This window comes from Mobula birostris, chromosome 13, assembly GCF_030028105.1.
Source record: "Mobula birostris isolate sMobBir1 chromosome 13, sMobBir1.hap1, whole genome shotgun sequence".
In the NCBI taxonomy this organism is placed as follows: Eukaryota; Metazoa; Chordata; class Chondrichthyes; order Myliobatiformes; family Myliobatidae; genus Mobula; species Mobula birostris.
In genome coordinates this window covers 55,477,177-55,549,265 of record NC_092382.1, presented here as the reverse complement: position 1 = coordinate 55,549,265, position 72,089 = coordinate 55,477,177, and the positions used below count along the sequence as shown (strand labels likewise).

The 72,089-nt window shown below is 45.3% G+C and overlaps 1 protein-coding gene and 1 long non-coding RNA gene across 2 annotated transcripts in view; one reads left to right on the top strand and one right to left on the bottom strand.

Moving 5' to 3' along the window:
* LOC140206853 (uncharacterized) overlaps positions 1–26,468 on the top strand; it is a 28,284-nt gene extending 1,816 nt beyond the window's left edge. Inside the window, exons 2-3 of the long non-coding RNA XR_011888407.1 lie at positions 18,515–18,703; positions 26,141–26,468. This is a non-coding gene — a long non-coding RNA (uncharacterized lncRNA). The remainder of the gene's footprint in view (positions 1–18,514; positions 18,704–26,140) is intronic.
* Positions 26,469–33,210: 6,742 nt separating this feature from the next.
* LOC140206850 (NACHT, LRR and PYD domains-containing protein 3-like) lies at positions 33,211–62,858 on the bottom strand. The gene is given in 10 exon segments (XM_072275098.1): positions 33,211–34,286; positions 34,448–34,945; positions 35,095–35,181; positions 36,363–38,130; positions 45,244–45,309; positions 45,408–45,579; positions 52,619–52,791; positions 53,345–53,704; positions 57,536–57,632; positions 62,695–62,858. Coding segments are annotated over 9 exon segments (3,222 nt in total). The 5' UTR covers positions 57,546–57,632; positions 62,695–62,858; the 3' UTR covers positions 33,211–34,198.
* Positions 62,859–72,089: the final 9,231 nt, after the last annotated feature.

The following is a 72,089-nucleotide window of genomic DNA, read 5'->3' as shown; positions in this document are numbered from 1 at the left end:
TAGAAGCTGGAACAGTTTGTGGCTGGGGTGACTCGGGTCTTCAGTGATCCTTCAGGCCCTTTTTACACACCTGTCATTGTAAATGTCCTGAATAGTGGAAAATTCACATCTACAGATGCGCTGGGCTGTCCGCACCACTCTCTGCAGAGTCCTGCGATTGTGGGAAGTACAGTTCCCATACCAGGCAGTGATGCAGCCAGTCAGGATGCTCTCAACTGTATCCCTTTAGAAGGTTCTTAGGATTTGGGGCCCAATCCCAGACTTCTTCAACCATCTGATATGAAAGAGGTGTTGCTGTGCTCTTTTCAAAACACAGCCATGTGAGATCCTCGGTGATGTTTATGCCGAGGAATTTAAAGCTGTTCACCCTCTCAACCCCAGATCCATTGATGTCAGGAAGAGTTACCCTGTCTCCAGTCCTCCTGTCGTCCACAATCAGCTCCTTTGTTTTTGTGACAATGAGGGAGAGGTTGTTTGCTTGACACCAGTCAGATGTTGTTCAGACTTCAGACAAAGTCAGCAATGAGAAGGTTGCGCATGGTGCGACAAATATGCTGAGCTGTGTTTATCAAATGCAAGAAGCATCGTAGGAAAGCCAGATGAGCTCAGTGCATTGAATGGTGATATTGTTACCATTACTGGGAGTTAGTTGCACCCAACAGTCTGAGAGATTGAGAGGAACACATTTACAGAGAGATCACAGACTATGCCAAGAAACAAAGTTTGTTAACTTTCCATATATTGACTGGGAGACTCCCATACTGTGAAAGGACTAGATGGGGTAGAGTTTGTCAAATGTGCCCTCAGTTAATAGAATTCCTGACATGGTCATGTGCAATAAGCTGTTAGGAAATGATCCAGGGCTAGTGACGGAAATTAGTGTATGGGAACACTTTGCATCTAGTGATCACAAAGCCATGAGATTCCAAGTAGATATGGAAAAGGAAAGATCCGGACCATGGGTTGAGATTCTAAATTGGAGAAAGGTCAATGTTGATGGTATCAGGAAGGATCTAACAACAGTGGATTGGGACAGGCTGTTTTCTTGCAAAGGAGTACTTGGTAAGTGGGAGGCCTTCAGAAGTTAATTCTTGAGGGTGTAGAGTTTGTATGTGCCTGTCAAAATAGAAGTTGAAAAGTAACTGGTGCAGGGAACCTTGCTTTTCCAGAGATATTGAGGCCCCGGATATCTTGTTCCTCTAAGTGCCTCACGCTGCTGGGTGCAACCAAGACTCATTAATGACTACAATATCATAATTCCACGCCTGAGCTCATCCGTTTTCTTTTTTTTGTTGTCTTCTGTTGGTTTCTGAAAGCTTTCCAATAGTTTTTATGCTATGATTTGCCTTCTCTTTGGCTTTTATGTTGGCTATGGTTTCTCATTTCAGCCACAGTTGTGTCCTCCTGCCTTTCCAATGCTTCCACTTTGGGATGTATCGATCACTCAGCTCCCGAATTGCTCCCAGAAACTCCAGCCATTGCTGCTCCTTTGTCATTCCCAACAGTTTTCCCTACCAATGAAGTTTGGCCAGCTTTTCTACAATAGAAACAGGAAGAAGTTCAGTACAGAAACATGTCATTAGGCCCATCTAGTAAATGCTGAAAAACCTTTTAAGCTGACAAATGCAAAGACCTGCACCAGGACCAAAGCCCTCCATACCTCTACCATCCAGGTACCTATCCAAACTTCTCTTAAATGGTGAAATCGAGCTGGCATGAACCACTTGTGCTGGCATCTCATTCCACACTCTCACAACCATTTCAGTGAAGAGGTTTTCCACAGGTTCCCATTAAATTTTCGTTAAATGTGGGAGGCACTTACCCATGACCTTTGCTTATAGTCCCACCCAACCTCAGTGGAAAAAGCTGCTTGCATTTACCCTATCTATACCCTCATAATTGTGTATACTTCCAACAAATCTTCAAAGCAATGTATGATTTCCTTGTTTATGTTTAGAGCCTATTTTAGGTGTATAAGATGAGGGGCATTGATCATGTGGATAGCCAGAGGTTTTTTCCCAGGGCTCAAATGACTAACACGAGGGGACACAGGTGCTTGAAAATAGGTACCAAGGGGAAGTCAGGGGTAAGTTTTTGACAGAGTAGCTTGTGTGTGGATCGCACTGCCAGCAGTGGTGGTGGAAGCGGATATAATAGGGTCTCTTAAGAGCCTCTTAGATAGGTACGTGGAGCTTAGAAAATTAGAGGGCTATGTGCTAGGGGAAATTCTCAGCAGTTTCTGGAGGAGGTATCATGATCGGCACAACACTGTGGGCCGAAGGGCCTGTAATGTGCTGTAGGTTTCTATGTTCTACGTTAAACAGCGGAACAACATCGACTGTTCTTTTCAATCCTCTGGTACCTCCCCTTGTCACTAAGGATGACTTATTTATCTCTGCTAGGAACCCAACAACTTCTGCACTTACCTCCCGTAGCATCTGAGGGAGCACCCTGTCATGTCCTGGAGATTTATCTACCCTAATCTGCCTCAGGATAGCAAACATCTCCTCTTCTTTAATCTGCACAGGGTCCATGATTTTAATGCCGCTTTCTAACACTTCCATGGACTCTGTCCATCTCTTGAGTAAATAGAGATGAAAAAAAAATTAAGATCTTCCCCATCTGCTTTGTTTCCACACATGAATTGCAATTCTGGTCTTCCAGAGGACCAACTTTGCCCCTTGCAATCCTTTTGCTCTTAATCTGTCCATTAGGATAATGCTTCATCTCCGCTGTGAGGGCAACCTCATGCCTTCTTTTAGCCATCTTGATTTATTTCTCATGTGTTCTCTTGCATATCTTACACTCCATAAGAAGCTACCTGCCTATCCCTGTTCTGCAACTCCATTTTGTGCTTCACCAGGGTCTCAATATCTCTTGAAATCCAAGGTTCCCTGCAGTTTCTATGTTTACCTTTTATTCTGACAAACACATACCCGCTTTGTACTCTCAAAATTTTGCTTTAAAGGCCTCAATTTACCAAGCACACCTTTGCCATAAAGCAACCTGTCCCAGTCCACAGCTGCCAGATCCGAGTGTCATAATTCTAGGATTTGTTCCATGCCCTGAACACATCCGCCTTTCCTACGCTGCTCCTTGTATTGAAATATACAGGGCTCAGCATATTCACTGCACCATGCTCAACTTTTTCATTCCTGACTTTGTCTGAGGGCTGAACAACATCTGTCTTCACAACCCCTCCACTAGATCAATAAAAAGGAGGTGCATACCAGGTACAGGCAGATAGGAACAAATGGGGTACTTAAGAAGTACAGGAAATTCAGGTGAACACTTATGAAAGAAGTAAAAGAAGGCATGAGGTTGCCCCAGCAGACAAGGTGAAGGAGAATCCTCAGGGATTCTGCAGATATGTTAACAGCAAAAAGATTGCAGGGGAAAAATTGATCCTCTGGAAGATCAGAATGGTAATCCATACGAGGACACAAAATATATGGGGGAGATTTTACTGTATTTACTCCAGAGAGGGACACAGTCATTAGAAGTGAGGCAAAGCAGGACCCTTTGTGGACCCTGTACAGATTACAGAGGTGGAGATGTTTGCTGTCTGAAGGCAAATTAGCATGGATTCTCAGGGCCTGTGAATTTGTTCCCTGGGACCTACTGGAAGACAAGTGCAGAAATTGTCGGGGCCCATTCACAGATATTTAAATCATCCTTAGTGACAGGAGAGGTACTGGTGGATTGGAGGGCAACCAATTTTGTTCCGCTGTTCAAGAAATGCTCTAAAAATAAACTAGGAAGTTACACACTGGTGAGCCTGACATCAGTAGTGGGAAAGTTATTGGAACATATGTGCAGGAACCAGATATGTAAGTATTTGGATAGATGTGGACTGATTAAGGATAGGCAGCATGGCTTTGTGCACGGTAGGTCACGTCTACCCAGTCTTATGGAGTTTCTCGAGGAAGTTATCAGGAAAGTGGATGAAGGCAAGGCAGTGGATGTTGTCTACATGGACTTTAGCAAAGCATTTGACAAAGTCTCATATGGGAGGTTGGTCAAGAAGGTTCAGTCACTCAGCATTCAAGATGAGATAGTAAATTGGATGAGACACTGTCTTTGAGAAATGCCAGAGTGTGGTAGCAGAGGGTTGCCTCTCTGACTGGAGGCCTGTGACTCGTGGTGTGCCACAGGGATCAGTGCTGGATCTGTTGTTGTTTGTCATCTATATCAGTAATCTGGATGATAGTGTGGTTAACTGGATCAGCAAATTTGTGGCTGACACCAAGATTGGTGGTGTTGTGGACAGTGAGGAAGACTATCATGGCTTGCAGTGCGATCTGGACCAGCTGGAAAAATGGTTTGAGAAATGGAGAACGGAATTTAATGCAGACAATTGCGAGGTGTTGCATTTTGGTAGGACCTTGATCTTACACAGTGACTGGTAGGGCACTGAGGAGAGCTGTAGAAGGAAGGGATCTGGGAATACAGGTCGATAATTCACTGAAAGTGGTGTCACAGTTAGATAGGGACGGAAAGAAAGATATTGGCATGTTGGCCTTCATAAACCAAAGTACTGAGTACAGGAGATGGCTGTTTTGTTCACGTTGTACAAGACATTGGTGAGGCCTAATTTGGAGTATTGTTGCAGTTTTGGTCACCAACCTGCAGGAAAGATGCAAAAGAGGTTGAAAAAATTCAGAAAAAATTCACAAGGATGTTGCCAGGTCTGGAGGACTTGGGTTATAAGGAAACATTGAACAGGTCATGGCTTTATTCCTTGGAATGTAGAAGATTAAGGGGAGATTCGATGGAGGTATACCACAGTTATGAGGGGTATAGACAGGGTAAATTAAAGCTGGCTTTTACCACTGATATTGGGTGAGACTACATGAGTTAAGGGTGAAAGGTGTAACGTTAGGGGGAACATGAGGGGAAACTTCTTCACACAGATGGTCATCCGGGTGTGGAATGAGCAGCCAGCACAAGTGGTGCCTGGAAGCTCAATTTCAACATTTAAGAGCTTCGTATCGGTACCTGGATGGTAGGGGTATGGGAGTAGAAAGTTTGAATAGCTCGGCACCAGCTAGATGGGCCAGACATGTTTCTGTGTTGTTCTTTTCTATGACTGTGAGAAGAATCTTAAATAATACTGATATTCACTCTCAAAGTTGCTGGTGAAAACAGCAGGCCAGGCAGCATCTCTAGGAAGAGGTACAGTCAACGTTTCGGGCCGAGACCCTTCGTCAGGAGAATTCCTCATGTTTGTGCTGATATTCACTGTAATTCCATTTAGCAGCTGTGCAGACCAACCATACATCTCAGTAGGAGATATTTACATGGCGTTAAAACTGTGGCACTTTAAATTAACAGTACATAAAAGAAAATCCCAGCTGCACGTCAAGAAAGGCTATTTGTGTGAGAGTGTTTCAGTTACTGTGGGCCCAGGCGCCCATGCAGCTCAGTGGGAACAGGGAATAATACCAATGGAGAGAGTCAAACTGAGCCAGGTCACAGATTGGAGACAGCAGAAATGCCCCATTCTTATATAGACAGAAAAAGCATCAGAAAGTTTGTTGGTCATCCCAGATACCAGCACAGTGCCCAGTTAGAAGATGATTTCTCTCTCCAACTTGGGTTGAACTTCACTGTAACAGTGGGAGATCCCATTCATCTGCTCAGACAGTGGGTTGGATTGACTCGATCATTTGAACTGAAGGTACATCAGCAAGTTCACACTGGGCAAGGCTGTTCATCTGTTCTGTGTGTGAGAAGCGATTCAGTCGGTCTTCCCACCTGTGGACACACCAGTCAGTTCACACTGGGCAGAGGCTGGTCATCTGCTGAATTTGTGGGGAAGGATTCACTCGGTCATCTGACATAATGGCTCACCAGCGAGTTCACACTGGGGAGCGGCCATTCACCTGCTCATTGTGTGGGAAGCGATTCACTCGGTCAGCTAAACTGAAGGTACATCAGCGAGTTCACACTGGGGAGCGGCCATTCACGTGCTTATTGTGTGGGAAGGGATTCACTCAGTCATCCACCCTAATGCTGCACCAGCGAATTCACACTGGAGAGAGGCCATTCACCTGCTTAGACTGCGGGAAGGGATTCACTCAGTCATCCACCCTACTGGCACACCAGTCAGTTCACACTGGGGAGAGGCCGTTCACCTGCTCAGTGTGTGGGAAGGGATTTACTCAGTTATCCACCCTAATGGTGCACCAGCGAGTTCACACTGGGGAGAGGCCATTCACCTGCTCAAACTGTGCGGAGACATTCACTCGGTCATCCAACCTGCAGAGACACCAGCGAGTTCATACTGGAGAGAAGCCATTCACTTGCTCAGTCTGTGGGAAGGGATTCACTCGGTCATCCAACCTACAGAGACACCAGCGAGTTCACACTGGAGAGAGGCCATTCACATGCCTAGACTGTGGGAAGGGATTCACATCATCATCTAAACTGAAGGTACATCAGCGAGTTCACACTGGAGAGAGGCCGTTCACCTGCTCAGATTGTGGGAAGGGTTTCACTCAATCATCCCACCTACAGAGTCACCAGCGAGTTCACACTGGGGAGAAGCCGTTCACCTGCTCAGACTGTGGAAAGGGATTCACTCAGTCATCCTCCCTCTTGGCACACCAGTCAGTTCACACTGGGGAGAAGCAGTTCATCTGTTGAGACTTGGAAGGGATTCGCTCGGTCATCTGACCTACAGAGACACCAGCAAGTTCACACTGCAGATAAGCCGTTCACCTGTCAGACTGTGGGAAAGGACTCCCTCACTCTTCCACCCAACAGATGAGATGTTAAAGGATAAGTTGTCCTGTTAACTTGCTGGAAATTAGATGCTCTCAGGTGATTACGTGGTCTTTGTCAAGTACTATTGAGATTTTAAAGGGTTAATTTGTGCTGATGACATGCAAGAATTTTGATACTAATCACACACATAGTACTTGGGTGGATGACCTTTGCTTCTGCTTTAGGTGCTGAAGTATCTTAGTCTCGTACTATTAGTGTTGCCAGGCACGTGACTGTGGGAGTAGCTAAAAACTGTATCTTGTATACGTGACTGACTGTGGTGTAAAACCCTATAAAAAGGGAGGACTGTTCCCCTGTTCAGAGAGCATCGCTTGACAGGGCTCTGCAAGTACTGCGAAGTTTGTTAAGCGATCCTCCAAAAAGCTTGTACTTGCTTAAATAAAGAATCGTGGCTATCCACAGAAGTTGGCGTATTGCATTTGTATCAACTGTGTAAGAATCTCAAGAAAACAAACCGACATGACGTGGTGACGAGGATGGGATTATAACTTAAACGGAGCTCCTAGGCAGAATGAATAAGTGATCAGTTGTGTGATGGTGACGTGAGACGGATGGGCCCACAAGGTAAGATTTAACTTGATCTCTCTCATTAACCTATCACTCAGTCGACCCCTCGTCCGCTGGAGCTCTGTAGTGACGGAATCCCTGGGATACCTTACGCACTAGTACGCTGACGGATTCGTCTCAGGGAGGTTCGAGTCCCCCAGAGTTCGGAGGTTAGAGTTCTCAGAGCTGCAAGTTTTCGGAAAAGGAGGTGAGAGTCCTCCAATAATGGGGTTCGAGTCCCCAAAAATAAGGTTAATTACAGTGTCCATCTCAACTCAGACCGGTTGTTAAGACGGGAAGTCCCCCACACAAAGGTCACGACCCTGAAGTGTGTGTGTGGAGAGCAAAGACACTGGGCTAGTACATAGAGATAAGTTAAGGAGTTGGCACTTTAAGATTGGGACAAACATTGGATAAGCCGGGTGTTGGAACCCTTTTGTATCGGTTATGTTGGGATAACCCCAAAGCTGAGGAACGGTTCAGATGCCTGTCGCCATGCTGAAATTAAAAAATTGAGAAATGAAATTTGCCCAATACAGGGAACTTAGGATGTAATTAAATGTATAAAAGCAGAAGAGGCAATTTGGAAATGTAATACAGGGACTAAATGGAAAACTTTAATATCCACGTGGAGGAAGTAACAAATAAATCTATGCAGACCAGCTGGGAGAATAACACGCGTCGGAGAGGGATAGGTTCATGTGATCTAAGTCAGGATTCCCCAATTAGTTTTCCACAAGGGCCAAATTATGTCAAACATGCCAAGCCGAGGGCCGCAACGTCCAGGGATTTTTTTTTCATTGCGCCAGTAAGTTGTTTTATGAGCAGATGTTGCTGTTGCTGCTATTAACATTAATCATTAATTGTTATTATTATTAGTAGTAGTAGTAGTAATAATATAGCCCTGGGATTCTGAAAGCCTGTGTTATGGGTCACACAAGAAAAAAATGCACTCTTGAAACAAAATAAGTCCAAAACCAACCATTTAGTTATAACTCTAGCTCTCGCAGCTGTCAGCTGTCACATTGAGATGCCACAAAGGGGACGCTGGTAGCGGACCCAAATGCAAGACACAGACACTGAAGTACTAGGAACAGGACAAGGATGCAGGACCTGGGCTAAGACCTGGACAAGAAACAGGGAAACCGGACAAGGAACTATGAACTAGGAGCCTGGGCTAGGGAGAGCGGGACCACGACTAGAAACTATGGACTAGGAGACAAGGCATGGACTCCGAGCCAGAGACTGGACAAGGACCCAGAACCTGAGTCTTGCCTTGGGCTCGGACCCCAGAACCAGGCAAGGACATGACATGGCTACCAGACAGGACGTGGCTGGGGTCTTGGCTCTTGACGCTTGGGCCTGGGGTCTTAGCTCTTGAACTTGGAGACAGGCCGGGGTCTAGGCTCCCGAGGCTGCAGGCTGGGGTCTGGGCTCCGGAGGCTGCAGGCTGGGGCCTGGGCTCCGGAGGCTGCAGGCCGGGGTCTTAGGTCTCGAGGCTGCAGACTGGGGTCTAGGCTTCCGAGGCTGCAGGCTGGGTTCTTGGGACTTGGAATGTGGAAGCTGATATCTCGGAGGCTGGAACTTGGAGACAGACTGGGAAATGTACATCAACATAGAGCCGGGAGTTATCCTTCGAAAAGCCGGGACTTATCTTTAACACGACACCAACATGAGAGAAGACAGTACATGGACATAGAACCGGGATTATACTTAGACATGCCGGGAATCAACCTCTCCACACCAAGGTGGAACAGGACCATCCGTTGGGTAACAGCAGAACTGCTGGACTCACCCAACAGAGGCAAAGACAAAACAAGACAGGTCCCCCCATCAGGGCAACGGCAGAACGTCCTGACTTACCCCACGGAGGCCAGGACAAGAAGAGACAAACACCAAAGAATGACAGACAGTTCAATCTCTGCATGGGGGTTGCTCCGAGTAGCAGTTATGGCCAGCAAACTCGGCTGGCTATGGAAACAGCCGGATTTCTGTCTAGCTCGGAGTGACTGACGACCACTCGGCTGGCTCAGGAAACGGCCGAATCCATACCGCAAAGACAGCACCGACTACTGCCAGCAAGGCTCAATGAGGGGATGGTTCCCCAATCGTGGCCTAAAGATGGCAAGTGGCCGCTCCAGCCTTCCATCGGCAGGTTGCTCCCAGGGGATCTTGACAAGACAAATCAGCAGCCCACACTCAATCCCAAGGCTACTTATTTTCCAAGACCCAAGTTGAGAATCAGGTGCCTATGAATAATTCAATCAAAACAAGGGACAGCTGGAAGACCCGGAGTCCCGAGTCCACAGACCGGACCGTGAACAGGAATGCGGACTTCACGGACCAGACCATAACATGAGACCTCATCTGGGAGTTAAAATACACACACACACACACACACACACACACACACACACACACACACACACACACAGAGTAAACATGGTAGTCTTCACCACTTCTCTTCCACACAAAGAACACATCTTCCACACGGAGTTTTGGTAGTACTGCCTTTTCCACTGTTTCTCTTCTCTCATTTAATCTATTTCTTCTTTTAAATTAAGCTATGTAGCATTTGAAGTATGAAGTGTAGCTATAAATGAAATTATCAGTATTATTGTTGTTGTAATATTATTATACTGCAATAAGATTGACAAATGGAAAAAATAAATTGATTGACTCACCAATCAGTGAGAGAAGTGACAGTGACGGGATGAGGCAATCCTTCTGATGTCGGCCTGTATTCTGTTGTGGCAATCCTGAGGCACTGGCCGAGATGTGCATTGGAGAGTCTGTTTCTGTCCTGGTTCTTGATAGAGTTCTTTGAAGGAAACAATGACTCACACATGTACACTTCTCCGCTAAAACCTCTACTCTTCTTGTTGCCATGTTAGCCGACAATGGCACCGTCTTTAATAGCTCCACAACCGTTTTCTCATCATGACTTAAAACTTCGCCAACTGTATCAATTGCACACGTTTTAATCAACTCAGCATCAGCGAATGGCTTCTTAGCTTTGGCAAGATCCCATGACACATGCAATGATGCAGCTGTTGTGCTCTCTTGCGCAGATGTTGACTTATAGCTGGTAGAAATGGAGTGCTTTATGCTGTTATTATATTTGCGATTTTTTGTTAGTGTTGATCTGATTTTGCAGGGTATTTGGCATTGAAACTGGCAGCATGCGTAGTGTTGAAGTGCTGCTTCAGATTTTCTGTTTTGCTGACAGCTACGGCAGCGGCGGATCTACTGACCATCGTGTTTGCGGTGATATTGTGGCCGTTCAGTTATTATTACCTCCCCGGGACTTTCCTGGACATCACCCCCGTGTGCAGTGTGATCTCTGCCCTGGGAGAGGCAGCCACAGAAATTTCTGTCTGGTTCACCGTCACTTTTACTTTTGATCGGTTTGTCATCATTTGTTGCCAGAAGCGGAAAATAAAACATTGCACCGGGAAAACTGCAGCTGTGGTTCTGACAACAACCGGCGTTCTGCTCTGTTTTAACAATGTGCCCTTCGTCTTTATATATCGTCCTGTGAGAGTGGTTGACAATATACCCTGGGACTGTATTGAAATACCGGGCTACTATACAGATCCCGGGTGGGTGGGATATGACCGGCTTTCTACCGTCCTCACGCCATTACTCCTGTTCGTGTTAATACTGTTCAACGCTCTGACAGTCAGACACATTTTAGTGACCAGTCGCGTCCGTAAGGGGCTGAGGGGTCAGACCAAGGCGGAGAACAGCAGAGACCCGGAGATGGAGAGCAGGAGGAGGTCTGTGATCTTACTTCTCACCATCTCCGGAAGCTTCATCATCCTGTGGTCGGTGAGTGTTGCCAAATTCCTTTATAACACCATCGCCGGACTGGATCCAAGTGTAAGGCGTTTCTTCTTTGTTATGTTATAATTGAAATGGCTTGTTTATTATGTTAACTGCTGAGAAAGTCCTCCCGCTGGCAGTTTGTTTGGATTATGTTACAGATAAGAGGGTGAACAAACCAATTGGGATAGATGTTATTCTTTCTGTGTGTCTGTAAGTTATTGTGATGCGTGGGTTTTTGGGAGAAGGCGGGAGAGAGAGAGACAGAGGATGGACAAGGTGCTGTGTGTCCGCTAACAGGGTCGGACCCCGCGCACAGTCCGAGGTCCAGGGTGTTCAGTGAGGAGAGGAGACGGAGACGGACTCGTGTGGCGCGTCTGGTCGACCATTATTGTTGGTCCCAGGCGGCAGGTCGAGGTGGTCCGAGGGAAGACGCAGGGTGAAGAAGGATGGTCCTGAGCTCCAACTGTTTGTGCACGAAGAGATAGAACCTTGATAGGTGTGGCGCCTTTTATTTTCCTTTTATATTTTATTCTCCATTAATTATATAGTTCCAGTAATATTTGTAAAACTGTAATTCATTTAATCGTATCTGGTGTACTGTCTGTCATTTGGGTGGGGTGGGGTACGTCACACCGCATCCACACAAACTAATTATCCAGTTTGGCAGGGCCGAGGGCTGTTTCCCTAGACGACCGCGAGCTGAGCGACCCTGCGGCTGGCCAAGGGGGCTACATTTGGGGGGTCGTCGGGGATTTGAACCCGGGACCTCTCGCACCCCACCAGCTTCTTCCACCCTGACCTGAAAAGCAGCAGGTAAAGGATGTTCAGCCTCCGTTGTTTTTCTTCCTGATGACTTCTTTCAGGTCAACTTTCAGTTTTTCCACTTCATTTAAACTGTCGATAGTATCTTTTCCAAGGTCTGTCCTCCTTCGCTTCATCTCCTCTGGAGTGTAGTCAAACTCCCCTCTCTGGGCTCTCGGTTTTCTGTTCGTCTTAGTCAGACCACTTCCTTGATCTTCCCCAACTTGTAAGTCTTCCAATCTTTTCTGGATTAATTCATCAGTACATGACCATAGTGCCGGCTCGGAATTCCGTTTCTCCTCACAGTCTCTCCTCCAACTCCCCGCCAAAAGCCCCTGGTTCCCAGCCATCTGTTCTATCAACAGGAAATTCAACTGGTATGTCCGGTCATTTTTCTCACATTGCATCAAACTCCGCCAGCCAGTCCTGCAGACACAGAAGACTGTTATGGGAGAAGTACTTTGTTCATTATGGCCTCCCCCGGTAGATCCATAGTGATCAGTCATGGGACTTCGAGAGCAGACTTATCCATGAATTACTGGGTATGCTTGGGTTTGAGAAATCCAGGACCACACCCTATCACCCGCAAGGTGATCCTCAGCCCGAGAGGTTTAACCGGACCCTGCTGGACATGCTCGGCACTGTGGCGATCGGTCAGAAGAGTAAGTGGAGTCAACACATCGGCCATTTGGTTCACTGTTACAATTGTACTTGCAATGACCCTACAGGGTACTCACCTTATTATCTGATGTTCGGGCGGGAAGCGAAGTTGCCCATTGACCTGTGTTTTGGGACTGAAGCGGGTGAATTACCTTTGAAGCCATATCTGAAGTATGTGTCCGATATAAGGAGAGAGTTGAAAAGGGTGTACGAGTTGGCTGAGACGGCGGCCACCAAGCAGAATTAGAGGAATAAGAAGAAGTATGATCAGAAAGTAAAATTCTCCCAACTATTGCCGGGAGACCGGGTCTTTATCTGGGATTTAGGACTACCTGGTAAGCACAAGCTGGCGGATCACTGGGTGGCCACCCCTTATGTGGTAGAGAGCCAGATGCCGAATCTACCTGTTTACCGGGTGAGACCCGATGATGGGAGGGGACCTGTCAATGTACTCCATCGGAACCACTTGTTGCCTCTGGGTCGAGAGGTGAAGGTAGACCCAGAGCCCGAATGGGAGTTTACGCCTCGTATGAGGACTCTGCAAGGGCGCAGGGCGAGGGAAGAGCCCGCTGCGAAAGGGACGGGGCTGGTCCCCACTCCGAAAAGGGATACGTCATCGGAAGACGATGATTCGGACGTGTGGCACCTCTTTCCGTTCACTGATTCCCCGGTGCCGGGAAAAGAGGCACCTGGCCCTTCCCCCACTGAGTTAGGGGAGAGGAGGGAGGGTGCTGAGGAGCCACCTGAAATACAGCCGGCATTGGGGAAAGAGAGGCTGGAACCAGAGCCCGAGGCAGAGGGCTCACAGGTGCTGAGGGGTCCCAGTGAGGGTGAGGGTCCAACAGGTAGGCCAGGGTGTCACCTGTGGAGTCTGAGCCGGAAGAGTCAGCTGAGGAGGTACAGAGGTCTCAAGGGAGTAGGCACCCCCTGGAGAGGTTGACTTATACAGCGCCGGGAGAAAATGGTGTGATCTGTACAACCCTGGGAAGTTATGTCACTGCTTTATGCACCTGGGTTGGGTTTTATAAGGAGAAATGGTGAACTCTGTTAATGTCATGAGGACATGAATTTTATTTGGTGGAGAAGAGTGTAAGGCGTTTCTTTTTTGTTATGTTATAATTGAAATGGCTTCTTTGTTATGTTAACTGCTGAGAAAGTCCTCCCGCTAGCAGTTTGATTGGATTACGTACAGATAAGAGGGTGAACAAACCAATTAGGATAGATGTTATTCTTTCTGTGTGTCTGTTTGTTACCGTGATGTGGGTTTTTGGGAGAAGGCGGGAGAGAGAGGCAGAGGATGGACAAGGTGCTGTGAGTCCGCTAACAGAGTCAGACCCCGCGCAGGAGTCCGAGGTCCAGGGTGCTCGGCGAGGAGAGGAGACGGAGACGGACGCGTGTGGAGCGTCTAGTCGACCATCGTTGTTGGTCCCAGGCGGCAGGTCGAGGTGGTCCGAGGGGAGACGCAGGGTGAAGGAGGAGGGTCCTGAGCTCCAACTGTTTTTACACTAAGCGATAGAACTTTGATAGGTGTGGCGCCTTTTATTTTCCTTTTATATTTTATTCTCCATTAATTATATAGTTCCAGTAATATCTGTAAAACTGTAATTCATTCAATCGTATCTGGTGTATTGTCTGTTATTTGGGCGGGGTCGGGTACATCACACAGCATCCACACAAACCAATCATCTAGTTTGGCGGGGCTGAGGGCTGTTTCCCCAGACGACGGCGAGCTGAGCGACCCTGAGGCTGGCCAGGCGGGGCTACACAAATAATTAAAATGATTCTGAACACATTTTTCAACACACCGGAGACATGCTGATGATATTATGTTGTTGCACAAACGCGTTTATTTATGGAGTAAAGCAGTCCAAGTTCAGAGAGCAATTCATCAGCCCCGTGAAATATCCACTCACATCAATTATTCAACTAATTAATAAAAAGAATCTAAGCTCTTCTCGGAGGCGGTCGCAATGTTTTCGATCTTGACTCTACAGAACCGGCGGTAATCGGAGAACGTGGCAGCGGGGAGAGTAAATCTGGTTTAGCACCCGAGAGAAACACAGCACAGGAACAGACTCTCCGACACCCGCACCCCGCGACTCCACTCCTACCGATTATTAAACTCATCCTACCTTTTATTTTCAGCTTTCCACCATATTCCCGCACTCGTCACCGCCAGACCCTTTTCGGTCTGAGAAAGCCAGACAGGTTCTGGGGACATTCAAGACCAAATCGGCAAAAATGCCGCTCATTTCCTACTTTAGTCTTTTGCATAAAAATTAAATTGGAAAAAAAAGGCCAACACGAACTTACAGTAAAGCTTGCAGTTGTCCATCGCATTAGACAAAAATGTTATGGAGGAATATTTAACACCACAGCACTGATTCCGAATTGCGTGATTTTTTTTTTACCGAAACCACCGATGCCTACTCTGCTTCGAGGAAAATAATGACATCTCACTTCCAGATTTCTAATAAATTTCCATCCGACTCCCCTCTGCATTCACTCCAGTAGAATTGCATGTTTCCTATTTTTACTTTTTATCTCAGCTAAAAATTCTGTTATAGATGCCGACAAGCACACAATTGCTTGGAAAAGGCAATGGGCTGAAAAGTAGGAATCCGACCGCATGGGAGAGTGGATCATGGGAGAAAGGGCAGGAGAGGAGGCACCAGAGAGAAATATGAGGCAGTGGAGGAGAAGCGAGGAGGGAGGACATAATGGGAGAGGGAAAAGAGAAGGTTGAGGTGGAAGTTAAAGGAATCGATGCTCATGATGTCAAGTTGGAGGTGACTCAGATGCAATATAAGGTGTTGATCCTCCAACCAGAGAGTGGCCTCATCTTGTTAGTAGAGCAATGAACCGGCATGTCAAATTGGCATGAAGCGTGGATTTTAAATGGTTGGTCATCGGGAAATACAGTTCGTTGCGGACGGAACGAATGTGCTTGATAAAGCCGTCTCCCAATCTACATTAGGTCTCACTGATGTACAGGAGGCCGCACTGGGAGCGCTGGATACAGTAGAAGAACCCAACAGACCCGCAGGTGAAGTGTTGCCTCACCTGGAAGGGCTGATGGTGATCCTGAATGGAGCTGAGGGAGGAGGTAAATAGGAAGGTGTAGCACTTCCCTCGCTTGGGAGGACACGTTCCAAGAAAGGGATTAGTGGGGAGGGGCGAATAGACAGGGAAATCTCTCTGGAAAGCAGAGTGTTGGTGGGGGGGGGGGGGCGGCGGTGGGATAAAGTTGTGTTTGGTGGTTGGAGATGAGAGAAGTTGTGGAGGATGATGCCTTGGATGTGGAGGCTCATGGGGCTGCAGGTGAGGACAAGAGGGACTCTGTCAATGTTCAGGTGACCGTAAGATGGAGTGAAGGTAGATTTTCAGGAAATAGAATCGATTGGACTGAGATCAGCCTCAATGCTGGAGGAAGGGAAACCCATTCTGTTCAAGAGGAGACCATCTGTGGTGTCCCGGAAAGGAAAATCTCATCCTGTGAGCAGATATGGTGTGGACAAATGAACTGAGAAAAGGGAATAGTTCTTTTTTAAACAGGAGACAATGTGGGAAGAGGTTTAGTCAAGACAGCCATGCAGATCTGAAGGTTTACAAAGAGAAAGTGTGAGGGTGTTTTATGAGCCCTGCCTTCTGCCACGGCAGTGTCTTTCTCGGGTCAACTGTCGCCTGAATGCAGCAGGGTGGATGGCAGAGGGTTTTGCAGAGATAACGAGTGCTGTCGGGGTCAGAGGGGTTTACAGTGATGGGGTGTGGTGGAGGGGTTGGAGGGGTTTTCACAGATGGTGAGGGGTGTTTGAGCGTTTCTCCACCACTGTGGAAATGTACTTTACTTCTAGTTCCAAAATGGTACTTTTGTCTGTAACAAAATGAAGCACGTATTGTATCGGAGTGTTTGGCTGATAACGTTCGGCAACATAATCCTGAAGGAACCTGAGTACCTGAATGTAGACCTGCAGTCCCTACACTGTATTTCATCTGCCACTTTTATTCCCTTTCCAAAAGTGCATGCCTATACCCTTCCCTACACTGTATCGCATCTGCTATTTCTTTGCCCATTCCTCCAATCTGTCGAAGTCCTTTTGTAGCCTCTCTACTTCCTCAAAACTACCTGTCCCTCCACCTATCTTGGTATCATCGGCAAAATTTCCAAGAAAGCTATCCATTCTGCCATCTAAGTCATTACCATATAATATGAAAAGAATCGGTCCCAGCACAGATCCCTGTGGAAAGCCACCAGTCACCAGCAACCAACCAGAATAGGTCCCCTTATTTCTATTCTTTGCCTCCTGCCAATCAGCCACTGTTTATCCATGCAAGAATCTTTCATGTAATATCATCGGCTCTTAACTTTTAAGCAGACCCATGGGTGCCATTTTGTCAAGTACTTACTGAAAGTCCGGGTGCACATCATCAACTGATTCTCCTCTGTCTGTCTTGCTTGTTACTTCGTCAATGAATTCAAAGAATGTCAACATACTTGTCAGACAAGATTTTCCCTTGAAGACAACATGCTGAAAATGGCTAATTTTATCATGTGCCCCAGACACCCTGAAAATACATCCTCAACATCCGACTCCAATATCTTCCCAACCACTGAGGTCAGACTAACTGGCCCATAATTTTGTATCTTCTACCTCTCTACTTTCTTGAATAGTGGAGTGGTATTTCCAAATTTCCAGTCTTCCAGAATCGTACCGGAATCCACTGATTCTCGAAGCATAGTTACTAATCCCTCCACAATCTTTTCAGCCACCACTTTCAGATGTACACCTTCTGGTCCAGGTGACCTATTTACCTGCAGACCATTCTATTTTCAAGAACCTTCTCCTGAGTAATGTAAAATTGCACAATTCTGACCACTGATATCTGGACATCCACCATCCTGCTAGTGTCTTCCAGAGTGAAGACTGATGCAAAATACTTATTCAGTACATCCACCAGTTCCATGTCCCCCAATACTACTCCTCCAGCATCAGCTTCCAGTTGTCCAATATCCACTCTCGGCTCTCCTTTACACTTTATCTGTCTGAAGAAACATTTGGCATCCTCTTTAATATCACTGGCTAGATTAACTTGGTATTCCATCTTTTTTCTTCTTCTGAATTACTTCTTTTAAAGTTGCCATCTGTTGTTTTTTAAAAGCTTCCCAATCCTCTAACTTCCCAGCATTTTTTCTCTGTTATATGCCCTCTCTTTCTTGTTTTATGTTGGCTTCGCCATGATTGTTTCATCTTGTCTTTAGAATACATCTTCCTCTTTTTTATGTATATATCCTGTGCCTTTGAATTGCTTCCAGAAATTCCAGCCATTCTGTCGTCATCCCTGCCCATGTTCTTTTCTTTTCAATTTCGGCCAATTCTTCTCTCATGACTTTGTAATTCTATTCATTCTATGGTTATACTGGTACATCTCACTTTAGCTGCTCCTTCTCATATTTCAGGGTGAATTCCATTACATTAAGATCATTTGCCATTATAGGTTCTTCATTAAGTAACTCTAATTAATTCCGGTTCAATGCACAACACCCAGTTGAGAATAGCTCATCCCCAGCTGGGCTCAATCCGGAGCTGCTGTAAAAAAGCCATCTTGTGGGCATTCTAGGAAATCTCCCTCTTGGGATCCTGCGCCGACCTGATTTTCCCAATCTGTCTGCTGACTATCTCCCATTACTCTTGTAACATTGCTGTTTTGGCATGCATTTTCTTTCTTCCGTTCTAATTTGCAGACAATATACTTACTACTGTTTGGGGGTCTCCAAAACAAATCAAAATCTTTTCACCCTTGCAGTTCCTTCGTTCTACCCACGATGACTCCACACCTTCCAAAACCTTGTCAACTTTCTGATGATTTGATTTAACTTTTTTACCAACAGAGCCACAGCACCCTCTCTGCCTACTTGCATGTCTTTTTCGGAAACATACAAGAATATGGGACACAAGAGATACTGCAGATGCTGGAAGTCTTAAACCATACTCACAATGTGCTGGAGGAGCTCAGCAGGTCAGGCAGCATCTATCGATGGGAATCACCGTTTTGGTCCAGGTATCCGGAATATTAACAGGTAAATAAAATAGAAAATAGGGCGAAAATTAAAAAAAAAAAAAAAACAACAACTGTTGACAAAATTTACTTAAGGGCATAATAGGATTTCCCAAGCAGATCTCCATGACATAGCAAATACAACAAAGGCAATATACACCTTTGTTATACCCATATTAGCATATTATTTCAGCAAAATATCTTGGTCCCATTCCAGTCTGGAAACTTCACAATTAAAAATAAGAACTGAATTGACAAATTTAGAAAAGTCTATTTACACTCAAACACATTTAGATAAACACTACTGAGAACCGAAGGAGAAAGAGCTAAAACAGACATTTAAAAAATCACCCAACTATCTGATAATATTTCTGAAGTATATATTTTCATACAAAATAAACAAGATTCAGCACTCCATGCAGGTATATGCAATTCTGATAAGAAATACAGACCAGAAAACTTAAATGAGAGGCCAACTCAGAAAAATGAATCATCACTATGGAAGAATACGTTAACCAGTGGAACGAGTATGACCCTCCATGGGAGACATTGCAATGATTTGGGCAGACTAACTGGTGACAAGGAAGCATCGAGAGCCCGACTCAGAGTTGGAGACCTCTTCCCAGAAACACTAGGACCCATACAGTTTGGCACCGGTGTCATCGCCGAGCAATGTGTGGTTAAGTGCCTTGCTCAAGGACACAATACGTTGCCTCAGCCAAGGCTCGAACTAGCGACCTTCAGATCACTAGACGAACACCTGAACCACTTGGCCACACGCCAACACAATAACAGTAATAATAGTAGCAGTAGCAATAATAATAATAATAATATTACTTAATAAACTCCTCACAAATATTGCCTGAGACTGCCAACGTTCCAACGATGTAGATTGGGTCAAATGTGCTTTGTGCCTCCGGGACCGCTTTGAAAAATGAAATGGTGATGATCATACTGAAAGTCAGACCATTGCACTCGATCGCTTCTGGGGGAACGAGACGGTTCAAGATGCTTCTGTGTCAGTGCGGACCTCGTTTGGGACCAATGATCATCACTCTACTTGTTTCAAGGTTGTTGGAGAGAAGAGAGAACAGACATTTTAGTCAAAAAATTTGGTGGCATAAGGAAGGAGCAATGGGATCAACATACACGAAACAGCGTACCTCAACGCTCTCACCAGCGTTTTGGAGGATGTTAACCGTGCTAATCTGAAAAAAAATCACGAAGCAATTACCATCAACAGATCACTTGCAATACCAGAGGAACAACACACTGGACCACTGTTACACCACCATCAAGAATGCCTACTGTGCTATTCCACGCCCTCACTTCCGGAAGTCTGATCACCTGGCTGTACTTCTGCTCCCTGAGTACAGCAGAGCCCGAAGACTGCAGCACCAGCAGTGAGGACCAAGAAGGTACGGTGAAGGGAAGCGCAGGAGCGCCTACAGGTCTGCTTTGAATCGGTGGACTGGACTGTATTCAGGAATTCATCTTCGAATCTGGATGAGTATAGTGTGGCTTTTACCAACTTCATTAAAACTGTGTGGCTGAGTGTGTGTCTACAAAGAATTACTGTACATTCCCAAACCAGAGACCGTGGATGAACCGGAGGATACGTCGTCTGCTGAAGACTAGATCTGTGGCATTTAAATCTGGCGATCTGGTCTGTACCAGAAAACCAGGTATGATTTGTGGAGGGTGAAGCGACAATTTCCAGCGAGGTTGGAGGCGACATCGGATGTACGACAACTCTGGCAGGGTTTGCAAGACATTACTCCCTATAAAGCAAAACCCAATAGCATGAATGGCAGCGGTGCTTCACTACCAGATATACCCAACTACGCGCGAGTACAACTACAGCTGTGCAGACCCCTGCTGAACGCGGTGACGCTCTGGTCTTCGTCTCAGTGGCCGATGTTAGGCTATCTTTAAAGTGAGTGCATCTTCGCAAGGCGAAAGGTTTGATGGAATTCCTGGAAAGACTCTGAAAACCTGTGCCAAACAACTGGCAAGAGTATTCAAGGACATTTTCAACCTCTCACTGCTGCGGGTGGAATTTCCCACTCCTCCAAAAAAAAAGCAACAATTATACCAGTGCCGAAGAAGATTCATGTGAGCTGCCTTAATGACTATCACCTGGCTGCACTCACATCGACAGTGATAAAATGCTTTGAGAGGTTGGTCATGACTCGGGTAAACTCCTGCTTCAACAAGCATCTGGACCCACTGTAATTTGCCTATCGCCACAACAGGTGAATGGCAGAAGCAATGTTAATGGCTCTTCATCCGCCTTTAGACCACCTGGATAATACAAATACCTATGCAGGATGCTGTTTGGTGACAATAGCTCAGCATTTAACACCATCATTCCCGCAATCCTGATTGAGAAGTTACGGAACCTGGGCCCCTGTGCCTCCCTCTGCAATTGGATCCTCGAATTCCTAACTGGAAGACCACAATCTGGTGCGGGTTGGTGTTAATATCTCCTCCACGCTGACGGTCAACATTGGTGCACCTCGGGGCGGGGGGGGGGGGCGGTGTGCTTAGCCCACTGCTGTACTCTCTGTACACCCATGACTGTGCGGTTAGACATAGCTCATATACTATCTATAAATGTACTGATGACACAACCATTGTTGGTAGAATATGATATGGAGACGAGAGGGCGCACAGGAACGAGATATGCCAGCTAGTGGAGTGGTGTCTCAGCAACAACATTGCACGCACCGTCAGTAAGACGAAAGGGCTGATTGTGAAATTCAGGAACGGCAAGACAAGGGATCAGATACCGATCCTCATAGGGAGATCAGAAGTGGAGAGAGTGGGCAGTTCCAAGTTCCTGCGTGTCAAGATCTCTGAGGACCTAACCTGATCCCAACATATCGATGCAGCTATAAAGAAGACAAGACAGCGACTATACTTCATTTTTAGTTTGAAGAGATTTGGTATGTCAACAAATACACTCAGAAACTTCAATAGATGGGAGAGCATTCTGACAGGCTCTATCACTGTCTGATAAGAAGGGTTTGGGGTGAGGCAGGCTACTGCACAGGACCGAAAGAAGCTGCAGATAGTCGTAAATTTAGGCAGCTCCATCTTGGGTACCAGCCTACTAAGTACCCAGCACATCTTCAAGGAGCGGCTCAGCGTCCATTATTAAGGACCCCCAGCACCCCAGGCACGGCCTTTTCTCATTGGTACCATACAGAAGCCTGAAGACTCACAGTTAGCGATTCAGGAACAGCTTCGTCCTCTCTGTCAACCGATTCCTAAATGGACTTTAAATCCGTGAACACTGCCTGAATGTTTAATGTTTCTATTTTGCACCATGTTTTAGTCTGTTCGATACTCATACACTGTAATTGATTTATTTATCTTTTTCTTCTATAATATGTATTGCTAAATTAACACATTTCACGACTCATGTCGGTGATAATAAACCTGATTTTGATTCTGTAAGTATCTGTTTGCATTCGGAGAGAGCGAAGGACATGTCAAGGCATAGATAACCTCACGGTTCTTCACTGGGAACAAGAAAGAGGTCAATTTGTGACGGTTGTTTGTACCACTGGACACAGATCTCTGAGGTCGAGACAGTGGAACTGTCCCAATGCAACTGATTTTGCACTTTAAAACTCTCTCTCGCTCCCTCTCTCTCTCTCCCCCCCCGCTCTCTCTCTCCTCTCTCTCCCCCTCTCTCTCAGTCTCTCTCTCTCAGTCTCGCTCTCTCTCTGTAAGCCACTCAAGCCACTCTGCTTTACAATCATAATGTTTCAAAAGTAATTTTTTGAAACAAATATCCTTTTCTTTTAAACGTGATTAATGAGAGAAAGTACACATTTTACTTCATCCTTGAATTTTACTAAGCCTCATTTTTGCTAAATCTGCTGAAAAATATCTAAACAAATTATGGATATATAAAACTTTAATGCTCGAAATCATTTGACAACAACTCTCATACCTGTTGCTCAGCTGTAATGCAAAAAGGGTTAACTGCGTCTGTCATTTCATTAAATGCCAACATCGTCATTTCCAAGGAGGGTTTTGGCGCCACAAGAGAGTTCCCCTCTGCTATTAGTAATCATCGGAATCACTAAGTTATCACTGAACAGCCGCTCCGGAACTCACAGCGGTTCGACGATCCACACAGCGGGACAGAGAGAGCACACTCTGCGGAAGGAAGGTTTGTTCGTTCCGTAATGGATCAGAGTCCGGGAACAGCAGGGTGGAATGTGGCAGAAGCTCCGAAGAATGTCTTCTGGGCTGCTCAATTTATCTTTGCGAGGTATGAATGGATGACCTTGGACTTTCGAATCACGCACGCATTAAAAGTCATTCGAGTGATTTACTACCCTGGTCTCGCTATCATTGCTCTTCCCGCTGAGTGTCTCTTCAAAGCTCATCTATACAATGTTAAATTTACAATTCTAATGTTTATCACCCATTTGAAATTATTGCTACTGCCGCACACTCCAGGTAAGAAATCTCCAAACGTTCAAATTCTGCATTATGCTGTTCACTGTGGTTCTTGAAATTCTGCGGGTGTAATGGACAATGATCCAATTGGTAAACTCCGTTCAATCGTTGCTCACATCAGTTCACGAACGAGGTTCTGATATTTTGCCTCTGGATGCGTTGCTTCCTTTCAGTCGCTCCATCGACCGCTCAAAAATATCGACTTTTGAATCAAGTTGCTTCAAACTCCTTGTGTTTGCAACGGAATTTAATCTGACTTCCAAATGCGGATTATTCTCGCAGACAACCCGTCTGACTATCAACTACCCGCCAAAGTCACTGCACACCCAGCGCCGCCAAGCTCCGTATGTGCCTGCCACGTCACCGAACAGAACATCCCGCCTTCCCACTTCTCCCAGAACCGACTGTCTATTCTAAAACTCTCGGGCTGTCCAGGTAATCCGTTGTCATTTCCTCACGGTTCACCACTGGCATTCGTCCTGTTGCAGCTCCATCTCCGCATTATCGGAATCGGTGAGCAAATATCTAAGTTGTTTCACCTCTGTCCTTTCCTGTTGTAATTCACGTGCGTTAAAACAATCCTTCATTCGCTTTTCAAATGTCACTCTGAGGCTTTCGCAGAATTGGGTTATAATAATGATAAAGAGAAACTGCTCATTACCTGTCTTCTTCTGAGGGAAGTTACATTATGGTGAATATTCTCGACTCGCTTATTCTCTGGTAATTTCAAACAATATTCATCTGAATAACATTGTGCAGCAGAAAATGTAGTTGTCTATATGGATTGAATTCTGCAATACCGTTCGAAGTTTAGAATTCTTCCTTGAATTACATTGGCATTTTATTCAAAAAAAAGGAGAGATCTCAATTTCTACTATACTATTGTTAAAATGTTCTTGCGAGTATTCGCTGTCCTCTGACTATCCTCCAAACGATGTCTCTATCAGATGTCCATACTGTTGTTGTTTTGAAATTTTCGGCCTGCTCATTTGACTGTGACCTCAGTGATTTAGAGAACTCCTTGTACAACAGATTCCATTCAAAAACGTTCTCCACTAATGCTTTTATTACCGTCGGCGTTTACATTTGGCTGTGAACGCTGTCGGTGTTCTGAAGCGAAAAAAAAATCCACAAACTGGAAAATTACGAACAGGCCATAAAATTCTGACAGCGATGCATTGCTTTGGGGATAAAAGAGGGACATTACTGCGGATAAGTAAAATTTCAGCAGGAATGGAATAAATGCAAAGTAATAGAGGAAAATCTCTTTTATAAGGGCAGGAATCTGCCGCAGCAAAATCACATCTCCCGCTCAAAGTGTCCCGGAGAGTCGACCAGCTTATCCGAGTTTTATGTCAGCAGCTTCGAATCGGTTACAGGGTTGTGCGAAACTTGGACAGATTCCGCTGCTCTGAATCACTCGCACGTTGAGCGAATTCACCGGAGCTACTGCAGACAGGATGATCATTGACAGTACTTTATGTATAGCGAGGATGCCTGAGACCTTTGCACAGTACCGTAGTAATTGTGTGCATTCCACTGTACTGCTGTCGCAAGAATAACTAATTTCCTGTCATAAGATGTTGATGATAAACCTGTTTCTCATATGGGTCTCTGTTGTGGACTGAGAAATGGAAGAGGTCAGGCAGAGGGGATCATAGTTGGGAAAAATGGGAGGGAGCGTGAAACACCGAGGAGACATTCTGTAATTGTCAATAATTCGCAAAATAGTTTTCTCCTGCCAGATTTGCAAGCTGGTTCTCCACTCCACGTTGACAATACGATACTGTATAATATTCTTAGGCTCCCTAACTCTCTCTCTCTCTCTCTCTCTCTCTCTCTCTCTCTCTCTCCCTCTCTCCTCTCTCTCTCTCTCTCTCTCTCTCTCTCTCTCTCTCTCTCTCTCTCTCTATATATATATATATATATATGTGTGTGTGTATGTGTGTGTGTGTGTGTGTGTGTGTGTGTGTGTGTATGTGTGTGTGTGTGTGTGTGTGTGTGTGTGTGTGTGTGTGTATGTGTGTGTGTGTGTGTGTGTGTGTGTGTGTGTGTGTGTAAAAGACTTTTGCATGGTGGGGTATAATGATCAGGAGGGGGAGCCTGCTGTTGATCTAAAGAGTCATTGTTGCGGAAAGTTATTTAAGTTTCTGTAGAGTTTGTGTTTGATGTTCCATTTGCATCTTCTCCCCAAAAACGCGCGAAGTTGCCAATTATCAGTGATCGTTATCTGTGCTTTTCGCTGTTGCTTTTGGGTAATATCAGTTCGGAAATATTGCGTTAGATTTTTTTTCTCTGATTTCACTTACGATTTGAATGTAATAATTGATTCCCTCGATGCTGAGGATGTTCTACGAGTCTGTTGTGGCCAGCGCTATCATGTTTGCTGTTGTGTGCTGGGGCAGCAGGCTGAGGGTAGCAGACACCAACAGAATCAACAAACTCATTCGTAAGGCCTGTGATGTTGTGGGGATGGAACTGGACTCTCTGACGGTGGTGTCTCTGAAAAGAGGATGCTATCCAAGTTGCATGCCATCTTGGACAATGTTTCCCATCCACTACATAATGTACTGGTTGGGCACAGGAGTACATTCAGCCAGAGACTCATTCCACCGAGATACAACACAGAGCGTCATAGGAAGTCATTCCTGCCTGTGGCCATCAAACTTTACAACTCCTCACTTGGAGGGTAGACACCCTGAGCCAATAGGCTGGTCCTGGACTTATTTCCTGACATAATTTACATATTACTATTTAACTATTTATGGTTTTATTACTATTCATTATTTTTGGAACAACTGTAACGAAAATCTAATTTCCCCCGGGATCAGTAAAGTATGACTATGACTATGACTAGACTTACAGATGACCAATGATTTACTAACATGACAGAGAACAAATCCGATAAATTGTATGTCCACTTCACAGAGAACGCTCCCTGATGTGTGTCCACTGATTTTTTATTTTATGCTTCTCGCAGTGAACCTGGTGACGATTTTAATCTTGTCCAGAGGAACGTGCGGTCTCTCCAGAGTTGTCACTCGCTACCTGGTTGCCATGGCAGCTGCAGATCTTATGGTCGTTATCCTGGACCTGATATTGAACAAGATTCCGTTTAATTATGTGCGTATGGAGCTTTTTCTCGGGGCTAGGGATACACCAGTGTGTAGAATCCATAGCTTCCTGCTTTACGCCGCCACCGATTGTTCGGTCTGGTTCACTGTCATTTTCACATTTGACCGGTTTGTGGCCATTTGTTGCCAGAAGTTGAAAACAAAATATTGTACTGGGAAAACTGCGGCTGTGATTCTGGGGACAGTGGATGTAAGCAGCTGTTTAATAAAGACTTACTGGTATTTTCGGCTGTCAGGGCGTTATGCACTAATAATTGCTCCATTTATTTGTAGGGACACCGCATATTATGTGCCTTCATCTGTCGCAATACCAATGGATTTATTTAATTACCTTCTCACTCCTGTAATCCCATTCCTGCTGGTCCTGCTGACGAATGGATTAACTGTCCGGCATGTTATAGTCACCAGCAGAGGGCGCAGGAGACTCCGGCGTGCTGACAAGGGACAGAGTGCCAGAGACCCGCAGATGGAGAGTCGCAGGAAATCCCTCGTTTTACTGCGATCATCTCTGGCAATTTCGTCCTGCTGTGGGCACCGTTCACTGTGTATTCTGCTTGGAACCGACTGTCTGCTTTGTCTGCCGTGACGGTTCCTGCTGATTCTCTGCGAGGACTGGGCCCGATGCTGCAGCTTCTGAGCTGCTGCACAAACACGTCTCTTTACGCCGTCACCCAGACCAAGTTCAGGGAGCAACTGAAGGACGCGATAAAACACCCCCTGGCTCTCATTACTGAAAGGATGTCATGAATTAGTGATGTTTCCCTGCCTGGCCCAATTAATTCACCACTCATTGCAGGCAAACTCTGCACCAACTGAGCCTGGCGTTGTCCTTGTTTGTCTCATTACTCACCGCTTTATCATCGCGAATGATTTCTCACTCCGGCTCATTGACGATTATTTTAATCTTTTTTTTCCTGCATTCGCAGGTTGCTATCCCCCTCCCTTCCCAGTGAAAAGACCTACATTTGTTAGTTCAGATCAGCGCCCTCCTTGTGACCCACAGCTCTGCCGTCAAAGTCCCACTGTTCGCCTGTTCCAGCCGCCCTGCTCCGCTCCAGCGTGAAACCTCTCCTGTGTTCGCGAAACTTCTCACGTTTAACAGTGACTGCGAAAGATCCAGTTCACCCAGTTCGCAGGTCGATACTGGAAATTAGCTCTTGTCCCGGGTATCGCTCTGATAAATTATAGGATTCCAGAAACATCTTGCAGTCACAATGTTAAGGACAGTTTGAAAAATCGATGTTAGTGTTGAGGAAATTCGAATGCCAATCCGCACTGTGGGCGGGGGGCGGGGTGTGTGGCGGAATTGCTCTAGTTTTTTTTTGCCTTATCTTCGCCGATGGGACTTAGGAGAATAGTTTAGCACGACTACACGGGTCGAACGGCCTGTTTCCGTGCTGTATTTGTCCGTGTCTTTAGAAATTTCCACCCAACTTATCAGACAACGCCGTGGGATAAGATCGTTCTTACTCCGAGAACGATTCCGGGACTAGTTCTTAGTAAACAGAACGATCACGTCGCTGATGACGCATCACTGGTGTTTTCATTGCGTATTCAGACCGGTCATTGGCCACACAGACAAGGTCACTCCCTCAATATCGGCAATCATGTGAGAAATGTTTTTTTATCGGGTCCATGAATATCCGCATAGATCATCTCATTGCTTATTCAGAACTTCCCTCACTAAACTAACACTGTTATTACATTTTCTGTCCCAACTCGGAGACAGCAGTGACGTTCATATCTAAACTCGTCAATTAACTCAAGTTTGCTGTCAGTAATAATACCCGTCATCATTGACCACGGGCTGTGACTGAATATCCGAACACGATTAGCACGTTAATATTATATTTAGTTCTAAATGCCCGGCCCCTAGTCTGCATATTAAATTATTAATTTTCCATCAAGAGGGAAAGGGTACAATCACGGGATTAACTTGTTACAAGAATCACCCCTTGTAAAAATGATCAGTGAGGCATAGAGAATATGTATATACCGAGAAGTAACCTTTATCATTTTAACTAAAAAAACAGGTGGATTGACACTCTTATCTACAGGTCTGCACCCTATTTGAACCCCTGACACTCCATGAACAGTCAGTGAAGAGAAAAGGTATTACCCGGAAAAGGAATGCACGATCTACGTGATCCCGGTCTCCAAGTGTCCGTGCGGTCCTCCCGAGTCGCGATGGTTGGTCTCTGGCTGCAGGAGCGTTATCGCCCCTGTCTATCTGGACTCCTGAGTCTCATACTGACCCTCACAACTTGAACTGTTGGATTCCCATCCCGTTGGCTCAAGGTCATCTGACGTACCTGGGTCGCCCTCTTACTGCTCATTGTACAAGGCTACAGCCGACATTGCTTCATGGCTCTGCCCACCCCAGCCTTGTGCATGTGTGTTCTCACACTCTGACTGGCCCAAACCAGTTAAATGAGGCAACCCAGACAGAGTCTAATGAGGTTACCGATTGAAGGTCTGGCATTTTACATAACAAGTATCAACTCCTCTGAGAATGGTCTCAGGTTTATTGCTCTGATTAGATTCTCCCTGAGTCAGGCGTCAGTTCTGAGTCCACGCCCTTTACATAACAAATGGCTACTTGTTTGAGAATGGTCTCAGGTTTAGCAGATCATTACCTGAAGCTTCCAATGTCCACATTCAGTTGCTCTGATTGGATTATCCAAGAGCAAGAAACTGTTCAGTCCACAAAATGGGGGATGGGGTGAACAAAAGCAACTGACTTGCCTGCTTCCCCTGTCCTTGATCAGACTGCAGTTTAGTCTGGCCAACATTTCCCTCCTCTTGATCCAAATATATTTATCTTCGGATCATTATCCCCCTCTCATTTCAGTTGACTGGCCATAAGACTGCTATGGATCCCCAGTCGGTGTGCAACACTTACATTCTATGAAAGTATTGACATTTACCAACTAAGTTCACACACCGTATAGTGACAATGGCCCCTGCTGTTTCAAAAAAGCGTTGCCCTCAATTTTTCGCATTATTTCAGCCTTCCGGCTTTTCAGTTGACATACATTGAGCAATACAATTATCAGGGTACATAAAATTAGTATTACAGCAACATGTGATACTATTCTTACCCATGGATGTATTTAAACATTTGTCCCCCAATTCCAAAAGCCTGGGTAACTCAATAGTTCATTTGCCTTACCAGCGTGTGTTTAATAAGCTTGGTGTGTTTAGTCTATTGATGCATTATCTCCCTTGCCTCCTCAGCAACATTTATCCAGTCTGCAGTCAAGTGAGGAATTGGTGGCAATTCAGTAATAACATAGCCCCGCAGATATTCATCTGTATCAGTGTGTTGGATCTTGAAGTTCTCCTTTATTACTCTGCCTCCTGCTGACTGATGCAAGGTTCATCCTCCAATGGTCTTATCTAAAGCCACAGTCCCAATGGCGACGTTGTGACTTTCCAAAGGGCATTGTTTCCATCCCTTGATATAACTTGTGGCTCCTGTTGCGATATAATATGTCTGTTCCACCAATGTATATTGTCAGAAGGACTGATCATTCATAGGGAAAATAGAAAAAGAACAATTGTGATAAGTAGTGAAACCACAATTTCTAAGCTTCTGCTTTGTCATTTCTTCTGGACAAGACCAGTGGTCTCCCCCTTGACAGAATCTTGATAAATCTATTCCCTTTCTCAGTACAATTCATAACAATAGCATGTCCTGCTGAGTTACTTAAAGATATCTTTGTATTGTCATGATATTTCCCAACATTGTGAACCCTTTTGAAAAGGTAGGTTGACTTATTTCAATGTTGGGGGATGTGGACTACTGCTCCAGCATAAAACCTTCCTTTTCCATCATCGATGCTGAGGATGTTCTACCAGACCGTGGTGGCCAGTGCGATTGTGTTTGCTGTTGTGTGCTGGGGCAGCAGGCTGACGGTAGCAGACACCAACAGAATCAACAAACTCATTCGTAAGGCCAGTGATGTTGTGGGGATGGAACTGGACTCTCCGACGGTGGTGTCTGAAAAGAAGATGCTGTCCAAGTTGCATGCCATCTTGGACAATGTCTCCCATCCACTACATAATGTACTGGGTGGGCACAGGAGTACATTCAGCCAGAGACTCATTCTACCGAGATGCAACACAGAGCATCATAGGAAGTCATTCCTGCCTGTGGCCATCAAACTTTACAACTCATCCCTTGGAGGGTCAGACACCCTGAGCCAATAGGCTGGTCCTGGACTTATGTCCTGGCATAATTTACATATTACTATTTAATTATTTATGGTGCAACTGTAACGAAAACCAATTTCCCCCAGGATCAATAAAGTGTGACTTTGACTACTATGACTATCACAGGTACCCAGTACTCTGTCGGTTATTATAAGGCTTCTAATATGACACAATGGCACCCTTTCTCTGACCCATTCATTTAGTTGCTCATCTGAGACCAAATTTGGTAATTCATGTGCACCAAGTTATAATAAATTAGTGCCGATCATGGTAAGCAACCAACTAGCATATGTAGCACATATCTCAGTTTTAAGCATTTCCTTAGACATGAGGTCTATGTGGCCAATAATCAGATCTGTTGTACCTTGAAGGGGCTTCAGAAATTTAAAAGTATCCAGAGTTACCTGAGATGCATCTCGACCAATCAGTTTGTACCTGCTCTTGGTAATTCTCTCCAGTAATACTCTTTATTTTCTGATGGAGGGACTGTACCTGGTTTTCTCGTTCTGCTATATTTAGGGTATTGATCGTTGCTACCCCGATGCATAACCTGCTCCCACTCACTCCAATAGTTCTCTTTACGTTCTATTTTTGACTGGCTTAAACTTACTCCTGCTTTATTGTCTCCCAAGAAGGTGAGTACTTCATGGTTTTGTTGTAGGTGAGCGCCATTCAGCCGCCGTTATTTCAGTTAGATTAAAGATTACCTGCACCTGCTGCTACGCTGGTACCAAAGTGACAAATTCCCCTGTATCCTCTAACACTAATCCTAACCCGTTTGTATTACGCTGGGTCTCACTACATTTAGGCTCCGGTGTAGCTTCCGTTTCTTGTGGGTATGGGGTACTGATTTGTCTAACAGTATTGAAATCCTAGAAAGGGTTTGGCCCCTGACAAAGAAACTCTTCTCCGGGTCCTTTAGAAACTGCCCCATTCTACTCTCACCGTGTACTACATTCCACTGTTGACAGTTTATAATGATAAAAGCAACCTTTGAGAAACCACCCCAGTCGATATACCTCTTGTGTAGATGACTGCCCCACTCAGTATACACAAGAGTGCGATCTCACATAACTGTGATCTTACCATGGCCATCATTACCTGAAGGCTGCTGAATAATTGGACCTGGATACTGACTCATATATATATATCATCTGGGATACTGAATAATCTCACATCTAGAGTTTTATAGCATAGGGACTATACCTTTTGTCCAGGTATGTCTAATACAAGTTTGGGTCCTCAGTTTATCCTTTGTTAGACCGTATTACCCGTGCCCGTTGAAATGATTCGTTTCTGTTCACTGTGTGTTTACCAAGCAACGAGATCACTGTTAACACATTTGTCCGCTCTACTGTCTCTGGAACAAGACGGAACTTGGCCCCAGTCATGGTTGATGCCATCGCAGTACAATACCTTATTCCCTTCATGTTGAATTAAACCTGTAACGCACAAGTGTAATATCTGCTCTTAATTCCGGTTTAAATATTAAATTATTTCATGTCCATATTTTGTATCTATTCTTCGAATCCATCCAATCTAGGCTCCCAATTGTCGTTGGACTCAAGCCGCCCGTCTTTACTTACCCATTTTCGATTCAGGATATTTTACTTTTGACAAAACTGTCCTGATTCTCAGGATGAGAGGACTGAAAATTATCCCCTTGATAGTGCCTGTTCCATAGAAGCATAGAAACATAGAAAATAGGTGCAGGAGTAGGCTATTCGGCCCTTCGAGCCTGTACAGCCATTCAGTATGATCATGGCTGATCATCCAACTCAGACCCCTGTACCTGCCTTCTCTCCATATCCCCGATCCCTTTAGCCACAAGGGCCATATCTAACTCCCTCTTAAATATAGCCAATGAACTGGCCTCAACTGTTTCCTGTGGCAGAGAGTTCCACAGATTCACCACTTTCTGTGTGAAGAAGTTTTTCCTAATCTCGGTCCTAACAGGCTTCCCCTTTATCCTCATCTTCCCATCTTCTTGGGACAGTTGTTCCATTCTGAGGTCTCCCTAGTCAGGTCTGCCATGTACATCAATTGTTATGTGCCGATGGTGATAACATTCCTGTTTCTGCCCCACCGATTTCAGCTGGTTGATATGCTATCACCCACTTTTATCCGGAGAAGTCACTGACGGACTTGTTTTGTCGGAGGGAGCTTCTCTCTGAATTTGAGTGTGGTAGTCTGTGATGAAACGGTGACCCTGGTTTTGTGTGTAAGGACGGTGCGTAGGGAGCTGCACTTTGTGTCTGACCACAAAGTTTTGTGATGGGACGGTGCCGAGGGAGGTTCGCTCTGTGTCTGATAACTGGTGAGTTGATTCGGATTGTGTACTAACACTGTGTCTGACCCGAGATTTTTTTTTTTTTTTTGATTGGACGGTGTGTAGGGGATTCGCTGTGTCTGACCCTGGTAATGTGTGAGGGGACGGTACGGAGGGAGCTTCAGTCCGTATCTGACGCTGGGAGTGTGCGACGTGATAGTGCTTCACCACGTGTTTAATGTCGGTGTTCCACTCGCATTCCTCCCTCTTCGGGACATCTGTGGACTCGCGCCAGATATTTTATCGGTGCTTCTCATCTCTTCATTCGATTTTGTCTGCGTGGACGAGGCGTTACAGCGGTCTATACAGTTCATCATGACAAATGTAAATTAAACAGTGCGTGGCATTCGGGAATTAGTAAACTGCTCACCGTTTTATTTACAAAACTATAAAAGTTTATTTGCACAACAAATACACACGGTACAACCACTCATATTTTACAATACTGTGAGTACACTCAGTTTAAAAAAAAATGGTTACTAGCGTCTATTAAACAGTCGATTCCCTGTGGGGCCCAGCGCTCCCGGAAATCCCCTAATGTACCCATTGCGACGCATGCTCCCTCTCCGAGGACAGCTGGGCACGAGCGCATCCTCGGAAGGGGGACAACCATTCGGACGGGCACAGCCCTCCACGTACCGCCGTCTGGATCCGTGAATAACCATTTTGGCCCGGCCCAGGAACAATCCCACCAGGAGATCCTCCTTGCGACCCGCCCTGTTCTGTATCGGGTGCCCGTATATGAGAAGCGCGGTGTTGAAATGCAGCCCGAACCTGAGCAGCAGCATCGCCAGATACTCATACAGGGGCTGCAACCTCTACCACAGTCACACACAATTACCTGACCGCCGACAACGAGTGACAGGTTGAATAATCAGTCCCGTTTCTCAGCGACACTCTGCATCGTAGAGCCTATGTTTATAAAATCACACCTCAGGGTAGTGTCCGAGATCGCTGCAGACCAGTGTCACTGCCGAGGGATTTGTCAATTTAACATCATTATATCGGCCAGACTGCCGAATGCACCGTCCTCAACTCAAAGTGAACAAAAGCATCCTCTCCCGGGATAACCCCACCCTGGGAACTGAGCCCCACCCACGGAGTCTTCCTGTCTGTGTAATTTCCCGGGGTCACACTTGGAGGAGCTCTCAACACGGACGAACGCTGGAAGGCAGCGACACTTGACGTAAGGCGGAATACGTCACTGCGGGGCCAACTCTGACGACACAGAGGGCTCGCCCAGGACCAGGGTCCATTAGATCCGTTGGAAATTAAAGAGCAGGGCGCGCATTGAAGGAGGGAAGGAAATCGGTCAAAATACCCCTATCCCGCGGGCGGGGATGTTCACACATGCAGACGTTCACAGCTCCACTTTCAGTCCGGGTCGGAGTTCCGTCAGAGACTCCAGTTCCATCTTCCCTGTCTCACTAAACTGATTCCCCGCTAGGCTGAAACAGATGGAGGAAAAAACTGAAATAAATGGATTACACTATAGTGTAGTAACAGGGAACTAGGGTTAATTTTCAACAACACACACAGATAAATATCACCAGAAAACCCGTGAGTCCGCTGATATTTTATCACATTGAACATTAACACAAACACTCACCGGATCCATTCCAGATGCGGGAGGTTCAGTACGAGGCGACGGAGAGCGGGGAAAAATAGGTCTGTGAGCGAGTTTGATGCCAAGCTCAGCACCTCCATTGATCGTTTTGTACTGAGATCGGACGCGAGATCCTCGGCACCAGAATCTGTGAGCCCGACACTGTAGAGCCTGGAGATGAACGAGAGAAAGAGTAAGAGTAAAGGACGCAGAGAGACAGGAGACGGTACAAATCCCCAGAGTTTATCAGTAATACAATTACTGATCACATTAATATTTGGTCTCAGACACCCAATGACTGTAAACACAATCTCTCAGTCTGGTACTAACCACAGTTTCTGTATTTCACACTCCGGGTTCCTCAGAGCCACGGACACCAGTTTCACTCCAGAATCTCCCAGTTCATTACCACTCAGGTTCAGCTCCACCAGTGATTGGTTTGTACTGAGAGCGGAGGCGAGATGTTCGGCACCAGAATCTGTGAGACCAACGTAGTCCAGCCTGGAGATGTGAGAGAGTGGGGCGAAGGATATAGAAACAGGAGATAAAAATCCCCAGTGTTTATCAGTAGCACAATTAATGATCACATTATTGTTCAGTGTCAGACACCCAGTGACTGTAAAGACAATCTCCCACAGCCTGGTACTTACCACAGTGTCAGTACTTTACACTCCTGGTTTCTGAGAGCCGCAGCCACCACTTGCACTCCTGAATCTCCCAGTTTATTATCCCCAAGTCTAAACGCAAACAGACAAATTGATGAACAATGCGATTCAAATCGTGGGTCTCATGAAATTTCTTTCACTCGGATATTTCAGGAAACATTAAACCCTTCAGTAAATCACTGGTCGGAGTTCCCATCACTATCAAGGTCCCTCACTGCCCTGCTCCAGAGTATTCACCGAACGTCAGTAATGTAGTCCATAGGTGTGACACAGAAAAATCACCAAATTCTGTCTCATTCCACGATGGTTAGAAAAGTGTTGGTGACTTGAGAGGGTCAGAAGGGCGGGAGAAAGTTCGGCAGGAAGGAGAAAATGTCGATTGAAATGGTGGAAGGGATCCTCAAAGCGGGGAGTGGGATGAGGAAGAGAGATCCAACAGGAGACAGGGGGATGGGGAAGAGAGATCAGACAAGAGGAAAGGGGATGTGGAAGGGAGATCCCACAGTACGAAGGTGTATGTGGAAGGGAGGTCCCAAAGGATGTAGGGGAATGGAAAGAGATTCCATAGGAGGAAGTAGAATAAGGTGAAGAGATGCAATCAGGAGGAAGAGAGATCCATGATGAGGATAGCCAATGGAAAAGGTGAACCCACAAGACCAGGAGGCAGAAATAGATTGCACGGACGGGTGTGTCTAATTAGAGGCCCACAAACCGGAGAAAAGAGATGCGCCCATGAGGTGTGGGTATCTGGTAGTGAGCACAGTCACACAGGTGGACTGATGGAAATCGCAAGGCACAGCGAAGGGAAGGGAGAGGGAATCTCACAGAAGAAATGCTCTCCCACTGACTCGGACAGTCTGCTGACGGTCTCTTGTCCCTCACCGGTAAGGGGGTGTGAATCTCTGACCCACCTGCTGCAGTCAGTGTCGGTCTGGGTGTTAGAGACAGTGAGAAGGAACATTGTCAATGGACGTGCCACAGGCAGCGAGAATCACGACCATTCCTGTGATTCACTGCTATTAAACCAGTGGCCATTGTTCACTGATCTGATGACGTCTCCAACGTCCCTTTACAAGGAATCCCAGAACCCTCTCGTCCTTGAGGAATACCGACCAATCTCCTGAGCATTTTTCACAATTCTTCACAATCTGATTTACCAGAGTTTTACACAAATTCCCTTACATTGAAACAAGACAATGGAACAGTTTCGCTGTTCAGAGTAAAAGTTAAAAAAAACAACAAAAAAAAAATACCTCAAATCTTGGCACTTGTGTAGCCCGGGTCCCAGCCGCTGGATTCCTTCACACTGAATATGGCAGTACTCCAGTTTGAGCTGTTTTATTGTATCACAGAGTCCGATAGCATGAGACAGGACCGCGCAGTCAATTGGGGTCAACGTCATCCCGCGGAATGAAAGTGTCTCCACAGATCCCAGTGCAGTCCGAGCCAGTCCACGATTCTGAGACTCAAACAGGTAGTGCAATGTGTTCAGGAGGCTCTTTTTACCAATTTCAGTCTCTGTGTTTCTAATCTGACGTTCAATCTCCTCCTTCACCCAGTCAATCACCCGGCAGGTTCTTTCATTAGCAAATGGACCCAGAAACTCCTCCAGGCCCCGAGCTGTCATTGGGGAGGAGAGACCAGCAACAAAACGGAGAAATACTTCAAATCGCCCATCTGTCGTGTTGTGGGCCTCAGTGAGGAAGTTCCGGATTTTCCTGGGATGTATAGTCAGGAATTGTGCGACTGCAGCTACAAACTCTTGGATGGTGAGGTGTGGGAATGTGTACACCACACACCGGGCAGAATTCTCTCTCTCCAAAAGCTCCATCAGGAACCCGGACAGGAACTGCGAAGGCTGCAGATTGTAGCTGATCAAATCGCCATCTGTAAAGACGATCTTTTTCTGGGACAGCCCTGTGAAGGCCATCTGACCAACCCTGAGTAACACATCACGGAGATTCTCAATATCACGGCCGTGGTTTTTTAAGATGTTGTAAGTATAGTAGGAATATAATTGGGTTATAGTTTTGGGAACTCGCTGGGGGTCCCTGTCTCTTTGTGTGAAGAAGGGGCCCAGTGCCAGAGCGAGGATCCAGCAGTAGGAGGGGTTGTAGCTCATGGTGTACAGGATCTCGTTCTCCTTCACGTGTTTGAAAACAGCTGCTGCCACCGTCTGATCTTCAAAATGCCTATAGAAATAATCCTTCCGTTCCTCACCAACAAATCCCAGGATTTCAGCACAGACACTGATCTCCGCCTTTTCCAATAAATCTAAGGCAGTGGGTCGGGTGGTCACCAGCACTGAACACCCTGAGAGCAGCTTGTGCTGGATTAAACTGTACACTATGTCAGACACTTCACACCACCACTCGGGATCTGGGCACTGGTGCTTTAGTTCTGTGTCTCTCCGACCGTCAGCAAAATCGATTCTGTGCTTGAATTCATCCAAACCATCGAATATAAACAACAATCCCTCTGGGTTCTTCCAGACCTCTCTCAGGAAATTCCCAAAGTAAGGATATTGATCCAGAATCAGTTCCCTCAGGTTTATTCTACAGTTAATAGTGTTTAAATCCCGGAATTTGAAACTGAAGACAAACTGGAATTGTTGGTATATTTTCCCCGTGGCCCAGTCATAAACAAACTTTTGTACCATTGTTGTTTTCCCGATCCCCGGGACTCCGGCCACGACAGCCGAACTTCCCGAAGATGATCGTGTGAAGAACCTTTTCATTCTTTCCCAGGAACTATATGAGTAACTGCTCTGAAACAGATGATCAATTCGGATTTTCTCCAGCTCTCCGCGGAGATGTTTCTCTCTCCACTGCTCGTGGTCTCTGCCTCTTGCTAGCAGCTCATGCTCCACCAGTCTCCGATCTCGAAGAGTAGAAATGACCGTGAGCTCAGCGTATCGATCAACCAGCTGGAAAACCTTCACCTTCTCCGTCATCAGGATCGTGTTCACTCTCAGTGTTTCAGTTTGTATCCGCAGAGTCTCCTTGTGTTTCTGCTGAACATCTTCCATGGGAACAGAGAACATTGTCAAAATGTTAAATGGCTCATCTGACAAGGAACTGTATAACTGCATTTCAACATTCAGTGTTTAAGATTACATGAATTAATTCAAGACTCCCTGGATATTAGGACAGAAAGTAACATTTTGTTCAGAGGCACCTGAATTTACAGCGATGAATGTCCCAGAAAATGTCCAATCCTCATAATCTGGTACTGATTACTTGTGAAGGTGAGCATTCCCCTGGTATACTATTGCAATCCTGACTGCACTTCCATCAAAACAACATTTCATTATATTTAGAACACTACTTGTATCATTAACAGGCGTTGTTAATATTCATCTGGTGTGGAAATATGGAGAGCAGGACACTGTGCATTTTGGCAAATCTGCACGCTGGGTAGTTACGGGTGTCCACTGCTCTTGTATGAAAATAGGAGGGGAATATGCGTGAAGTTTTGTATCGATAACGCATTGGAATGATAAGAACGAAAATGGGTAGTTTTCAGTTTTAGAGATGGAGGAGCGGTGAAAGACGGTATCTCTGTGAGTGAGAGAGACCACAAGCGTCTGAGTGATTTAAGTCATGTTTCTGGGAGAGGGGGTGCAGTCTTGGCAAATGCTACTGATCAGTCTGGCAGTGCGGGTGTGGGGCGCTGTATTATGGGTCTTCTGTCTGTCAGAGTTGACCATGGATGCTGGGTCCCGCTGACTAGATACGCAAGCCAGGACACTACGATATGGAGAGAAAACTGCTGCCCATGTAGCTAACTCCATCTCTCCATGCATCTGATGAACCCAAAGGAACGGCAGAGACCGATACGGTTTGGAACCAGAAGCGCTGGCGTTGCCAGTCTGCGTTGCTCCAGCTCCAGGCTTTTCCCATTGGGTTGTGACGGGGTCCTGAATTACCCTTATAAACTGTGCTCGATTACCCCTACGAACTGTGCTTTTGAAAAAAGACAGAGAGAGTTATTTAACACAAACACCTTAAACACCTTGTTTACAAGAGAGAGGGAGGGAGAGAGAGAGAGAGAGAGAGAGGGAGAGGGAGAGGGAGATGAAGACTGCTCACAGGTAATTTATACTTTCTCCAAGGACACTGCCTGTTTGACGAGAGAAGGGAGGAGTTATTTGAGAGACAGTTGGTACTCAGTACGGTGAGATAAATAGAAGGTCAGATGATAGGCCTGAAACACATGATTTTGGACACAATGAGCTTTGTTGTGCCCACCGAAAAAGTGGGTTTTGGGGTATTGATCAGGCGGATCGATGAGTGGTTCTCGTAGTGCAGAGAAGGTGTGACCAGAGGGGAGTTATTTGTGTGTCCAACCCTCGCATGGGTTGATAGCTCCACCGCAGAACAGCGGTCCCCTTTGTTGTTGTCACAGTCGGTGACTTTTAAAGGATTTCGGAGGACAACGGGAAGATCGACGGCGTCAGCTCACCTGAAGATTCAAATCTCTCCCTCTCTCTCTCTCCAGCACTACTCAACTCACTACCACGAACTGAACTGAATTTTACTCATTATCGTAAGACTATCTATTTACCCCTAGACTTAAAGAAGCATGGTTTTCTTATATTTCCACATGTATATAATCATTGCAAACCTGTTTGATTTATCTGCATTTATATTACTGTATTGCGTAGTTACTAACAAATATTATTGGTTAATAGCAATACTGGACTCCAAAGTGTTTTGTATTTCTGCTGGCTCTTTAACCCATCACTGTGTACGTGACAGGGTTTACTCCCAAAGTCTTCCCAATGAGGGTAAAGTTGCAAAGCAGCGGAGGGTTGAGATCAGAATTTTCCTTCCTTTGGATGAGCGGCCGGTCATGGCCGACGAGTCGAGTCCCATCTGCCCGAAGCGACCGGTTTTAAGTCGCCAATCACTCGCCTGTGCCCTTCTCCTGTCGGAAGAGATGCTTCCACCAACGTATCCCCACGACCAACGCCAGTATAAAATCTTAGCAACCAAGGGGCTCTGTATTATTGACAACGATAAATCGGTAAATTGGTTTATTATTGTCACGCGTACCGCGGTACAATGGAAAACCTTTCTGCATGCGATCCAAACGGATAATTTAATCACATCGGTACAATGAGGTCGTACAAGGTAAAAGAGAACAGCATATTAGAGGGAAACAGTGTTGCAGTTGCCGAAATCATTGGCAGGTCAGGTTTTTTTTTGAACTGTTGCCCTAAACTGTGGAGTTCAGCACCTAACACTACAGTACTGGTGAAAAGTCTTCGACACAGTTATAACTAGGGACACTGAGACTGTAAGGGATGCAGACTCCAGTTGTTACTTTTAAACACACGCGCAAAACTTTTGTTTATTAATTGAACCTTTCTTAACAATGCCATTATTTTATCTTTTATTTTCTAATTTCCACTGTATCCCAGATTGAACAACATCGTCCGAATTAGGTGCTTTATAAAGAACTTATTATTTCTATCCTTTCACAGTTCAAACTGTTAAATCCTGAGGTACGGTCATATCCAAGCACAAACATTTCTCAATTGATAGGCAACTTCAGACTCCTGTCGTGGTGTATACTATTGTGACTTTCGGAAGATTTACATGGGTGGAGCTAATTGTACGAATGTACAGTGGTTTTGGGATGAGACCAGTTGGGGATATTACTATCGGGACAATGTACATTTTGTTCACGTTCCACATTCTTTCAATTTCCCTTAAATTCGGCATATTTCTGATGTTTTTCATGAATTGATCTCTGTCAGTTATGTGTGTTTGGAATGGCTATAGCTATTTTAAAACGTTGTTTTTGCTTGTTTATTCTGTAAAATTACAGCCAGAGAGTTATTGTGTATTCTCCTACCTGTAACAGTGGATTGGCCATAGTTGGATGTGTAGGACTCTAATACTAAAAGTGGAGCAGGCTTGTATTTATGGTAAGGTATGGTGTCTTTCATCAGTTGTAGTTTAAGCAAGATTTTTGTGAATGTTGCTGGGGGGCGGGGGTGGGAACCGAACTGAAGTGAGGGAGGAAAGGGAGGCTGGCTCACAAATAGAGAAAGCTTGGAGACAGTGCGAAAGGGAGGATAGGCAGGTGATAGGGAAGGGACGCGCTCAGTCCTATGGATTGAGATCTGTCTATTTTAATGCGAGGAGTATCATGAATAAAGCGAATGTGCTTAGAGCGTGGATCAGCACTTGGAGTTTTGATGTTGTGGCCATTACAGAGACTTGGATGGTGTAGGGGTAGGAATGACTACTTAAAGTGCCAGGCTTTAGATGTTTCTGAAAGGTCATGGAGTGGGGGGGGGAGGGGGCGGGGGAGGTGGCGCTGTTGATAAAGGATAGTGTCATGGCTACAGAAAAGGAGGAAGTCATGGAGAGGTTGTCTACCGAGTCTTTGTGAGTGTAACTTAAGAATAGGAAGGGGTCAACAACTCTACCGGCTGTGTTTATATATATATATATATATATATATATAGACAACCCAATAGTAACAGGAACATCAAGGAGCAGAGAGGGAGACAGATTCTGGAAAGGAGTAATAGTGACAGGGTTGTTGTGGTGAGAGATTTTAATTTCTCAAATATTGATTGGCATCTCCTTAGAGTGAGGGGTTTAGATGGTGTAGAGTTTGGTAGGTGTGTTCAGGAAGGTTTCTTGACACAATACGTAGATCAGACTACAAGAGGAGAGGCTGTACTTGATCTGGTATTGGGACGTGAACCTGGTCAGGTGTCAGATCTCCCAGTGAGCAGAATTCTATCTTCTGCACCATAGTATTGGAGAGCGATAGAAACAGACAAGTTAAGGAAACGTTTAAATGGAATAAGAGGAAATACGGGGCTATCAGGCAGGAACTTGGAAGCATAAACTGGAAACAGATGTTGTCAGGAAAACGTACGGAAGAAATGTGGCAAATGTTCAGGGGATACTTGCGTGGAGTTCTGAGTAGGTATGTTCCAATGAAACATGAAAAAGATGATAAGGTACAAGATGTACAAGGTATACAAAGGCTGTTGTAAATCTAGTCAAGAAGAAAAGACGAGCCTACGAAAGGATCAAAAAAAAATCTAGGAAATGATAGGAATCTAGAAGATTACAAGGCTTGCAGGAAGGAGTTTACAAATGAAATTAGGACTGCCACAAGGGGCCATGAGAAGGCCTTGGTGGAAAGGATTAAGGAAAATCCCAAGGCATTCAACAAGTGTCGGGCAGGGACAACTCCAGGTTACTGAAATCAGTACTCTACGGAGAACTCTCTCTTGGCAAGAGATACAAAGACCATTTTAAGCAGCAGGAAAATATCGAAGTCAACGAATGTCAGCAGCCGGCTTGTGACAGAGGCCGCAGGACATTGTTGAACTAATTTTAATGATGTGCCATCTTGTTACCTCTTACTCTTCACAAGTAAAGAACCAGCCATCCATACACATACACATAGAGATAGGCACCACACACACTTTACTATAATTCTTTTTTTTTTGGTCTCTATTATGTTTATTGCATTGTGGTGCTGCCGCATTGCAACTAATTTCATAATATATGCTGGTGATATTAAACCTGATTCTGAGAAGTTTATCTGACTGTTCTGTACATTTTTATATCTGCTGTTCCTCTTCCTCATACTGTCCTAGTCCATGTTAATCTAAGTGTGCTCGAGTAAACATAGTGCTTTCTATTTTTTTTTTTAATTTGAGTTCTCATTTTTCTTTACAAATCTTTCAGATCCGTTTCAGACCAAGATACTACACCAAAAAGTGTACGTCAATATGTACATAGTGAGTGTTCAGTGTCTATTCTATTTTTACTTCTCAGCTCTGTTTGGCAGATATTCTTACACCTTGATGTAAATTTACTATTTCTTTAGGTTTGAGGTTAATTCAGATTTTCTTCAACCTTGAATTAACTTTTGTTGGAAGATTTTCCTTTATCACACACTCATCCATTTTCTTATATGTTTCATATTCACCTATCGGTTGTATTGTAACCTCATGCTCTGCTTTATATTCTACTAACTCTACTGCACCTTTCTTTATGTTCAATGTTCTGTACTTTTCTGGTCTAAGTTTCATGTGCAACTCTTTGGAAATTACTTCCATTATTTGCATTATTTGTTTTAGATTTATTCATGCAAGAGCAAGTAATTTCAAATCATCCCTGTATAGCTGTCTCAAGGTATAACTCGCATGTTTGTTTGTTTTTTTTTGATTTGTTTTTCTGAAAAAATAGAGAGCGGGTTTAAAGCTAGATAAAACCATAGTGAGCTTAGTGAGTCGCTCTAGAAAATCCCCACATTTATTTTGATAACGGTGGTTGTTCCGCTGTGGTTGTTAATAGGGCAATTATTGTACACAAATGCTTTATCAAATCTTGTGGAAATTTCACAAGTATTCGATGCATTTCATAGATATTACGAATTTCTCTTAACCATGCAAGGGAGAAAATCAAATGATTTTTAATAGACAATATAACGCTGAAAGAGCACTGCGTTCCCCAGTGCTTGATATAGAATTACACAATCTATTATCAGTTGTTCCTTAAATCCGTTCATACCCAAACAGTATCTTTCTGCTCTTCTGTAAGTATATTGCGGTTATCTAAGTGAGTGGTTATTAGTTACGAGATACACAGTGTTACAATTTTATATATAAAATTGTCATATTATTATTAAGAGCGAATAATAACATAGTAGGTGACCATTCAGCAGCCTTATAAATGCAGAATTAAAGCTGCCCTTGAGGCTGGTCTTACAAACATTCTGCCTTTTTTATCTACTGCTCCACAGGAGAATGAAAGAAAGAATGTTTGAGGTGGGTTACGGTTCAAGAGCAAGGCTTTGGCTGGGGGAAGTCGAGTTTTGCTAACTTGATTGAGATCTTCCAGGAGGTGACAAAAGTGATGGATGAAGTTACACATGGATATTGTCTACTTGGATATCAGCAGGATGTTTGACAACGCCCAACACGAGAGGCATATACAGAAAATTAACATGTTTGGGAACCGTGGTGAATTGTCCTGGCTGGCGGGGACCCACACATTGGGAGAAATTTCTTTCGCTGACGTATGGTGAATCTGTGAAATTATTTTCAGAGACGGCTGAGGAGGACAAGTCGTTGGGTATAATGAAAATGGAGGTTAATACGTTCCTGATTAGGAAGAGCATCACCGTTTGCTGGAAGAAGGCAGGGTAATGGTGTAGAGAGGAACTGCTGAACAGGTTCATCAGGATGTTGCCTGGATTCCGTGGCATGTGAGACAAGTAGAGGTTTGATAAACCTAGTTTGTTTACTCTAGCGTTAGAACAGAGATCGGACAGAGGTGTAAAAGTTTGAGAGATAAAGGATTGGGTAGACAGCCTGTATTTTGTTTGTTTGTTTGTTTGTTTTTTCCACACAGGACCCATGTCTTGTACCAGAGGGAATTTGGTTAAGATGAGATGGGGTGCATTTACAGCACTTATGGGTAGTTTGTTTGTTTTTTTTTCCACAGGGTAGTGCCTGAAATTTACCGTCTAGGTCATGTCGGAGGCAACGATGTCATAGATGCTCCTAGACACACGTGACTATGCAGGAAATGCAAGAATAATATAGAAAGAGGATACTGAAGCGTTTTTTTTTCCTTCTGTTCCAGATATATAAAGAGTAAAAGCAATTGAGAGGGTCGATACCGGACCGCTGAAAAATGATGTTGTAGATGCAGTAACGGGTGAAAAGGAAAATGTCAGGGAAAAAAAAATGTGGAAGTCGCGAGAGTATTACAAAATGTAAAGAGCATCACCGGACAGATTTGAGTTTCTAGTGCCATTGCGAAGGAGAAGATGCTTCGGTATCTGAAAGGTCTGAAAATAGAGAAGTCGCCTGCACTGCACGATACAGAGTATCAGGAGACTCCTTGGGTTGTGTGGGCATTCCCAGAGCATTTGGACCTGGAGTGAAGACTTCTGCAGAACCAACAGCTGGATTAATAGAAAAAATACATTTTAGAATATTCAGGCTGCAGCGAGAGATTCTCTGAATTGTTACTGGAATTGCAGAGATCACCGAAAGATTAATGGTGAATTTTAATTCCGAGATTCTGTCAAGTCACAGCCTGACATTTGAGATGTAGTTTGAACTGTGCATTCAGCACTCACCTATCAATTGAGTGGGTAACTCAGATAACCCTTGGGCAATGTTCATGTACTTCTCTCTGTCATGACCTGTTTAAATAAAACAAAAGTCCATGAAAACAGAGCTAAAATAATTAGAACAATTTATTTCAATGTGCATTTGTGTTCAGTGAGTGTTTTTTACGTACCGAGTTCCTGTATTTCCCTCAGTATTCTGTCCAACTTTGGTAACTCAGTCCTCCAGGTCACAAAGGATTCCCACATCGCCCGCCGGGCCTGGGAGCCTTTGCCCATCACCAGACTGAGGAATAGTCTGGAACTCTCTGTGCGGTGTCCCTTCTCTGTCAGTTCAGTGACTTTCTATAAAAGAAAAAAACAGTGAATTTATTGTAGAGCAAACAGACAGACATGGAGAATGTGCAGGAAAATATCTGTTCATGGCCCCAGTAGCTTCTGAACAGATGCACTTACTGGGCCGCTGCCTCATACTCCCCGGGTTCAGCCATTAACAGAGAAACAGTAACTGAAGGAAATTCTTCATCAAAATTGTGAACGAATAAGGATTTAGTGATACCCTACAGTATATTCAACGTGATTAATTTACTTCTCCATCAATTGGGAGCAAGAAGGCTAAGGGTGAAAGGCTAAGGATTTCCGGAGCGAGGCAGTTTTACTACTCGGAGTAAAAGAGTGGCAAGACTGCGCAGGCGCCTGACGTCAGCACGTAGAGTGAAAAAAAAAATTAAAAAGAAGACCGCCATATCCAGCGGACAGCGGAGTGAGAGGTGGCAGAGTGATAGTGCTTTGGCTCAAACGGGCTGAGGAGGTAACGAACAGAGGTAGGTCTACTTGGTTAATTGCGGGAAGGGGACATATGTGGGAGGTTCTGGTGTCTCCCAGCCTCCCGGACGGCCATATCTGCACCCGGTGTGTCGAGCTGCAGCTCCTAAGGGACCGAGTTAGGGAACTGGAGATGCAGCTCGATGATCTTCGTCTGGTCAGGGAAAGCGAGGAGGTGATAGAACGGAGTTATAGGCAGGTGTTCACACGGGGGACAGGGAAGTGGGGCACAGTCAGGCGAAGGAAGGGAAAGAGTCAGGTACCAGATAGTACCCCTGTGTCTGTACCCCCTGATAATAAGTTCTCCTGTTTGAGAACAGCCTACCTGGGAGAAGCAACAGTGGCCGTGCCTCTGGCACAGAGTCTGGCCCAGTGGCTCAGCAGGGTAGGGAAAGGAAAAGGAAGGCAGTAGTGATAGGGAACTCTATAGTTTGGGGGTCAGACAGGCGATTCTCTGGACTCAGGAAACAAACTGGGATGGTAGTCTGCCCCCTAGGTGCCAGTGTCCTGGATGTTTCAGATCGCGTCCAAGATATCCTGCAGTGGGAGGGCGAACAGCCAGAAGCCGTGGTACATATTGGTACCAATGGCATAGGTAGGAAAAGGGAAGAGGTCCTGAAAACAGATTATAAAGAGTTAGGAAGGAAGTTGAGAAGCAGGACCTCAACCGTAGTGATCTGGGGATTGCTGCCTGTGCCACGTGACAGTGAATACAAGAAGAGAATGAGGTAGAGGATAAATGCGTGGCTGAGAGATTGGAGCAGATGGTAAGGATTCAGATTTCTGGATCATTGGGACATCTTTTGGGGTAGGTGTGACCTGCACAAAAAGAACGGGTTGCACTTGAATCACAGGGGGACTAATATCCTTGCGGAGAGGTTGTTAAGGTTACTGAGGAGAGTTGAAACTAGAATTGTTGGGGGGTGGGAACAGAACTGAAGAGACTGGGGAATAAACGTTTAGCTGACAAATAGAGAAAGCTTGAAGACAGTGTGTGAAGGAGGATAGGCAGGTGATAGAGAAGAGACGCGCTCAGATGGACAGTTTGAGATGTGTCTATTTTAACGCAAGGAGTATTATGAACAAAGCGGATGAGCGTAGAGCGTGGATCAGTACTTGGGGATATGATGTGGTGTCCATTACAGAGACTTGGATAGCTCAGAGACAGGAATGGTTGCTTCAAGTGCCGGGTTTTAGATGTTTCAGAAAGGACAGGGAAGGAGGCAAAAGAGGTGGAGCGTGGCACTGTTGATCAGAGATAGTGTCACGGCTTCAGAAAAGGTGGACGTCATGGAGGGATTGTCTACGGAGTCTCAGCGGGTGGAGGTTAGGACCAGGAAGGGGTCAATAACTCTACTGGGTATTTTTTATAGGCCACCCAATAGTAACAGGGATATCGAGGAGCAGATAGGGAAACAGATCCTGGAAACTTGCAATAATAACAGAGTTGTCGTGATGGGAGATTTTAATTTCCCAAATATCGATTGGCATCTCCCTGGAACAAGGGATTTAGATGGGGTGGTGTTTGTTAGGTGTATTCAGGAAAGGTTCTCGTCACAATATGTAGATAACTCTACAAGAGGAGAGGCTGTACTTAATTTGGTATTGGGAAATAAACCTGGTCAGGTGTCAGATCTCACAGTGGGAGAGAATTTTGGAGATAGTGATCATAATTTTATCTCCTTTAAAATAGCATTGACAAGAGATAGAAACAGATAGGTTAGAAAAGCGTTTAATCGGATTTAGGTGAATTATGAGGCTATCAGGCAAGAAATTGGTAGCTTAAATTCGGAACAGATGTTCTCAAGGAAAGGTATGGAAGAATGTGTCAAATATTCAGGGGATATTTGTGTGGAGTTCTGCATAGTTACGTTCTAATGAGACAGGGAACTTATGGAAGGGTACAAAGGCTGTAATAAATCTAGTCAAAAAGAAAAGAAAAGTTTACAAAAGGTCCAGAGAGTTAAGTAATGTTAGGGATCTAGAAGATTATAAGGCTACCTGGAAGGAGCTTATAAGGGAAATTAGGAGATCCAGAAGGGGCTACGAGAAGGCTTTGGCGGGCAGGATTAAGGAAACCCCCAAGGTATTCTACAAGTATGTGAAGAACAAGAGGATAAGACGTGAAAGAATAGGACCTACCAAGTGTAACAGTAGGAAAGTATGTATGGAACCGGAGGAAATAGCAGATGTATTTAATGAATACTTTACTTCAGTATTCACGATGGAAAAAGATCTTGGTGATTGTCGTGATGACTTGCAGCAGACTAAAAAGCTTGAGCAAGTAGATATTAAGAAAGAGGATGTTCTGGAGCTTTTGGAAAGCATCAAGTTGGATAAGTCGCTGGAACCGGATGAGATGTACCGTAGGCTACTGTGGGAGGAGAGGGAGGAGATTTATGAGCCTCTGGCGATGATATTTGAATCGGCAATGGGGACGGGAGAGTTTCCGGCGGATTGGAGGGTTGCGGATGTTGTTCCTTTATTCAAGAAAGGGAGAAGAGGTAGCCCAGGAAATTACAGACCAGTGAGTCTTACTTCAATGGTTGGTATGTTGATGGCGAAGATCCCGAGAGGGAGGATTTATGAACATTTGAAGAGGTACAATATGTTTAGGAATTGTCAGCAAGGCTTTGTCAAGGGCAGGTCGTGCCTTACGAGCCTGATTGAATTTATGAAGGATGTGTCTAAACACATTGTTGAAGGAAGAGCAGTAGATGTAGTGTGTATGGCTTTCAGCAAGGCATTTATAAGGTACCCCATGCAAGGCTTAATGAGCAAGGAAGGAGGCATGGGATCCAAGAGGACATTGCTTTGTGGATCCAGAACTGGCTTGCCCACAGAAGGCAAAGAGTGGTTGTAGATGGGGCATATTCTTCATGGTGGTCTGCGACCAGTGGAGTGCCTCAGGGATCTCTTCTGGGACCCTTACTCTTCATGATTTTTATAAATGACCTGGATGAGGAAGTGGAGGGATGGGTTATTAAGTTTGCTGATGACAGAAAGATTGGAGCTGTGGATACTGTGGAGGGCTGTCAGGGGTTACAGCCAGACATTGATAGGATGCAAAACTGGGCTGAGTAGTGGCAGTTGGAGTTCAACCCAGGTAAGTGTGAAGTGTTTAATTTTGATAGGTCAAATATGATGGCAGAATATAGTATTAATGGTAAGACTTTTGGCAGTGTGCAGGATCAGAGGGATCTGGGGGTCCGAATCCACTGGACGCTCAAAGACAGCTGCGCAGGTTGACGCTGTGGTTAAGAAGATATTCGGTCTATAGGCCTTCATTAATCCTGGAATTGATTTTAGGAACCGAGAGGTAATGTTGCAGCTATATACGACCCTGGTCAGACCCCACTTGCAGTACTGTGCTCAGTTCTGGTCGCCTCACTACAGGAACGATGTGGAAGTTATAGAAAGGGTGCAGAGGAAATTTGCAAGGATGTAGCCTGAATTGGCGAGCATGCCTTATGAGAATAGATTGATGGAACGCGGCCTTTTCTCCTTGGAGCGACTGAGGATGAGAGGTGACCTGATACAGGTGTATAAGACGATGAGAGGCATTGATCGTGTGGATAGTCAGAGGCTTTTCCCAGGGGAGAAATGGTTACCACAGGAGGACACAGGTTTAAGGTGCTGGGGAGAGGTACAGATGAGATATCAGGGGTAAGGTTTTTACTCAGAGGGATGAGTGAGCGTGGAATGGGCTGCCGGCAACGGTGGTAAAGGCGGATACGATAGGGTCTTTTAAGAGACTTTTGGATAGGTACATGGAGCTTGAAATATAGAGGGCTATGGGTAAGGCTAGTAATTTCTAAGGTAGGGACATGTTCGGCACAACCTGTCGGCCGGAGGGCCTGCATCGAGCTGTAGGTTTTCTATATTTCTAATGAGCAACATTACATCAAAAAGATGTGACAACAAGAAAGGAAGAGAGGGGAGAGCGAGAGAGCGAAAAAAAAATGATGGTGGTCATCACTGAATCGTGGCTGAAAGAAGATCATATTTGGGTGCTTACATCCAAGGATAAATATTTAATCGAAAGGATAGGCAGGTGGGTGAAAGGGTTGGGTTGACTCTGTTGTCATAGAAAAATAAAAAGTCCTTATAAAGAGGTGACATCTGATTGAACGATGCAGATGTTAAGAAACTGCATAGGAAAAATGACCCTGATGGAACAGTCACCAGGATGTGGGCTACAAATTCCATTGGGAGAGAGAAGAGGCATGTAAAGTGCTCAATATTAAAATAGTCATGGGAAATTTCAATATATAGGAAGCTTTGCAAGATCAGGTCAGTGCTGAATCCCAAGTGAGGGAATTTATAGAATGCCTAGGAGATGGCTTTTGACAGAAGCTTATGTTTCAGCCCACTATAGGAAAGGCATATGTGGATTCGTTGTTGTGTATTGCACCAGATTTGATTGGGGAGCTTAAGGTAAATAAAGACTTACGAGGCAGTGATCAGAAAACAGCAGAACCCACACTGCAGTTTGAGAGGGAGAAGGTGAAAGGTAGCTGTATCCGTATTATTGTGGAATAAAGGAACTACAGAGGCATGAGAGAGGAGCTGGGCAATAATAAATTGGAAGAGGACACTAGCAGAGGCAACAGCAAAGCAGAAATGGATGAAGATTCTGGGAGAGATTCGGAAGGTGCAGGTAGAGGTAGATAATCCCAAAGATGGAAATTTATACCAAAGGGAAGATGATCAACCGTGGCTGATGAGGAAGTCAATGCCAGCACAACAGCAAAGGAAAGGGCATAGAATATAGTAAAATATCGTGGAAAGCTGGAGGCCTGGGAAGCTTTTACTAACCAGCATAAAGCAACTAAAAATCCCTAAGTAGAGAAAACATGAAATATGAAGGTAGGCTAGCTAATAGTGTAAAATAGCTTACCAAAACGTTCGTCTGATATATATATGTATGCTCTTTGAGGACACCTATTGATTTTTGCGGTCATAAGGTATCAGCTTTGTGCGTGGTAGTTCATGTCTAACCAATCTTAAAGTTTTTACAGGAAGGTAAAGTTGATGAATCGAAGAAGTGGGTGTTGTCTCTATGGACTTTAGCACAACATTTGGCAAGGTACCGCCAAGGAGGGTGGTCAATAAAGTTCAGTTGTTCAGCATTCAACTTAAAATGGTAAATTGGATTTGACATTGGCTTTTTGGAAGAAGACAGAGTGGATATAGACTGTTGAATCCCTGACTGGGAATTTGTAACTCGTGCGGTGCCACAGGGATCGGTGCTGGTTCTGTTGTTGTTTGTCATCGTTATCAATGATTTGAATGAAAGTGTGGTTAATTGGATCAGCAAATTTGCGGATGACACCCAGAGTGGGTTAGTGTAGTGGAGAGTGAGGAAGACTATCAAAGCTTGCAGTGGTGTCTAAATCAGCTGAGAAATGGGCTGAAAATGACCGATGCAATTTAATGCAGACAAGTGTGACGTGTTGCAATTTGGAAGGGTCGATCTTATACAGTAACTAGTAGGACACAGAGGAGTGTAGTAGAAAAAAAAACGATTTGGGAATACAGGTCCATAATTCTTTAAAAATGGCAGCAAAGGTAGATAATCGGAAAGAAAGTATTTGGCACACTAGCCTTCATTAATGAAAATCTCGACTACAGAAGGTGAGATATGATGTTGAACGTGCATAGGACATTTCTGAGGCCTAATTGTGAGTATTATGTGCAGTTCTGATCACCTACTTATATGATAGATGTAAAGAAGTTTGAAAGAGTACCGAGAAAATTTACAGCGATTTTGCCGGGACTGAAGGACCGGAGTTATAAGAAAAAATTGAACAGGTTAGGACTTTATGCCTCACTACAACAAGAGGTCATCAGTAAAAGATGAAAGGTGAAAAGTTCAAGGGGCACATGAGGGGAAACTTCTTCACTCAGAGGGTGGCGAGAGTGTGGAACGAATTTACAGCGCAAGTTGTACAAGCAGTTCAGAGAAGACTGGATAGATAGATGAATGATAAAGCGTCATGGCCCGGTGCAGGTCAATGGGAATAGGCAGTTTCAGTAGTCCGGCAAGGAATAGATGGGCCAAAGGGCCTGTTTATGTGCTCTAACTTTTTATGACTATGACCTCAGCCAGTCATTTTTCGGGATCTCAGCTGGAGACCAGACCAGCTGTGGTTAGCAGTTTTCCCTCCCTCAAGTACCGCAGCGAAGCCAGTTGGCCCAATTTACAATCTGACAGTTTAATATTCACACTGAATTAATGATCTGAGGTGAATTTGACCGACGGTCCTGATAAGATGCAAAATTAAGTTTGGACTGAATGCCTTTTCAACAGTCCAGATATGAACTACTGCACTTCTAACACACTGATAAATACAGCAGGTGTGAGAGGAAAAGGTGACGTTGATTCTGCACTTCCCAGTGCTCCCCGCCTTAACAGCTGAAACCAGATTTGCTGGAGACAATCAGAGATCAAAGTCTCTGTTGTCACGTAGAATTCCTAGAATGTGCAGGAGATTAATATTGATCACTTTTCCCTCAGATACCAGCAGTTCGGTGATAATACACGAAATACACTCACCTCATTTTCTTCTCGACTGAAATGTCCCTCCTTTGTCAACATCTAACCGAGCCTTTCAACCTTTTCTTCAATCGCTTGTTCCAGTCTGTCCCTGTAGAACTTTGTCAGTTGGTACAATTGATATTCACCTCCCTGCGCCAGGAGGTCAGAGATTGCAAACTCTGGCTCTGTGACTATAAAATGAGAACGTAGACATGAACTCAAATATTCCTTATCTTCACGGCTCTCACAGCACTCAGCAAATCAATAATGTCTTGAAACTCAATATTCAGCCGTCTTCAGCAACAAACACGGATTTTGTACCAATTTCCAACACTGACCTTAAAACCTACCCAACAATGTTTGGGCATCACATCACCAGAAGGGCAACTTTACTGGAAAACTGACCCACCTCCAGCCAACACAATCCAGTTATTTAAAATTAGGCTGGGCGATACCTGCTGAGGCTGTCAATGATGCTCTTTTCCCAGAGATGCTCTCTCCATCTTGGCGAATACAGGTCATTTAATTCATACCCCGGACAGCCGCATTTCCTCCAATATACATCCAGAAAATCCTCAGAGTAGGTATTACATTTCCTGCAGTGGGTTAACCCGTGTCTCACTAAACCACTTGACACACACCCACACATTCCCCCTCTTCTCTAACCAACCCTCCAACAAGGCCTCACATTTTCCCTCCTCCCTGTCACATTCTGTGAACACATCATGCTTATATTTCACTCACCTGCCCCTTGTTGGGGACTTGACAATTCCGTGTTCAATGAGCCTCCGAGCTGACAGACAGTCGCCTCACTTGTACCGGTTCCAGGGTCCCGATCAGTGTTCCTGACGTCACTGTCTCTGGGCTGACAGACAGTCGCCTCACTTGTACCGGTTCCAGGGTCCCGATCAGTGTTCCTGACGTCACTGTCTCTGGGCTGAATTTGCTCCACTTCCGCTGCGGCCGGACCACATTCTATTGGGACATTGCTCTCAATCCGACCCTGCTTTGGTACCTTGCTTCCCGTGTCCCGATCATCTTCCCCCAATAACTTCAATGGTAAGAACCTCCTGAGTACTGTTCGAACCCGATTTAACCTCCCACCTGAAATAAATGATGAATAGCAGGTTTAGAGTGATTTGTACTCGAAGAAGGATTCACAATGGGTGTCCGCAATGGAGCCGAGACTCTGTCTCACCAGATTTGGAGTGGGACTGTGCTGGTGAATGTGAATCACACGTCCTGCTAGGGCACCATCCCGATAAGCCACAGTAATAATAATCCCCGACTACGCGTTAGCTGAACACACTGATACCCAGCTGTTATTAATGGAACGGCCTCAGGTGATACCGGGAATTATCACTGGGATTATTTCCACAAACATAAATTTCCCTGGATCATAAACTGTCCAGTCACCTGTGTCACTCACAGACAAGCCACTGGATTACTCATGGTCCGATCCTCCAGATCACACGATCTGCGTTTGTTTTGTCACACACTGTCTTGTCCCCTGGGTCACAGACTGACCATTGACTTGAGACGAAAAATGTCCAGTCCCCTGGGGTACAGACTGACCATAACCTTGAAGCCATTGATGCCTAGTTCCCTGGGTCCATCCCGTCTCCCGGATGATAATCGTCAGGTAACAACTATACAAGTCATTGGCAAAAGGACAGTCTTGTATGCAGTTCTAGTAGCTAAACGTAAAGTCTCCCTTAGAGAACTTTATGTGCACTTACAGTTGCTAATCTACAAAATGGATGTGATTCAGCTGGGAAGAGTGTAGAGGAGATTGACAAGTACGTTACTGGATGGGGCTGTTTGTTTTTTGTGTTACATGGTTCGGGTAAAATTTGTCCTGGATCATGTGAGCTTGAAGGGTAACCTTACACACCTACATAAAATAATCAGGAATGCAGATAAGGTAGATGGTCATAGTCTGTTTCCTAGGTTAGGGGAGTCTGAGACTCGAGGGCAGAAATTTAAAAAGGACCGAAAGGACATTTTTTTTTTCACGTGGCGGCTGATGGGTATAAATTACATGCAGCCAGAGGAGGCTTTAAACACAAACAAAATTACAAAGTTGTGAAGATGTGGGCGGGAAAAAGGATAGAAGAAGTCTGCAAGGGAAATTTGGGAAAAGCTGCTGGGAAATCGGGCAAGCTCAGAGACATTTAGAACAGCATGAATTAGTTGAGCCGAAGGACCCGTTTCCACACTGTGATCTCTGTTTTACTCCACCTGGAATACAGAGTTGAGCACAATGACAATGCCTACCAGAGACAGAGACAGTTGGTCATTGGTTAAAGCGGATTTCGCATCAGAGATACAGGTAATTTAAATTCAGGTAGCAGATCATCTGAAGAGGGAAGTATTGAGAATTCACGTTCACCATTTGGCCACAGACCAGACATGGACTGGGGTATTAAAACAGAATCTGAAGTCAGGAGGGTGATGGTAGCGGCCAAAAAAGCAAGAAACAGCCACTGAAGTACAAGGAGCAGGACGAAGATTATCCAGAAAGCAAGGGAAATCGGGAAGAAAGGACGCTGGAGATGGACACAGGCCCTGAACGAGACTAGGATTCAGGGCCTAGGCTAGAAACACGGGACCCGGACGTGGAACTAGGAACAAGGAGACTGGACTAGGAACTCAGAACTCCGGAACCAGAGTCTGGACAAGGACCCGGAACCTGGGTCTTGGTTGGGACTCGAACCTGGGTCTTGACTCGGAACCGGAACCCGGGTCTAGGCTAGGACTCAGGACTAGGATCTTGGCAAGGACTCGGGACTAGGATTTTGGCAAGGACTCAGGACTAGGATCTTGGCAAGGACTCGGGACTAGGATCTTGGCAAGGACTCGGGACTAGGACTTTGGCAAGGACTCGGGACTAGGATTTTGGCAAGGACTCGGGACTAGGATCTTGGCAAGGACTCGGCACTAGGATTTTGGCAAGGACTCGGGACTAGGATCTTGGCAAGGACTCGGGACTAGGATCTTGGCAAGGACTCGGGACTAGGATCTTGGCAAGGACTCCGGACTAGGATCTTGGCAAGGACCCGGGACTAGGATCTTGGCAATGACTCGGGACTAGGATCTTGGTAAGGACTCGGGACTAGGATCTTGGCAAGGACCCGGGACTAGGATCTTGACAAGGACCCGGGACTAGGATCTTGACAAGGACTCGGGACTAGGATCTTGGCAAGGACTCGGGACTAGGATTGTGGCAAGGACCCGGGACTAGGATCTTGGCAAGGACTCGGGACAAGGATTTTGGCAAGGACTCGGGACTAGGATCTTGGCCGGGACTCGGGACTAGGATCTTGGCCAGGACTCGGGACTAGGATCTTGGCAAAGAATCGGGACTAGGATCTTGGTAAGGACTCGGGACTAGGATCTTGGCAAGGACTCGGCACTAGGATCTTGACAAGGACTCGGGAGTAGGATCTTGGCAAGGACCCGGGACTAGGACCTTGGCAAGGACTCGGGACTAGGATCTTGGCAAGGACAGGATGAGGTACTCCAGTACGGGACGAGGAATCTCCAGCACCGGGCTGGGCGAGGAACTGCTGGCCTGGGCGAGGCACATGGACTAGATGAGGACACGTATCTCAGACTTGGGCAGGGCTGGAACAGGGCGCCTGGACTTCAACTTGAGTGCAGCAGCACGGAGCCTCGGACTTGAGTATGGGAACACAGAGCCTTGGACGTGAGTACAGGAACACGGAACACAGAGCCAGGACACCTCCTTGGGAACAGGACGTAGGGCCGGGACCCGTACACGGAATACAGAGCCAGTACCACGTTTGGGATCAAGGCTTAGTGCCGGGGCACTACACAGTATCAGGACACCTCCTACGGAAGCAGCAGCAGTTCAATGAAATACACAATCTAGCAGGGGAAAATATAATAATAATAAACAAACAAGTAAACAAATTACGTATACTGAATAGATTTTTTTTTAAAAAAACGTGCAAAAACAGAAAGACTATATATTAAAAAATGAAGTAAGGTAGTGTCCAAAGGTTCAACGTCCATTTAGGAATCGGATGGCAGAGGGAAAAAAGCAGTTCCTGAATCTCTGAGTATGTGCCTTCAGGCTTCTGTACCTGCTTTCTGATGGTAACAGTAAGAAAAGGACATGCCCTGGAAGTTGGAGGTCCTTAATAATGGACGCTGCCTTTCTGATGCACCTCTCCCTGAAGATGTCCTGGGTAATTGGTAGGCTAGTACCCAAGATGGGGCTGACGAGATTTACAACCTTCTGCAGCTTCTTTCGATCCTGTGCAGTAGCCCCTCCATACCAGACAGTGATGCACTGAAGAGACCCCAGGATTATCTAAAATGAAGTGTCTCATGATCCTCAGCCATTTCCAAGGCTGGCAACGCTCTCGGCTCGGCTACAGAAAACAGAGTTCGGAAAATTCCCCTCATCTACTTTGCGCAGCGAGGAGGAAGTTGATAGCTTCCCCGACAAAACCTGAAATGCTGTATTATCACACAATCTCTGAAGTCCCGGAAATGTTCTTACAACCTGCCTCTGAATTTTATAAATGAAAGTTGGCGATGTCTTTTACCTCTGAACAGGCCCTAATGAGCAACAAACCGTGAACCTGGACTTTCACGTAACAAAAAACAGTTGTCACATTCCTGTTTGTGTTTAACTCTCAACCTGTTGATTCAGGTTCTCCGGCTCCTTTCACTCAGGTGAAGCTTTGCATGGTGAGTGGAGTCATTCGACCATTACTAGTGTCAGGTCCCTGTGCTGGAACTGTTGGATAGATCGATTACACAAAGCCGCTTTACCCGTGAGATCAATGACACTGCTCGATGAAAATTTTCTCTGCCCTGTTAGCGCCTGTGTAAGTTTCTTCATCTGAACTATTGTGCACCAACAGGGAAGAAGTTTAATGAAAAATATCCCAGTGAACGTACCTGTAGCCATTCTGATTCTGACTGACGATTGTTGATTGTCGTCGTCTTGTTTACACTTTTGTCGCGGTGCAGAACAGCTCCACCTGCTGGTGATGGCCTGAATTACACACAACAAGCGGACAGTGAGTCAGAGAGAGTAGAATTACTTCGCAAATGTGACAGTATCGCCATCCTCTGTACCAGAGCAGCAGTTCGCTTAGGGACCAAACATTCACTATTAACATCAACTCTCACACCATGTCTGTATGTCTGTTCAGTAATATTTGGCACATCCTACTGATAGAGTCACAGAGCAACAGAGCACAGATACATACCCTTCAGCCCATCGAGACAATGCTGACCACAGTGCCCACAGAGATGGTCTTAATTTCCTAAGTTGGACCCATTTTCCTCCTGGCCTCTTAATTCCATCTTCACATCCCATTTGCTTCTAGAATTATACAATTGTGCCTGCCTCATTCCTCTGGCAGGTCCCTCGACATCATCACCAACCTCTGCATGAAACCGTTGCTGCTCGTGTTGGTTTTACAATCTATTTACCACTCCTCTGCCCATTCAGATCCCCTATAAACTACGATAAGCTTCACATTGAATACCATCTACTAACTTTGTGTCATCCGCGGACTTACTGGTCAAGCCTTGTGCACTTGCATTCAAATCACTGCTATCAAATAGCGAATATCACATGTCCCAACTTGTGGATTTGCGGCACACAACTAGTTACCCGCCTCCATTTGGAGGAGAAACCTCCAACCACCACTCTTTTCTTGATATCTTCAATGCAATTTTTGAATCCATCTAACGTTCCCTCTCTGTACTGCATGTGACCTTATCTTCCAGACCAAGCCGTCATGAGGCATCTTGCCAAAGGCTTTACTGGAGTTCAATGTACAACATCCACTCCCCCACCCTCATGGACAATCATCTTCAAAAACCTTTAAAAAGTATTGTTGAACACAACTTTCCATGCACAATGCCATAACTCCTGATCACATCTGTCAAACCAAATGTTGGTTTGTATTCTGTGTGTGACTCGGCCATATTGTGGAAAAATAGCTCCGGCACCTCTCCTTCCATTTTTCCACTTACCCTCCAAAAGCCAAAATGGCAACCCATAGTAAAATTATGCTTCTCCAAATGCTGCCCCCAAGTATTCCTTCCAAGGGTTGGCCTACCCCCGATGTAACTCTCACTGGTCTATAATCCCCAGGATTAAACCCATTTGCTTTATTGAATTACAGAACATAATTTGACAGTCTCCAATCATGTGTTACTATGCCTGTGGCCATAGTGGATTCAATGATCATGGTCAGTGCCCCGTAACCTTCCCCCCTCACTTCCTGTAGTAACGTGGTGTATATTGGTAGATTGAACAACATCTCTTTCTCAATATTGCCATGCTGCTATGTTAACGTCGCAATCACTTTCCATCTCATTGGTAACTCTGAAGCAAAACATTCATTAAACACCTCGCCTATCACCGCATCCTCCAGGCACGTTTCCACCTTTGCTCCTGTGTAATCCTGCCCTCAATCTATTCACCCTCCTCTTCTTCACCCACATGTAGAACGCCTTAGGCTTTCTTTCATCCTACTTCCCAGCGACTTCTCAAGTTCCCTTTGACCTCTAAGTCACTTCTTAAGCTCCTTCTAGGCTTCCTTATAATTCTCTAGAGCCTTGATTGAATGTTGCTTCCTAAATCTAAAGAATGCTTCCTTTTCCCTCTTGCTGAAATGTTCCCATCACTTGTGAACCACGGTTCATTTATATAAACATTCTTTAACTGTGTGTGGAACAAATCGACCCCGAACCGCATACAAGTGTTCCTGAAGCAACCTTCACAGTTTCATTGTGCATTTCCCTTTGAAAATGTTCCCCCAATTTACACTCCTAAACTGCTCCGAATACCATTGTAATTATCCACTCACTAATTAAATACTGCCTCATATCGTCTGCTACTATCCTTGTCCACGATCATAATAAAAGTTGGGATGTTGTGGTCACTATCTCAAGAAGGTCACCCATCGTGACATCTGTCACCACACCAGCGTCATTGCCTCATACTAGATGCAGTACGGCAACTCCTCCGGTGAGCCCATCCACAAACTATGTCAAGAATCCTTCCTGGACACACAACGCACTCTGCCCCATTGACACATTTTGGAACAAGCAAGTGGAATCAACATCAGGAAAGTGGAGGTCAACAATGATAACAACCTTGTTGCTTCTGCAGCTTTCCCAAAACTGCCAAGTTATCTGCTCTCGTTATACCGGTGGCTTTGGGGGAGGCCTATAGAATAATTTCAGAATGATATCCCCCTTCCCGTTTCGGACTTTCACCCACATGGATGTCCTCTCTTTATGTACCTGTAATACCATCCCTAATTAGTAAAGACAATTCTCCCCATTTCACTCCCCACCCCCCCAAATAAAACCTGAAACATCAAACTTCAATTCTGCCCTTGTAACAGTCAGGTCTGTGAAATGGTTATAACATGTACCATCCATGTACTGAACCATGCTCTAAGTTACTCTTATTTTTAATACTTATTTTATTGAAGTAAACACATTTCCAACCGACTACATTATGCCCTGTCCACAACCGATCCATCCACAGTCTCTCTGGACATTGCATCTGCCTTTATTTCAACTGTTCTGTCATCTGACCAAACACTCCGGTTTCCATCCCACAACTACTGAGTTTAAGGCGACCCCCGCAGCTCCAGCTGACCAGCCTCCAAGAACATTTGCTCATCTCAACTACAGATATAACCCATGCATTTGATACAGGGTCAAATGGGAACATAACTTCATTGGAAGTTATTCTGCTTAGTCACAGGTACGTAGGTTCTGACAATTTATTAGTAGAAAAGTGTTTGATGATGACAGCGTATGTAAATGCAAATTACTGAGTGAAATGCGATGCTGGGACATTTGGCTTCAAGAGTGTTTGCCCTTAACAAAGGCTTGCGTGACGATATACTGGAGGGCAAGTATATCATTGCAGCTTGCAATAGCCAGAGGAATCAATGACATGCTGCTGTAGTTCACGGTAATTCCACATTTGTGCAATCACTACAGCAGGAAACAACTGTGGTGTCTTATAAAGGCAAAAATTCTCAACGCGTTTTGAGATAATTTTGATCTAACACAGAATAGCAAGGAAACAGAACTGATGAGAGTTTGAAATGAGCAAACAATATGAGGGAATGGGCGTGGTTTCGCAGAGCTGATACTGACAGCACATTAGTAGATCTGGAGTGATTGCAGCTAGGTCTGATAGAGGCATACATGTTATTTCTAGGATTATTCAGTCTCACTCCAGCTATTCACAAGGAACAAGGAAATGGCAGACAAATTGAACAAGTATTTTGGATCTGACTTCACTAGGGAAGACACAAACAATCTCCCAGATATAATAGTGGACAAAGGACCTAGGGTAATGGATGAACTGAAGGAAATTTATATTGAGCAGGAAATGGTGTTGGATAAACTGTTGGGTCTGAAGGCTGGTAAGTCCCGAGGACCTGATGGCCTGCATCCCAGTGTATTTAAGGAGGTGGGTTTAGAAATCGTGGAAGCATTGGTAATCATTTTCCAATGTTCTATAGATTCAAGATCAGTTCCGTGGATTGGAGGGAGGCTAATGTTGTCCCTCCCTTCAGGAAGGGAGGAAGAGAGAAAACAGGGAATTATCCACCGGTTAGCCTGACGTCGGTGGTGGGAAAGATGCTGGAGTCAATTATAAAAGATGAAAATACGACACATCTGGATAGCAGTAACAGGATCGGTCCGAGTCAGCATGGATTTACGAAGGGGAAATCGTGCTTGCTAATCTTCTGGAATTTTTTGAGGATGTAACTATGAAAATGGACAAGGGAGAGCCAGTGGATGTAATGTACCTGGACTTTCAGAAAGCCTTTGATAAAGTCCCACATAGGAGATTAGCGGGCAAAATTAGGGCACATGGTATTGGGGGCAGAGTACTGACATGGATTGAAAATTGGCTGGCTGACAGAAAACAAAGCGTAGCGATTAATGGGTCCCATTCGGAATGGCAGGCGGTGACCAGTGGGGTACCGCAGGGTTCAGTGCTTGGACCGCAGCTGTTTGCAATATATATTAATGATTTAGATGAGGGAATTAAAAGTAACATTAGCAAATTTGCCGATGACACAAAGCTGGGTGGCAGTGTGAAATGTGAGGATGCTGTTATGAGAATGCAGGGTGAATTGGACAGGCTGGGTGAGTGGGAAGATGAATGGCAGATGCAGTTTAATGTGGATAAATGTGAGGTTATCCACTTTGGTGGTAAGAACAGGAAGGCAGATTATTATCTAAATAGAGTCAAGTTAGGAAAAGGGGAAGTACAATGAGATCGAGGTGTTCTTGTACATCAGTCATTGAAAGCAAGCATGCAAGTACAGCAGGCAGTGAAGAAAGCTAACGGCATGCTGGCCTTCATAACAAGGGGAATTGAGTATAAGAGCAAAGAGGCCCTTCTGCAGCTGTACAGAGCCCTGGTGAGACTACACCTGGAGTACTGTGTGCAGTTTTGATCTCCAAATTTGAGGAAGGACATTCATGCTATTGAGGGAGTGCAGCGTAGGTTCACAAGGTTAATTCCCAGGATGGCAGAACTGTCATATGTCGAAAGATTGGAGAGACTGGGCTTGTATACTCTGGAATTTAGAAGGCTGAGAGGGGATCTTATTGAAACATATAAGATTATTAAGGGATTGGACACGCTGGAGGCAGGAAGCATGTTCCCACTGATGGGTGAGTCCAGAACCAGAGGCCACAGTTTAAGAATAAGGGGTAGGCCATTTAGAACGGAGTTGAGGAAAAACTTTTTCACCCAGAGAGTGGTGGATATATGGAATGTTCTGCCCCAAAAGGCCGTGGAGGCCAAGTCTCTGGATGCTTCCAAGAAAGAGATGGATAGAGCTCTTAAAGATAGTGGAATCAAAGGTTGTGGGGATAAGGCAGGAACTGGATACTGATTGTGGATGATCAGCCATGATCACAGGAAATGGCGTTGCTGGCTCGAAGGGCCGAATGGGCTACCCCTGCACCTATTGTCTATTGTCTATTTCCTACCAGCCTTGGTACAGAAATGTAATGTCTAAAGGACTAGAGTTTGAGTAAATAAGACTCACCAAACTTTCTCCTGAGTGAATCAATGGAAACCCTGAGTCAGAATGGTTCTCTTCAGTTGGTGCTCTCAGTCATCGAGCTGGTCCACTTGCTGCTGTTCCCTCATCTTCAGCTGAGGTTTTCTTCCAGTCGTGGGCGTTTCTTCCAATATATCTCTCAGCCCAGATCTAACTTTAAACAGAGAGATAATGAAGCATGTTACTAATGCAAAGGAGAATAAACCATTAAACTCATTGAAATTTAAATCTTGAACTCATACATAATTATCCGAGTGAAGAAATCTGTAACTGTCCCTCACATTTTATAAACCAAAATGCTGGAGGAACTCATCAGGCCAGTCAGCTTCTGTAAGTCGACTTTTCTCTCTTCCATAGCCGCTGCCTGGCCTGCTGAGTTCCTCCAGCATTTTGTGTGTGTTGCTTGGATCTCCAGAATCTGCAGACTTTCTGTTGTTTCTGATAGGATACAAATAAGTCATCGTTCAGTCATGGTATAATATGTGTCATAATACGTAGGAGTAGATTTAGGGGATACGGTCATTCTATTCTGCTCCATAATCAATCATGGAGGATTTTTTTCTTCCAACACCGTATTCTTGCTTCCCTGCTATAACTCTCACCTATTTAGCAATCCAGAACATGAATATACCCAACGGTAGCCTCCACTACATTTTATGGCATCAAATTCCACAGATCAACCAACATTTGGCTAAATAATTGCTCTCATCTCAGTTTTAAAGTGAAGCTTCATATTCTGAGGCAGCACACTCAGATCCCAAACTCTCCGTCTAATCAAGACGTTTTCTCCATTCCCACTGCATCCATACTTGCTGTTATTCAGTTGGTGTAAATAATCACTCCCGTCTTAACTTCACCTCCCCCCAACAACACTCAATCGCCATCCCTCTAAGCGCCTCTGAACACAGGCCCAGGGCCATCAAATGCTTCTCATGCATAATGCTTATCATTCCTCAGATTATTTTTGTGAAGCTTGTTAGCAACAACTGTAGTGAATACATTTCCGGGGAAAACAGGACGATATGTACCAGGATAATGTACTGGGAAAAGCTCTGGTTTCCTTCCTCTTCTATCAACTCTCACAAAACGAGCGCAGGTGCACTGGTCCACTCGCAGGAGATTTATAATGTTCCAGGGTGAATGTAATAAAGAGTAACTGGAATCACTGGAAACGCTCAGCTGGTAAGGAACAGCTGTGTGGGAGAGGAAAAATACTAGCGATTCGGTTTCCTAATCTTTCGTCAGAACGGATCAAACATCATACAGTTTTTAGTGGAAAGTCATGGGTTGTTCTCCATGTAGCGGTGTGGACTGAGGGAAGATCTGATAGAGGTTTATAAGATTATGAAAGACATAGATAGAGTAGACAGGGAGCATCATTTTTTTGTGTAGAAATGTCTAGTACCAGAGGACATGCAATGAAGGTGTGAGGGAGCAGGTGCGAAGGAAATGTAAGGGTAAGTTGTTTTACATCAGAGAGGTGTGGATGCCTGGAATGCTCTGTCTGTTATGGTGATGGAAGCAAATACACTGGAGGGTTTTAAGAGATGTTTCGATAGGCCCATGGGTGTGAGGAAGATTGAGAGGATATGGACATTGTGTAGGTAGGAGTCATTAGCTCTTTTTTTTGGGGCGGGGAGTGGGGTTTATTTACTTTTCAGCTGGCTTGGCACACCATTGTGGCCAAAGCGTCTGTTCCTGTGATGCACTGTGCTATATTCTGTTCTCTCTCCAGCATCTGGAGTTTCTCTTTGACTTCCACTGGCAGATAGACAGGTGGCAGTGAGGGGAATTTCCAAACTTGAATTGAATTCTGAAACCCCGGTCTATTTCTACTGGTGCAAACACAAAACAGCGCATTTAATCACAGCCTCTCCTTGTGAGGGATGGAATGGGAATTCATTCCCTGCTTTCCTTCCAAAGGAAATGCAGAACCAAATATCTGAACCCAGAACAGAAATACTCGCTGAACATCTCATAAACCCAGACAACTTGATCCCCTGATGCATTTTATCTGGGTCAAAACATGCGAGTCTGGCCCCGTAGCTCAGAAGGGTAGGGCAAGGAAGAGGAGGGCAGTTGTGATAGGGGACTCGATAGTAAGAGGGTCAGATAGGCGATTCTGTGGACGCAGTCCAGAGACCCGGATGGTAGTTTGCCTCCTTGGTGCCAGGGTCCGGGATATTTCTGATCGTGTCCAAGATATCCTGAAGTGGGAGGGTGAGGAGCCAGAGGTCGTGGTACATATAGGTACCAATGACATAGGTAGGAAAAGGGATGAGGTCCTGAAAGGAGAATATAGGGAGCTAGGAAGGGAGTTGAGAAAAAGGACCGCAAAGGTAGTAATCTCGGGATTACTGCCTGTGCCAGTAGGAATGCGATGAGGTGGAGGATAAATGCGTGGCTGAGGGATTGGAGCAGGAGGCAGGGATTCAAGTTTTTGGATCATTGGGACCTCTTTTGGCGCAGGCGTGACCTGTACAAAAAGGATGGGTTGCACTTGAATCCCAGGGGGACCAATATCCTGGCAGGGAGATTAGCGGGGGCTGCTGAGGTGACTTTAAACTAGAATGGTTGGGGGGTGGGAATCAAATTAAAGAGGCTAGGCGTGAGGAGGTTAGTTCACTACAGGGGGATGGGAACCAGTGCAGAGAGGCAGAGGGGTGTAAAGTGAGGGTAGAAACAAAAAGTACTATGGAGAAAAGTAAAAGTGGCAGGCCGACAAATCCAGGGCAAGCATTAAAAAGGGCCACTTTTCAGCATAATTGTATAAGGGCTAAGAGAGTTGTAAAAGAGCGCCTGAAGGCTTTCTGTGTCAATGCAAGGAGCATTCGTAATAAGGTGGATGAATTGAAAGTGCAGATTGTTATTAATGATTATGATATAGTTGGGATCACAGAGACATGGCTCCAGGGTGACCAGGGATGGGAGCTCAACGTTCAGGGATATTCGATATTCAGGAGGGATAGACATGAAGGAAGGGGAGGTCGGGTGGCGTTGCTGGTCAAAGAAGAGATTAACACAATAGGACATAAGCCGGGAAGATGTGGAATCGATATGGGTGGAGCTGCGTAACACTAAGGGGCAGAAGACGCTGGTGGGAGTTGTGTACAGGCCACCTAACAGTAGTAGTGAGGTTGGAGATGGTATTAAACAGGAAATTAGAAATGTGTGCAATAAAGGAACAGCAGTTATAATGGGTGATTTCAATCTACATGTAGATTGGGTGAACCAAATCGGTAAGGGTGCTGAGGAAGAGGATTTCTTGGAATGTATGCGGGATGGTTTTTTGAACCAACATGTCGAGGAACCGCCTAGAGAGCAGGCTATTCTGGACTGGGTTTTGAGCAATGAGGAAGGGTTAATTAGCGATCTTGTTGTGAGAGGCCCCTCGGGTAAGAGTGACCATAATATGGTGGAATTCTTCATTAAAATGGAGAGTGACATAGTTAATTCAGAAACAAAGGTTCTGAACTTAAAGAGGGGTAACTTTGAAGGTATGAGAAGTGAATTAGCTAAGATAGACTGGCAAATGACACTTAAAGGATTGACGGTGGATATGCAATGGCAAACATTTAAAGGTTGCATGGATGAACTGCAACAAATGCTCATTCCAGTTTGGCAAAAGAATAAATCAAGGAAGGTAGTGCACCCGTGGCTGACAAGAGAAATTAGGGATAGTATCAATTCCAAAGAAGAAGCATACAAATTAGCCAGAGAAAGTGGCTCACCTGAGGACTGGGAGAAATTCAGAGTTCAGCAGAGGAGGACAAAGGGCTTAATTAGGAGGGGGAAAAAAATTATGAGAGAAAACTGGCAGGCAACATAAAAACGGACTGTAAAAGCTTTTATAGATATGTAAAAAGGAAAAGACTGGTAAAGACAAATGTAGGTCCCCTGCAGACAGAAACAGGTGAATTGATTATGGGGAGCAAGGACATGGCAGACCAATTGAATAATTACTTTGGTTCTGTCTTCACTAAGGAGGACATAAATAATCTTCCAGAAATAGTAGGGGACAGAGGGTCCAGTGAGATGGAGGAACTGAGCGAAATACATGTTAGTAGGGAAGTGGTTTTCGGTAAATTGAAGGGATTGAAGGCAGATAAATCCCCAGGGCCAGATGGCCTGCATCCCAGGGTGCTTAAGGAAGTAGCCCAAGAAATAGTGGATGCATTAGTGATAATTTTTCAAAACTCGTTAGATTCTGGACTAGTTCCTGAGGATTGGAGGGTGGCTAATGTAACTCCACTTTTTAAAAAAGGAGAGAGAGAGAAACCGGGGAATTATAGACTGGTTAGCCTAACGTCGGTGGTGGGGAAACTACTGGAGTCAGTTATCAAGGATGTGATAACAGCACATTTGGAAAGCGGTGAAATGATCGGACAAAGTCAGCATGGATTTGTGAAAGGAAAATCATGTCTGACGAATCTCATAGAATTTTTTGAGGAAGTAACTAATAGAGTGGATAGGGGAGAACCAGTGGATGTGGTATATTTGGATTTTCAGAAGGCTTTTGACAAGGTCCCACACAGGAGATTAGTGTGCAAACTTAAAGCACACGGTATTGGGGGTAAGGTATTGGTGTGGGTGGAGAGTTGGTTAGCAGACAGGAAGCAAAGAGTGGCAATAAATGGGACCTTTTCAGAATGGCAGGCGGTGACTAGTGGGGTACCGCAAGGCTCAGTGCTGGGACCCCAGTTGTTTACAATATATATTAATGACTTGGATGAGGGAATTAAATGCAGCATCCCCAAGTTTGCGGATGACACGAAGCTGGGCGGCAGTGTTAGCTGTGAGGAGGATGCTAAGAGGATGCAGGGTGACTTGGATATGTTGGGTGAGTGGGCAAATTCATGGCAGATGCAATTTAATGTGGATAAATGTGAAGTTATCCACTTTGGTGGCAAAAATAGGAAAACAGATTATTATCTGAATGGTGGCCGATTGGGAAAAGGAGAGGTGCAACGAGACCTGGGTGTCATTATACACCAGTCATTGAAAGTGGGCATGCAGGTACAGCAGGCGGTGAAAAAGGCGAATGGTATGCTGGCATTTATAGCAAGAGGATTTGAGTACAGGAGCAGGGAGGTACTACTGCAGTTGTACAAGGCCTTGGTGAGACCACACCTGGAGTATTGTGTGCAGTTTTGGTCCCCTAATCTGAGGAAAGACATCCTTGCCATAGAGGGAGTACAGAGAAGGTTCACCAGATTGATTCCTGGGATGGCAGGACTTTCATATGAAGAAAGACTGGATGAACTGGGCTTGTACTCGTTGGAATTTAGAAGATTGAGAGGGGATCTGATTGAAACGTATAAGATCCTAAAGGGATTGGACAGGCTAGATGCAGGAAGATTGTTCCCGATGTTGGGGAAGTCCAGAACGAGGGGTCACAGTTTGAGGATAGAGGGGAAGCCTTTTACGACCGAGATTAGGAAAAACTTCTTCACACAGAGAGTGGTGAATCTGTGGAATTCTCTGCCACAGGAAACAGTTGAGGCCAGTTCATTGGCTATATTTAAGAGGGAGTTAGATATGGCCCTTGTGGCTACGGGGGTCAGGGGGTATGGAGGGAAGGCTGGGGCGGTGTTCTGAGTTGGATGATCAGCCATGATCATAATAAGTGGCGGTGCAGGCTCGAAGGGCCGAATGGCCTACTCCTGCACCTATTTTCTATGTTTCTATGTTTCTATCCCGAATCCAACCTCGGAGGGTCACAGCCCACACCGAGAGCCTCGCACATCTCTTCCACATCTGACGCTGGGTGTTCCCACATCTCACACCGAGAGATTCACGCTACCAATATCCAGCCCCCGGAGACGTCTGCTTCTTTGCTGAAGGAGGAACATCCCGCAGCATCAGTGAAGGCACCAACGTAGACCGAAGCACAATCACTGCCAGTTACATATTCCTATTAGCCCATCCAGTCCGTGCCATGTTCGGTCTCGTCCCATCCTCCTGCATCCGGACCATAGCCCTCTATACCTCCCTCATCTATCTACCTGCTCAAACATCTCTTAGATACTACATTGAACCTTCATCTCTCAGGTGCCTTCATCGGACTCCACAACCCTGGGAAACGAGCCCTGGTGTATGTATTTGGTCCATCGTCGTCGATGAAGACCTCGACATCATTAGTCATTTTGAGACTGGATTCCGTGTGTCTGAAGGTGACTGATCAGGCCAAGTCGGGAACGGAATGTCCTGGCACATGTAGTTTCGCTAGTAGCTCTGGACTTGCGCAGCTCCCGCTTATGTTGTCCTTCAGCAATGCGCCTTGCTTCGTAAGCTTGACAGCCCTTGTTGACGCGGCCGCGCTAGGTCGGGCGGTTTTGTGCCAGCATTTCCCAGGAGGTCGTGTCTATGTCAAGCCACTTCAAGGAGGCCTTTAGTGTGTCTTTGTAACGTTTCTTCTGCCCTCCATGAGAGCGTCATCCAGCAGCGAGTTCCCAAAAGGAGCTGCCTGAGTATGTGCTCGTCCGGCCTACGGATGAAGGACCTGCCCACCGGGTCTATACTCTCATCAGCAGTGTTTACACTGATGGTAGACTTGCACTAAAGAGAACTTCAGTGTCTGGTACATTATCTTGCCATCTAATGCGTAATATTCTGCAAAGACAGGTCATGTGGAAATGGATGAGCTGTCTTGCGTTCCTTCGATACACAGTCCATGTTTCACGGGTATACAGGAGGGTAGTGAGTACCACTGCTCTGTAGACCTTCAGTTTTGTTGCTGGACTGATTACTCGACGTCCCCATAGAGTGGAGCGCAGTCTACCGAAAGCAGAACTTGCCTTCGCTATTCTGCAGTTAACTTCTGTATCAATAGTCACTGGTCGGGAGAGGGTGCTGCCAAGGTCAGTAAACTGGTGCACTGCCTGTAGTTTCTGTCCTTTGACTATGATTTTCGGTTCTGTGCACGGTGCATGAGGGGCAGGCTGGTGCATGATTTCGGCCTTTTTGATATTGATGGTGAGTCCAAAGTTGTCACAAGCCGTGGAGAATTTGTACATATTGACTTGCATCTCTGGCTCCGAGCCGGCATACAGGGCGCAGTCATTGACAAAGAGGAAGTCTCTCAGAACAGTCTACTTCACTTTGATAATAGCTTGAAGTCCCCTCAGGTTGAAGAGCTTCCCATCCACTCTGTACTTGAGGCTGATTCCAGCATCACTGTCCTGGAAGACAACATTCAGCATGGCAGTAAACATCATGCTGAACAGTGTGGGTGCGAGCACACAGCCCTGTTTGACGACACTGGTGACTGGGAACGCCTTAGTGGATTCTCCGCCGTCCAGCCTGGTGTATGAGGCTGGGCATCAAGGACTTGACAGACTACGTGAGGGAAAAAATAGGCTTGACTGTACCAGTGACGTTGTCCTCCCTGGCGCTCTGAACACTGCTTCGAGACATGCAATACAAGCCAGCCACAAAAACTAACTCCCCCCGCACCCCCCCCCCCCACCCCCGACAGCTGAGCAATCAATGTCTGTAACACCAGACGTAATAAGGAATCTGCAGAGGTGTTGGGACAGAAACCATCCAGGCTGAGCTCGCATACAGTGTGCACATCAGCGCATTCATGTCTTCATCGTCAACAATTCACTCGTCCAGGCTGCTGTTCCCACATGCTTCAAATCAGCCGCCATCCTCCCTGTACCAACGAACTCTACACATTCAGAACAAAACGACTCCTGCCCGGTGGACCTGCATGGCGTGCTTTGAACGGCTGATAACGGCACACATCAGAAACTCCAATCCTTGCTCACTGGGCGCTCACCAATAAGTTGACCTACCGAATCACTGCAGGGCAGATGCCGCAGCATCTGTCATTCCCCTTGGCCTGACACACATAGAAAATAGGGACACTTGTGTCAGAACGTTGTTTCTGAGCTTCAGTTCGGCAGGTAACACTATTGTCCCACAGACATTGGTGAACAAATCCCTTGTCAGCCATCTAAACACACCTTGGGCTTCCTGGACAACAGACCGCAGCCAGTCAGGTTGCACCGCTCGTCCATTCCCATTACCGTGAACTCGGCTGCGTGTTGTACACTCTGCTCACACACGTCTGAATGGCCAAACACACAATAACCACATTGAAAACTTTCCCCGAAGGCAGATTGTGGTGCGGCTCATCAGTGAGAATAATGATATGTCAGGCAGAAAAAACAGCTTAAGGCCTGGAGCCAGTCAAATAACCACTTTCCCAATGTCAACAAGACAAAGGGGATGGTTATCGACTTCTTTCTCCTTCTTGATTTTATAAACCTATAGTGTCACCCAAATTCTCCTCTGCTTCTCTGGAATAAAGATCCAGCTCGGCCAACCTCTCCCTATGACACGGCCCTCTAGTCCAGGCAGCATCGTCATCAATCTCTTCTGCGCCCTCTCCAGCTCGATAATATCTTTCATACAATAGGGTGATCACAACTGTACAGAATACTCGTTGTAGCCTCACCAGCTATTTGTATAATCCAAAACTCAATGCCTGACTGATGAAGGCCAGCATGATTAAAGCCTGCTTTTCCACCCTCTATATCTGTAGATCTGCTTTCAGCGAACTTTACCCTTGTAATCCCAGTTCGCTCTGTGCCACCACACTTGGAGATCCGCCATTCAGCATATCAGGCCCACCATGTTTACTGTCCAAAATGCACCATCTTTCACTTGTCCAAGTTGCAAACCATTTACTTTCTCTCGGTTCTATCTCCATAACTGACAAACATCTCTTTCAAATACATTCCAACATATTGCAATATCCACAAGACTCCCTCGTTTAGCCTCACAACTTGCTAACCAGGCTATGTACATTAATATACAAATCAAAGTCATCACTAATATAACACACTTAAAAGTTGCTGGTGAACGCAGCAGGCCAGGCAGCATCTCTAGGAAGAGGTACAGTCGACGTTTCAGGCCCAGACCCTTCGTCAGGACTAACTGAAGGAAGAGTGAGTAAGGGATTTGAAAGTTGGAGGGGGAGGGGGACATCTAAAATGACAGGAGAAGACAGGAGGGGGAGGGATGGAGCCAAGAGCTGGACAGTTGATTGGAAAAAGGGATATGAGAGGATCATGGGACGGGAGACCAAGGGAGAAAGAAAGGGGGAGGGGTGAAGCCCAGGGGATGGGCAAGGAGTATAGTGAGAGGGACAGAGGGAGAAAAAGGAGAGAGAGAAAAAGAATATAACTATATAATAATGAATAAATAAACAACGAATGGGGTACGAGGGGGAGGAGGGACCTTAACGGAAGTTTGAGAAGTCAATGTTCATGCCATCAGGTTGGAAGTCACCCAGACGGATATAAGGAGTTGTTTCTCCAACCTGAGTGTGGCTTCATCTTTACAGTACAGGAGGCCGTGCATAGACATAT